Here is a 72,089-nt window from a genome sequence, read left to right on the forward strand (position 1 = left end):
ACATCGATATCTGTCGCTATCAGTCCTGTTGACAGACATCCTCACATCTGCAAATAATGTGGAATGATCCGATGTCAGTAGCCGATGTTTTTCTGTGGTGTCATACCAATTTAATGCTGGCATGTAGTGTACACCTTACTACTGATTCAGAGAAGACTTTTTAGGGGGGCAGAGGGAGTCCCTTGTTTGACAAACTCTGTTCAGTTTCCATGGTCATTACAGCATATTGATGTGTTTGTTTTTGGATGTGACTGTCAGAGAGGAAGCATCTGCAGAAAATCTACCAACAGTTTGTCTTTGGATGTTTTCACCAAGATGTAGAATCACTGAAAAACACACAAAACACCCCCCACAAATCCAAATTATGAATCAGAGGCTGGTGGGTATATCTGACGTATGCTCTGCTTTTAAAAACTGTTGGAAAAACCTTTTAGTTCTGATCAGATTTTTTTTTTCCATTGACAAAACAACCATCCTAATGGAGGTGAGGTGAGAACGCCCGGGGACTGGAGGTGGGGATTAGCATGTTACTAATGATGATCATGATACTGTCTCCACGGTGACGAGCTGCAGCCTGTAGAGACACTCTAACATCCACTGTTAACACCTGCTCAGGTAAAATAACTCTTCACTTCTTAACCATGTTAGCTCGACATGAAACAACACTTTCATCCAGACTGCAGCAAACAGTCCTGAGATTTTCAGCAGATATTGATGTTCTCCAGAGGATAAACACAAATGACTCGTACATTGAAAAGTCATGATTTGACTTTCAGATTAGGCTGATTTAGACACTTAAATGTTAGGATGCCAGAGTCACAACATATATAAAATACCCATTGTAATTTTACATATAAAGATAAACTTCATCAGCTCTTTACGCTCATATAACAAATATAATTAACTAGATTTTTATGAAATACTTCATTATTAATATCCTCTGCCCGGTTTGTTCCTGCATGTCTCCAAATCAGATTATTCTGCGTGAGTAACTGAGCATGTGCATGGATCACAGGCATAGAAACAAAACACCGTACTCAGTCAGCTCTGAGGATTTATTTTTTATTTTTTAACCTCGATCTGTCAGACTGAATTTAGAGCAAACATCTCTGATGTGATGCAGCAAATTTGTAGAATGAAAGAAAAACTAAGTTTGATACTCACACGTCCACCTGGCAGAGGTAGCAGTGGCAGTTCTCGATGACGTGAGCGTGCTTCGAGCGGTCGAACACGGGCACCGGACCTTTGTCGCTCTTTGTTCTGACGTTGTGGTCGGCCGGGTCGATGGACACGGCCATGATGTGGACACACAGGTGAGAGACGAACATGATGCCCGTACACTGATCACAGGTCAGGACTCACATAACGTAGATCATCATTGAATCACCAACAACATCACACGTTTATCAAAAACGTGTTTTCATGTGTTTTTATATTCACATGTTTTGAACTGTAATATCAGCTTTGGCTTCAGCTATCTAAATATCAGGCTCTACGTCTGGCCTCTTCATTCATTATTTATAAATGTTTTGAAATATTTTAATTCCATCCTTGTTTGTATACCAGCTCACAGACTTCTTACTAACACATTCTGGTAAACAGACACACCTAAGTGTGTCACATCATCCTGATACACCTGGTGATGTTTTAATTTTATCACAACCTCAAGCATGACTAATGAAACTGGGACTCACTCCACATAGGTCTCAACCTCCAAAGGGAACCTTTTAGGGTAGGTCCAGACTCAGAGTTCTGTCAGGTTATTCTGACATAATTCAGATGTTGAGTATGAAGGCTAAGGCTAACTAATCAAACCAGTCTGCCTGAGTCTCAAGTCTCAGCTTCAGACTTGTGTTGAACAGAGTTCTCCTGAAGCACAGACTGTCTGTTAGACTGGCACTGAAACATTTCAATCTGACAACTTTATCAAGTCCCTTTGTCATTATTTCTAACTTCATCATTAGACTCTTTGAAGGATCTTAATTACCCACCGAGGTGACATTAAGCAGCTGAATTCCCACTGAAGAGCATCAGGGAGGCACCGACTTTAACATCTAATGTCTCTAAAGGGAGTTTTTACCTTTTTAATCACCTGGTCTGTTTGTTTTGGAGAGAATGAGGGAGGGGGGGGCTTTGTCTCAAGGCTTAAACTGAGTTATGAGTCTAATCTACATCCTGCCATGTTGGTGCTCCTTTATGGCACTGTTTACAAAGTTCAATTTTAAAAAAGCTGAGATTTGAACGACAAATTTGAATCAGTTTAAGATTAGAATTAAGGATTTTAAGGAGGCAACCCTAAAAACTTTAAGGGAAGAATGTGTGATAATTTACACATAAATATATCAGAAATCCAGTCTATCCTGTGTAAATGTCTCTCTGAGTCTTGACTGTCTATAATGAGTGAGAAGCTTGAGTCCCACTGGCTGTGCTGTTGTCAGAGCCGTGTTTACATGTAATTCATAACTCCTTCATGTGAACTCGAGTGTAGGGGGGTTGGAGGTGTGTGTCTGGAGGAGAGCGGAGGATTCATAATAGCACAGGTGTGGCCAAACAGAAGTTTGTTTTGGTTTCATGATGGTGCTCAAAGGTGACATCTACTGGATCAAAAGGTTGCACATTCTTCCTTTAAAGTCGTCATATTTGGAGGTAAAATTTGCATTGATGAAAAAATTATATAATTTTGCTGTAAAAGAAAAAAGGTTTTATTGAGAAATAAAAGTTGTGATTTGCGAAGGTATTGCTTACAGCGGCAACTTGCTATTGGCTTATATTTGATTTATTGGAATAAATGTGAATGTTTTGGTCTTTCCTGTCAGTCCAAAGCCGACTGGTGAAACTTCAGGTCATCATGGTTACTCATTTGACACATTGAGGTTGATAAGAGTCTTAAAATATTGTGATGTTTTGACCTTTTTCTCAAAATGTTTAGCCTTTTTTGTCTCTCAAATGTTTCCTGACAAAGTGACTGAGTGCATTCACTGTAAGGATACGATGTAGCCCGCAGGGATCCAGTGTGAAGGCAGCAGGGGGACAAACACGCCGAAGCCTGTGACGGCAAAATAGCCGTAGAGCAGCCAGGCCAGCAGCTGGAAAGGATGTGGCGGCCAGCTCCAACCGTTTGTCCGAGAGCAGAGAGGCACATCGGCCTGATGTGGGTCGTCCTCAGCAACCGGCGCTGTGCGGTTTGGGTTCTTACTGCACACATCCATCCTGCACACAGATTCAACATCAAAGTTTAATTGGTCTTCATCTCATAACCGGCAAATTAGCTGCAGGGAGAGGCTGCATAAAGAGCTGCTTTGTGATCATTTAACCAACAGAGAGTATGACCAGCAAGCACTCAGGTCAGAGGGGGCACAAGATCTGTTTATATTATAGCACAACAAACAAAGATGTAACCCAGCAACAGGCTGAGGAGGGTTATAAGCACACACACACACACACACACACACACACACACACACACACACACACACACACACACACACACACACACACACACACACACACACACACACACACACACCGTGTTAATCAGCTGCAACTTCAGATCATGTGCCTTTTTCTCTGTTTCACAACAAATGTCTGTCCCATTCACAGAGGGTATGCAATGACTTTTTCTTACGGGTCTAAAATACACAAAACAGAGAGAAACTCAATCGGGCCATCTGAAAATCTGACTCTAGACATTTGAATGGGAATCTGCACTGGAATAAAAATTCATCAATTCAACAATTATCAAATTAGTAGAATAGAAAAATAAGGTTAAGTCCACCTCTCTGTATTTTGACAATTTCATTAAATGTTCCATAAGCTATGTGATGTCGACAATAATAATGTCTTCATTTATACATCACCTTTGAAAACGGATGTTAACAAAGTGCTTTGACACACAAAGCAAAGGCAGGAGCTCAACAGAGAGTGTCTACAAAATTACAAACAAAAAGCAATTACAAAATGTAAAAGCAAAAGATCAACAAGAATAAACGCAAATGAAGAATTCAAGTAGAAACAACAGGTCTGAAAAGGCAGTAACGTAAACGCAACACAAATGAAGAAGTGAATAAAAGCAGAAAGAAATTAGGATGACGATTAAAAGAGGATGACATCACAGGAAATAAATTAAACAAAATAATTTGTTTAATTAACAGATGTGAAAAAAGATACATTAGTAAAGGTAAATAAAGGACAATAAATAAATAAAGGTTAGAGCAGGATACTAGAAGAAGGAGTGCATGATAAAAAGGATGAAGAGTAATAAAATAAACAAAGGAAAAGATCAAATCTTTGGAAAAGATGAAATCACATCATAGATGTACAGAATAACCTTCAAGACAAATGCCTCCTATTTTCATTGCACATATAGGGATTTAGTGTTTCCTTTTTAACCCAGAGAAGTGAGAGATTAAGAGAAAAACCAGATTCAAACTGAGAGTAATAATCGTAATATTTGAATATATAAATGTGTTTATCATGCATATTTTCTAAACAAAAGAGTAATTAAGTAAGGAGGTTACAGCATAGCATGTTTCTGTACCCTGAAACAAACACAATGTATGAGAATCGGCTCACCTGGTTAGCAGGTGTTAACGGGACTCGGGATGCTGATCGGCCCTCCGATCCGCTGCATCTCATCTCACCCCGGAGACCGGGCCTGACCGGCGGTGTGGAGCTCTGCCTGCCGTGCTCCGGCCCGGGGGGACCAGACTGATGTTGCTGCTTCTGCTGCTGCTACTTGAAGGGCTCTGCTCGGCTCGGCTCGACACTCAGATCCGCTCTAGAGAACCACTAACCCGGGCCAGACCGTCCCAGTCCAGCTGTTAACTCACATCCATCCCGGCTGAGGACACTATCCGTGCTAGGTGGCTACATCCCCTTGTTTGGTAGTCAGTGTGTTGGGATAATATTTAGATAAGCGCGTTAGTTTCAGTCACTAGTTAGCGTGCTAATCACTACCAGCTCGACATCCCCAGACCGATAAGAGCTAGCCTCGTTAGCGGGGACACGACTGCTGCCATGCAAGTTAGCTTACGTCTAAGACAACGCCGCGGTGGCAGATGGAGTCAGACGTAATGTCGTGACTCAAAACGTTTAAAATAAAAACATCGTTTTACGAATTGAACAGCCTGTAGTGATTCAACTGTGCGCTAACGAGCCAGTTAGCCATTTAGCCCGTTAGCCTGGTTGCTGCTGTCCTCCCACCGTCTCCAAGCAGTACGCCGTTTCCTTGGTAACGCTCCAGGTCAGCTGTCATTGGTCAGTGGAGATTGCCCCGCCCACATCTTGCTGAAAATGCTAACTGATCTGAGAGCAGCGGTTAGAAACAGACCGCTGTGTGAACGCGTAGCGACCAGCAGGGGGTAGCAGCTGCTTTGATATGTAAACATAAAAGTTCAGTTCACATCCACAATTAATTATTCATAATGAATACGTATTTATAATAGGTAATTATTTGTATTTATTGTTTTATCTTTTTCTTAATTTCTATTTATGTAGACTATTGGTCGTTTTCATTTGTGTTCACTGTCAATAATAATAATAATAATAATATATTTTATTTACAATGCACTTTACATTTGAATGAAAATCTCAAAGTGCTACAATTAGAATAAAACCATGAAAACAATAGCAATAGTCAGACAGGTAAAATCACGCTGAGATCTAAAAGTGGTTTTAGGGAATGTTTTTTAGGGAAAGGCTCTTGTTAAAACAAAAGTTTTCAGGTCATTTTTAAAGGAGTCAGCTGTCTGTGGGGCCCTCAAATTATCAGGAAGAGCCCTCCATAGACGTGGGGCAGCAGAAGAGAAGGCTCTGTCCCCCATAGAGCAGATCTTAGTCCTGGGGGTTTGGAGGCAGTTGGTGGCAGCAGATCAGAGGTGGGGGTTTGTGGGCTGAGCAGTGTATAGAGCAAATTGCAGTGTATGCATTGATGGGTAGTCTGTTGGGGCCTTAGGTAAAAAAAAATCACAGGGGGCCCCTCCAACCAGGGTGCATCATCATTATGTCATAAATGATCTGACAACAATAAAAACAAAAGCGAAATGTGAACTTTTCTTTAACAGATTTCATTCATTAGCATTCTTTTCAAAACATAGCTACAGAGGACAGTAAAATCCTTCATTTTCCCCTGACGACTTCATTCTCAAACTTTGGTTTTCACAGCAATAATGCATGCAACGCTTGACAGTGCAACAGGAGTGAGTGCTGTGAGATCAGGCCACCTTAGGGGGTCATTAAAATTACTGTCATTAAAAACTTTGCACATTTTGAGCAACTGCTGTGGCTTAACCTCTGTTAGACCTGGGGAGCCCCCTATACTGGCCTGGGGCCCCAATCGGCTGCCTGCCGAGTAATTAGATTTTATATTAGATCCTGAGTGAGACGGGAAGCCATGTGTAGTGAGTGCAGGATGGGTGTGATGTGCTCTGTTTCCGCACTCTCATCAGGATCCTGGCCCCGCTGTACTGGAGTTTCTGTACGCTCTCGCCAGGGATCCCGATGAGAAGTGCTTTGCAGTAGTCGAGCCTGGAGGAGACAAAGGCGTGGACGAGTTTCTCAGCGTCTTGGGGGGTGAGATGTGTTTTATGTTTGATTCAAAGGTAAGATGAGGGTCCATTTTTACACCTATAGGTTGGTGACAAGTGGTGAGAGATGGATGTCGTGGCCAGAGAAGGATAATAGTTATGGGAGATGACTAAAGTTAGTGAGGTGTGCTGACTAGGAAGACCTCGGTTTTTTATCTGTTTAATTTGAGGAAGTTTTGACCCATCCATAATAATAATTTTACTTTTCCATACACATGAACTGCTGGTCCACTGTGGCTTCTATCAGCTAATGTGTATGTGTGTGTGTGTGTGTGTGTGTGTGTGTGTGTGTGTGTGTGTGTTATTGTGTGATGGATGTTTTATGGGACCTAACTCTTTTTTTTTTTGTCATTGTGTGTTCTCGGACCCAACAGTTCTGGGGCCTTACTGAAGTGGATCTATCTACTCGGCGATTCCTGAGAACTTCTCATCATGGGGATTTTTTTTCTTCTGTCTACATTTGCACCGCCATGGTACATATACTCTGAAGCAGGAGCTGAAAAGATTCCTGTAAATGGGGTTCTAGGAGCTAAGAGTTCTCATAGTTCCTGCGATGCGGAATCAATAAAAAAGGTGGAAACGTCCCAAACGTGGAACAGTTCCCAGAACAATAAAAAAAGTTCCTACGGTCACACGTGTGCTTAAAACATAATTGATCAAGAGAGCAATGGACAAAACGCTTTTATGTCCTAAAAGGATCAAATTAAAGGTTAGATTTAAAGGTTAAACCATTTTATAAATATTTGAATTTAGAGGCAAAAGGAGGGTTGGAGGCAGGTTAAAATATTCCTTTTTACATGTGTGTTTGATTTCCCTCTGTCCGTCCTTTTTTTTTTTTTTTTTTTTTTTTTTAAAGTTAAATAGGCAAATAGCTTGTACATACGTTAGACCACTAAAGGGAAACCTGTAGAACAAAGACAAAGAGAGGAACACACTCATATTGTCTGTTTAATTTGGAACAGCTGCTCAAATTATTTGTGATCCCTCTGCGCTGTAATCAATCATCCTCCATGAAGCTTTTTAACTGTTCAGCATGTGTTGATTCAGCTCTGTGTTAATATTTTTACAGTGTTATATGATTGTAAAACCCTCTCATGAGACTTTTCTCTGCATGTGACAATATTTTCTCAACTTAACTTCTTTATTAGCAGAATACTTGATCACTGGTGCTCAAGACACACCTCTCTGTGTGGCTTTTAATTCAAGTTGAGCTCGACATTTTTATTATGCAGCGATATTCTACTCTTAATAATCATGATTTCATTTGTTTTTATTGTTTCTCTTTAGTCATTGGAAGCCATTGAAGCTATACTGATCGCCTGACGAGGTGCACCTGGCCTCAGCTATAAATGGAAGAATGTGGGAAATTTTACACATAAATATATCATAAGTCAAGTCTGTCCTGTGTAAACGTCTCTCTGAGTCATGACTGTCTACAATGAGGGAGAAGCTCGAATCCCGCTGGCTGTGTTGTTGTCAGAGCCGTGTTTACATGGACAGGACGGCCGGCTCCTCCCCTTGTGTATAAAAGCTGTTTTAGTCAAGGACTAGAGAGAAGAAGAACATACTCACTGATTATTTGGATGTCATGTAAGTGTCTTTAGATCACGTTCATTCTGTGTCAATTTATGTGCAATATGAAGCTACAAGCTAACTAAAGAGCGCTAACATTAGCATGCTAACACAACAACGCAGGACACAGGTGATTGCAGCTCGAGCAAAGGACAATTTTGTCCACCTCTTGCGCATAATGGTGCTTAATTCTGGTGCTTTCTGATTCATAACTCCTTCATGTGAACGTGAGTGGAGGGGGGTTGGAGGTGTGTCTCTGGAGGAGACCGGAGGCTTCAGTATGGAGGAGGCGTGGCCTAACAGCAGTTTGTTTTGGTTTCATGCTGGTGCTCAAGGGCGACATCTACTGGATCAAAAAGTTGTACATTCTTCCTGTAAAAGCTCATTTCTGACCTCAGGAGGAGGAAGGCTTTTGGAGTAGAGAAAGCTTTGGCCCTCAGGCTGGGACTGTATGTGGTCTTGTTGATTTAGTCCTTTGTTTACTATTTAGTTATTTTGTGTCTTATTAGAATCACTTGGTTTTGACTTTGTTACAGTGTTTTATGTGCTCTATTTGTCGGTTGTTGTTAGTAACATAGGGCTGACTTTTGTTGGGGCATAGAGAATTGTTGAGTCTCTGTATCTGTATGAAATCAGAACATGTCCATAAACACGACAAGCCTGTGACTGTGAAATGTGTTGCTGACGTCTTGAACATGTGTTTTCCACGCGTTAAATCACAGTTATGTTTCTCTTAATGATCCTCTTTCTCTCCTTCAGCAGAGGTGAAGAGGTTAACGTTCTCATCACCATAAAAACTTCCTTCGGGGTGAAGGGGCGGTGAAACGGCACTTCCATCGCTTCAGCAGAAAATTACTTTTCTGAATCTTAATTACCGTGAAAATGGGACGACTCCCACGTGGAGCTCTGAATGAGAAACATGCAGGAATCCAAGATTTGTTCTGCCGTTAACTTTTGGCTGTAAAAGACCCTGAGTCAGCTGACAGATGTGGGTCCCACAGGGGCCTCCTGCTGGGCCCGACCGCAAACAAGAGTCTGAGTTTTCTCTGAATCAGAGCGGGGAGATGTGGCCGGTCTGCGGGTTACATAACAGAGTCCAGAGGGAGGAGAGCCAAGCTGGAGGGAGTCCTGACGGGGAACCACGCTCTGACTGCAGAGCTCATCCTGCAGCCCTCACACTCTTTGAAGCTCTCAGCTGTGCTTCACCTCAGGCTCATCCAAATAAAACAAATAGAACCAGCGTGTTCCTTTTATTCCCAGTAAGTCTGGGAGAGCGGCAGAGTAAATCAGGCTCAGCGTTTGACCTGTAAACTGCTGCACGTGCTTCACGGAGGAAACAAACTCTGGTCATATGAGTTCAACTTCATAAATTTCAGTTAAAAGCCATAAAATGTTTTTTAAAAAAAAATCAAAAAGAAAAGCTCTTAGAGTCAAGAGATTAGTTGGAAAATCATGGTAAATCTGCAAGAAATACAGAAAAACAGACAAGACGGAGGATTAAACAAAGACCAGTTCATATTATTAAATAAAATCAGCTGACGGTACGATAATAAACTTGAGATGTCAAGAGATGGAAAAGATCGTTTTTCAAACTTTCATAGAGCACCATTCACGGAGCAACTCAAAGAGCTTTACACAGTTACAATCAGAGCATTTTAAACAGAAGAAGACACTTAATACAAAAAACATTTGAATATAAGGTCAACAAAAATTGATTTTACCACCTTTAATTTGTTGAATGCAAAACAACACCCTGGTTGTTGGGCCTATTCTTCTCCTGAGGTCACTTTCTAACATGCAAAGTATTAGAAACACCATTTTTAGTCAGCTCGTCGTTTTCTCTTATTCAGGCCTTTATTATCGAATGAGTTCAACATTTTGCTCCTTAACTTTTCATTTGTTGTATAGCAACAACGCTAACGCTAATTCCTAACAAATGTTATCTCGAGACGCTTTACAAAGAGCAGGTTATAGACTTTACTCTTTGCTATGTTACAAAAGAGAAATGGGATAGGGGGAGATGAGATAATATGCAGGAAGGATTTCTCCTTGCCGGTGAGGTGGAGGTCGGAGCAGGCCATGCATGAATGAGGACGGCGGTGCTTGTGGGGACGACACAGTCCGATGGCGGTGGCTGGGGGTCAGGGATGTCGCGAGGAAGTAGAGCACGATCACCTCACTGTAGGTTGAGGGAGCTCCGTCTATTCGAGAGACTGTGGCTTCTGCTGCCGGGACATGACCTCCTGGGCTTTTTTTGCACTTCATTTTTCAATTTCATTTTCTGGCCTCTTGGTTGTGAGCCACCAAGAGGGGTTTCACAGCGGGGCCACTTGTGTGTCCTCTGGACGATCTCCTCCCGTGTGTGTGCTTTTTAAGGGTAAGAGGAGAAGAGCAGTTGATGTAATAAAGTTCAGAAATGAGCAGAGACTCTGCTGGCCTACATTCATACAGAGCAGAGGGTTCAGGACGTCTGCAGCCAAACTTTCTCTGCCAACACACAGAGAAATGAAGTGACTTTGACTCATGATGGTTACAGCAGAACTGAGTGAACCAAAAAGATGCTCTGCTGAACTCATTAAGCTGTCACTTGCAGTTAAAGTTGAAATAAATCGCTATTTTCTTGTGGTTCAGGTCTGTAGAAAAGATGATATGAGTTCATTCTGATTAGTGTTAGCACAAGGGCTGGAAACAGTGGTTACCTGGTAACCTGTTACAAATTCGTAACTGGAACAGCATCAACTTTGGTGTTACGTCATTCCCAGCTCCTTTTTTGGTAATGGAGTCCGAAGGCTGTGAAGTTATGGCAAAGTAACAGCCGTTTCTAATTTAAATAAAAGTATTGGACTATTAACAAGGTCTATCTTAGGGATTTTCCTTTTGCAGTAAGACATTTAAAATAACAATCTGAGCCTATTAGTGGCATTAGTGTTGACACCCTTTGATTACTTTGCAGGCATTATAGTCTGTTTTGTGTTTTGTGCTGACTGAAGTAATGAACTGGAGCAATTCCAAAACATATTATTTTTTTAATCAATTAGACCAGAAATTATTTAAAAATGGCGTCCAGTAAAAAAATATGATTCCTTTAAATAAATGCAGCTGTTATTAAATCAAAAAAAAATTCTGGAAATTGGTTACAACAAAAATCTCTTAAACTGTCAATACAATGGATCAATGTTTTACATAAACCTTTTAATGTCATCAGTGTGTTTCTGTGGAAAGGCTCAGTGCCCACAGAGGTTTGTTCTCAGCTAAAACAGAAACAGGTCAAATAAGGAGAGGGGGGGGGGGGGGGGGGGGGGAGTTTGTGTTTTTAGAATAATAAATCAAAGTGCTCTGTGGGGATTCGTGTGCTTCTTGTTAAGTGAGAGCTAAACTCGTTGACTTGCTGGTGCAGCCAGCTGGTATCCCACAGAGCTTTAAACAATGTGAGTTATTTCCATCACTTGGCTCAGAGCTGCTGCAGGGGAAAGGGGGGTCTGGGCTCCAACACAAACTACACATGTTAACCGAGGGGAACATTTGGACACTTCTCCCCTCCATCCCGATGGAAGCGAGCCGGATTTCCTCAGCTGCTGTTTTTCCAGAATAAATATCACACACATAGCAGCTGAGCTGGAGATAAACGTCAGTACTCACCCGCAGTTAGCTCTGGGTTTGTCCTGTGGTTGCCAATTACTTGCTCAGCCCATGACAGTGCAAACATAGACCCTTGAGAGCTCGCAGGAAGCTGCCAACAGCTCCACTAACCCAACTGCTGTTAGACCAGATCCACCAAGGACTAACTGAGGACACACACCTGTTTTTTTCCAAGAAAGTGTTTTCCTAGAAGCCAACAGGACAGATAGATTAAAAAAAAAAAACGTGCACAGAGTAGGAGTTGAAGTTTTCTTCATTTTCAGAGTAAAACCAATAGAAGATGTATCACCTAATGAGTTATGTGTGTATTACAGCCAAATATTTATTCTTCCACTGTGCAATAGATCTCTAATGTCGTCCAAAAAGTATTAAAAACACATCAATGAACCTGTTGCTTCACTTAGTAACATGTTCCTTCATTGCCGTGAACACACACTGTGTACTTTCCTTAAGAACTTAGTAAAACATTTAATTTGCTGAGCCTTTTTAAACATGCCATTTTAAATTTGTACATTTGTTTAAAGATTAAAAAATTATATAATTGCAGCATGATATTAATTTGACTGTCCACCGCAATTTCCCAGTTGCCACTTACCAACCTACCAACCAACCAACTAACCAATAAACCAACCTACCAGCCAACCAACCAATAAACCAACCAAACTTCCTACCTACCTTCTTTCTAACAAACCAACCAGCCAACTGACCGACAAACCAACCAACCAACCAACCAATCAATCAACTAACCTTCCTACCTACCTACCAACCATTTAACCACCCAATCAACCAGCCAACTGACGAGACACCAATTTACTGTCCAACCAAACAACCTCTTTCACCTTCCTTGTACCTACCTACTAACCAACCGATTCAAGATGCAGTTTCCATCTGTCATATGTTTCACTATCTCCTAGTCTCATGAAAAAACCCTTCGACTACTACTACTGCTATATAACCAATTTACCAACCAACTAACAAACTAACTGACCGATAAACCAACAAACCAATCAACGGCCCAACCCACCAACCAAAAAACCTTTTCACCTTTCTTCTCCCTACCTACCTACCTACCTACCACCAACAGATTCAAGATGTGAAATCTCACTCCGTATTTGGGTACAAATGTGTGAAAAGCATTTGCAGGTTTGCTCCATTTAAAAGAGTAAAGACAGGTGAATATGACAAAATAATAAAATCAGGGGGGAAAGTATGTGGTTATAAAAATGAAAATAAGACTACAATTCCAAGATAATTGTTGTTGTTGCTGATTAGTTATGTTATATGTGACATGAAAAATTATTTGTAGTAAGCATCAGGACATTTCACAGTCGTTAGTTCTCATATTTCAATGAACCGACCGACCATCTTACTGACCAAACAATCAACCAAATAAACAAAAACAACAACCAACAGACTAACCGACACATTGACCAAACACCCAACCAACCAAAAGAAAACGCAATCCAAACACTCAACCGACCAACTAACAGACCAAACAATCAACCAACAAACCAATCAGCCAACCGACCCGTTGATCAAACAATCAACCGACCAACTAACTGACCAAACAACCAACCAAAAGACAACAAAAAGACTGAAAACAACGAACTAACCAATCAACTAACTGAACCATTGACCAAACACCCAACTGACCAAAAAGGGACACAACTGAAGCCATCAACTGAACAAACAATCAACCAAAATAAACAAAAAACTCACTCATTGTAGACAGTCATGACTCAGAGAGACATTTACACAGGATATGCTTCATTTCTGATTTTTCTATGTGTTAAATGTTGCACCTTCTTCCTTTATATTTGTGTGTCAAGGTTCATAAGTTTCAAACCAACAGTGTGATATTAATTTGACTGTGTCTACAGTCTCCATCTGCCGGATATTTCACCATCTCCTCGACTAACACCTCCCATATGAAGAAATCTTGGGTCTACTTGTTCTCTGACGAGGTGTGGAGAGGCTCAGGAGGCCTGCTGATGGAAATGAAACACACAAAGGGTCAAAGATCACCACCACGTGGTCTATCCCTCAGTAAAAGCCTCCTGTCTCCTGCATGTTTTCTTTTGTGTTCGGTTGATGATGGTCAGAAAAGCTCAACGCTGCCTGGAAATCAGAGAAAAAACAAGATGAACTTCTAAAGAACTCAACAGAGAGAGGAGATAAGTACAGATCTGTGAAGAATAAACACAGATCCCTTCCATCAATGAACCACCCGCTGCTGTTATTGTAGGCAGACACAAGTTTATTTTCAACTATAAAACAGGACATGTGTTGTGGTTTCTTCCCTGCCGTTTTGTTGTTTTCTTGCTGTCATTAGATACTTCTCTCTGCAGAGGGACGACAGAAAATGGAATTTGATAAATGAGATAATCTGATCTGCGAGTTTATTTCCCCAGTGGGTAAATATTTAAGCACACTCATTAAATTAGAAGTCTGAGACATTCAAGGAACTGCCTGCTGAGGACGGTTCTTGGAGGAATCGCTCGTAACACAAAGACCTGACTTCTCAGTTTAAGGAGTCCTGGAGGATCTTTATTCAAATATTTTAATATAGCTGAAGAAAGATTTCATAAACACGGTGTAGCTGCTGCCTCTCTAAATCATTCTGGAAGGATTTAAGTCTGAAGTAAAATAGTGTTTTTGTTCTTACTGTTCAACATTCCCCTTTAGTCCTTTAACCTCTTGATCCCTATATAGGCCCTTTTCTTAGGTTCATTCTCGAAAAATACATACCCAAACTTAATAGAGTATATCTCTGCAGCCACAAGGTCTGTAAGAATAAACTTGGTATCATAATAAAGATAACTCTTTACCTAGAAAGTGTAAGAATCTGTATATCTGTTACTGTGACAGAGTAAATACAGATGGAACATAGCATAAATGTAAGATTTTATGTCCGCTTAAATTTTTAAAAATTTTATGAGTAAATATTACCTGTTGAATGCTGCAGCAGCCTCTGTAGCTCTATTGGAATCTATAAATAAACATCCTGACATTACCAGTGCAAAGTTTGAGCTAAATAAAGTGAAGTAGAGCAGAATTACAGAGGTTTAAGTACAAGCATGTTCAGGAGGAATTTATATTTATATATATACTTATATTTCCACAGGAAATTTTGCAGTTCCGCTGTCAGATGTTAGCAATTTCAGTATCTCTGGTACAGAATAATACTTTTTCCTTCCTCTCTGGCCGGACATTGTTGATTTTTAAAGGAATGTTGCTCAAGGTTCGCGGTGTGTGCTATATTCGCTGTAGCTGCCGTGCGCTATGCATTCTGGAGTGTGATAATCTGCCTGTGAGCCTTAGCAACAGAACCGAGACGCAAAATGTTATCGCTGCATCCTATTGGTCAATTCAGAAGACCAGCCCCCCTATGGAAAGCTCCAGCACTGTAGAATGCTAGACTGCAAGGCCGTGTTCACACTTGACTTATTTTTTCCGAAAAAAGTGCTGCCTTCAGCGCCTTTTGAGCGCTTATGTGCGAGTGTTCTGTAACCTTAACAACGGGATCTAGTCTGCGGTGCAATCGCACCGGAGCCGACCGGGGCACAACGCGTCAATTTAGCACAGAAAAGAACAAGCGGGACGGGAAGTCAGACACCGTTACAACATTAAAACATCCGGTTTATTTTCAGAATAACACCCTCCACTTTGACGGTTCAGAAAAACGACCGTTTGTGTGTTTGTTTATGTGTTTAGAAGGTTTGTATTGAGTTTTATACCACGAACATCGTATTATCTCGTGCTGTCGCGAGTGAATCTGTTAAATTACCGCGGAAATTGCTTTGTCTTCATACTCCAGCTGTCCGGCTGTTCTCTCCGTGCTGCAGACTGAGAACGCAGCCGGTGGGTGTTGACGGATGAGGATGCACAGACCGGAGCGGACACGCAATGCACACATATCTGGTGGAAGTTTGCCGTTTTTGGGCACAGGTAACTAGGTAGGTTACTACTCGTCCTGATTGGTCAGCTGTCAGAAAGGCGCTTGATGTCACCCAGCGCTTTTCTGAAAAGTTGAAATAATTCAACTGAAAAAGGCGTCGGGCGCAGCGCTTTTTGAAAAGGCGTCCGCTTTTTAAAAAGGCGTCATCCTTTTTCCATTTTCCATAGGCTTGTATGTAAAAATGGCACTGGCAGTTGAAAAAAGAAGTCAACTCGTAAATTTACGACTTTAATCTCGAAAAAAACAAAAAAACAAATATAACGTGGCCCTAGTCCTCCGTCGTACTTATACATTCAAGACTAAATAAAAAATAAGCAATTTTGCCATTCTATATGTGTATGTGCTTTTTGAGTTATGTATAAACACACAGCTCAATCAGCAGCGTCGGTTCAGCTGTTGAAACAAACGGCGCTCTAACTCTCCCCTCTGCGTGACTCATTTGAACGTCTTTTCGTTCATTCATTCATTTGGGCTTCTTGTAAACCTCGGGCGCGTGACTCCATCTTCTTCACCATCTTCTACACTCTTATCTTCTTTTGGCGCGGTGGTAATGTTTGAATTAATCATAGACTGTAAATATTAATTAATGCACGAGTTCGTAAACTGCTTCTTGACCCAGCGCACTTGCCGTTGTTAATTTCTGGAGGAGCGGGGCACCAGAGCACGAGACGAGAGCACACAGACGAGAGCACACAGACGAGAGAGCGCCAGGATGCAGCCATACCCGACTCGTATAATGCGAATGCAACTGAGTAAATACATTGAACTATTGAACAACTATTGAACCACTAGATAGTAGATTCCAAGAGAGCGCATGTAGCTACATGTGCAGCAATTCCTCCCTTATGCCGTGACAAATCGAGGTAGCGAGGCTTGAATAGTCTCAAATTTACCAGGAGACATTGGACCAGGAAAACGTTTGATTGCAAAAACAACAACGGTAAGACAGAAATTTTGGTTGTAACCGGAAAAAGTGAATTTTGCTTTTTCTGTTTTTTTGCTGTTTACTCAGTGAGATTTGGTTTCTGAGTGAAAACAAGATACTGTTAGAATCTGTGGAGTCTCAGCTCTCATTCCAGTGGTCATTTGTGCATCTGGCATGTAATGTAAGATAGTTAGGTTGCTGTGTTTTAGACAATAACTGTGGTTAGACGAAAAATGCTTTTTGACATTTCTTCAGGCTGTTGCTTGGGGTTTGAGTTGTATTTTGTTTTGGTGGAATTGTTCTTACTTGCTAGTTAGCTGAGCTTTTAAGGATTACAATGGTGTGTCATATGGCCCTGAGCATGCATGTTTACATGCCATCTGATTTGAACTCTTCCGTGGAGGCAGAGCTGCCCCCTGAGAAGGGCTGAAAGAAGAAGCTGGCGCTCAGAAAAAAACCGCTAGGTGGACACGAGGCCTAACAAAATAGGACATTCACATTTTGCACGCACTGACACAGCAGCGGGAGCATTTTGGGATTAAGTGTCTTGTCCAAGGACACATCGGACATGTGGCTGCAGGAGCTGGGAATCGAACCCTTGACCTTCCGGTTTATAGATGACCCACCAATGGTGTAGTGCAGGGTATTTCGCAGGTATACAGAGTATACCTACCTATTTTCAGTCTCCATACCCACTTCTAAATCTCCTCTAATTCACACCATTAATTGATTGACTAAATATTCAATAGGATGTTGAAGGGATGACCCTCCCTACTCTGTCTCTAATTGGCTCGTATGCACTAACTTAATATACAAGAGGAGTCTTATGTCACTGTTAGTAACAGAGGCAGTTTATCATCCACTGGACGGGACACTTGGGGAAAAAGTAAGAGTATGCCCACTTCTTCAGCCACCACTACACCACTGCGACCCACTGAACAACCGCCTTATCTCAACTGTCCTCGCACCTTTGCAACATCCAAAGAACTTAATCATGTCGATCTCTTCTTGTCTCACTCTGGGGATGTTTAACGAATCTTAAAACCCAACGACCTCCACTCCTACAAAAGAAGAGCAAACGAGGCCAAAGTCTGAAAAAGTCAACTTTATTTTCTATCAAAGAATGAACCAAAAGAACATTTTACATCATATTTTTTTGTTGTTTTAAAAAAAAACGTCTTTAAATACAAAATTCACAGTTTAAGTGCTGATAAAAGAGAAATGAGTCATAAATAGTTTGATTCCAAAAAAACAAAAAGTGGGCTGAAAATAAAAATAAATGTTTGAGGGTCTGCTGAGAGACGGACGGTTTCCCACAGAGAACAACACACTCAAAGAACATAGAAGTGCAAATATATACTGTATATACAGCTCTGGAAAAAATTAAGAGACCACTGCAATTTTTTCTGAAATCAGCATCTCTACATGTATGAAAGCCATTCCATTCCAGTGTCTGTTGAATTCCAACACAAGCACACCTCATTCTACTTAATGAGGAACTGTTTAGGTGATCACCTGATTCCAAATCTTATTAAAAGAGGAAAAGTATAAAAACCACTGCTGTGGTCATCACTATCCTCTTGCAATAGGACCAGCTGGATGGCAAAAACAGTGCTAGTAGTACCTCAAAAGTAATTGGAGTAAAAAGATAATTATTGACCATTCCAAGAGTTGAAAATAAAAGTTTTGAGTGAGGAAAAGAAGGGTTCAATTATGGTTTTACTGGCAGAGGGTTACAGTGAGCATCAGCTTGCTTCCATCCTTAAAATTTCCAAGACAGTTGTTCATAAGAACAAGGTCAAGCAGCAGACATTGGGGACAACAAAGCTACAGACCGGCAGAGGGCGAAAACAGCTCTCCACTGAACGGAATGACCGTCAACTCATTTGAATGTCACTCAGAAACAGTAGGATGACATCAAGTGACCTACAAAAAAAATGCCAAATGGCAGCTGGGGTGAGGTGCATGGTGAGAACATTTAGAAACAGGCTCCTAGGGGCAAGGCTCAAGTCGTGTAAAGCTAGAATAAAGCCCTTCATCAATGAGAAGCAAAGAAGAGCCAGGCTGAGGTTTGGCAAAAGACGATAATGATTGGACCATAGAGGACTGGAGTAAGGTCATCTTCTCTGATGAGTCCAATTTTCAGCTTTGCCCAACACCTGGTCATGTAATGGTTAGACGGAGACTTGGAGAGGCCTACAAGCCACAGTGTATCGCACCCACTGTGAAATTTGGTGGAGGATCGGTGACGGTCTGGGATTGCTTCAGCAGGGCTGGAATCGGGCAGATTCGTCTTTGCGTAGGGCGCATGAATCAAGCCACGTACAAGGTTGTCCTGAAAGAAAAACTTGCTTCCTTCTGCTCTGACAATGTTCCCCAACTCTGAGGATTGTTTTTTCCAGCAGGACAATGTTCCATGCCACACAGCTAAGTCAATCAAGGTGTGGGTGAAGGACCACCAGATCATGACCCTGTCATGGCCAGCCCAATCTCCAGACCTGAACCCCATTGAAAACCTCTGGGATGTGATCAAGAGGAAGATGGATGGTCACAAGCCATCAAACAAAGCTGAGCTGCTTGAATTTTTGCGCCAGGAGGGGCATAAAGTCACCCAACAGCAATTTGAAAGACTGCTGCAGAGCATGCCAATGAAAGCTGTGATTGACAATCAGGGTTATTCCACCAAATATTGATTTCTGAACTCTTCCACAGTTAAAACATTAGTATTGTGTTGTGTATAAATGAATATGAACTTGTTTTCTTGGCATTATTTAAGGTCTGAAAACACTGCAGCTTTTGTTATTTTGACCATTTGGCATTTTCTGCAAATAAATGCTCTAAATAACAATATTTTTATTTGGAATTTGGGAGAAATGTTGTCAGTAGTTGATAGAATAAAACAAAACTGTTCATTTTACTCAAACACATACCTACAAATAGTAAAATCAGAGAAACAGATAATTTTGCAGTGGTCTCTTAATTTTTTCCAGAGCTGTTTATCAAAAACATTCCCTCTCTCACACTCCCATCCGCACCGCAATACAAGACCTGTTTCATTTGGAATAAGGACGGTGTTTTAAAATGTTCACATATTTAATGATGAAAAAACACAAAGATGATGTTATGTTCAAAGAGCCTCGATGTGGAGATACACTCAGTGTCTGAATGGATAAACTGGTCTGTGGTTTGAACTCATCAAATCAAAATTAAATTATTTGTGGAGAAAGAAAATTCATACACCTCCTGCTGGGAGAATAAGTGATGTTTCTGAGAAGAAAACGTTGTTTGTTCGACATTTTAATTAAAGCACACTTATTTAGTTTTATTTTCTGATAAATATGCGGAAGTATCTGATCTATCATGAAAATCAGTCCAAATCTGACCATGTTAAAATGCTGTTATAGAGCAATGAAATTAAGTTTTAAAATCTAGATCCATTAAAGTGTTTGTGCTTTTATTTTGAAGGCCACACGCCCGAACTGATATGCAAACTTGTGTCTGGGTCTGAAGATTCTGCAATAAAGTTACTTTTGTTTTGTGTGAATCACTAAAAGGAAACATCAGCTTGATTTTGTGTCTTTAGCCCTTTTCAGACTGCTTTTTTTGTTGCAAAAGTCCAATAACTGAACTCAGCCATGAAATACGGACCAGTGGGAACTCCACATACACACACAGTCAGACATGCACGCGCACACACACACACACACACACACACACACACACACACACACACACACACACACCGCTGCGCTCCCCTGAAACCGCCTCGCCTTTGAAACGCCTCTCTTACTAGTTCTGAAAATGGTACAGAGGGGGGATCGCTCCCCATTACACCCCTGTGACATTTAGATTGAAGGTGAGATGTCGTAAATATCGCAGCAGTCTGAAAAGGGCTTTAGTCTGGAGGATTCAGTGTCAGTGTTTCTGCTGCTTGAATGCAGAAGTATCGGTGAAAAGGTGCACAGACTCAGATTACAGGTGGAGATATATTCTTCCATTTCAACATGGATAACTTTCAAACAGAGAGTTATCAATATGTGGGCTGATGATCGGAGGTGTCACTACAGCAGCTTGTCTTATTGAGTGGGTATGTTTAAAGGCTCCTGATGTACCACACGAGTGGAGTCAGAGTTTTGTTGCTTTAGAGAAAAAAATCAACCATCCTCTTGTTGTTTATTACCTAAGAATTTAAAGGAGCAGCATGTAACTCTGACACCTAGTGTTTAAAACGGATACTGCAGTCCAAATTCTAAACATTGTAGAGAGCTGTCTCCCCCCGCCCCCTCCTCTCTAGAGTCGATACTCACACAGGTTGCCATGTGGTGGACACTGAAGCTTCAGTGTTTATCCAGCTCTGCATCGGTCTGTAAACCTTTCTGTGTTCTAACTTCTCTCCATTTTTCAAAAAGCATGTCCAATATTGATCCTAGTTTGAACACGTTTCTGCTCGTGGAGCTTATTAGAAACATGCAGAGGCTTTTTAGGTCAGGTACAATCACTTCTATCTGAACCACTTCTCTTGCCCGCTTCCATCGCTGCAACACCTGTTGGATTGACCTGATAACTGGTCTCATATCTGGCAAACCGAGGGGCATCCAAAACGGCCGTGTGGGGTCGCCTTAAAACCGCCTACCTTCTCTGGTCCAAACAAATCCAGAGCATTCAGGACCAGAATCTAAAGTTAGCAGGAGGACATACTGATGATAAAAAGACCCAGTTTGATTTATCTGCAGCCCCTGGAATTGGCCTGCATCCACATTTTTGGCAGTTTTTCATTCAATTTAAGTTCAACCTGTTTAAAACAAGCTGCTGTAGTGCTCGATTCAGACTTGTATGTCCCCCCCCCCTTTTCCATCTTGTGTGTTGCTGTGATGAAGGCACATGAAGTCAGAGCGACTCTCGGTGTGTGTGTACAGTACAGTTCATCTCGCTGCTCCAACTGCAGCTGCACAGCTACCGCTACCTCTACCAGAACACCTCCACCCCCCCCCCCCCCACCCCACCCAACGACCCTGCAGGTGTGTCCTTGCTCTCCATTCCTGACCTCTCCAGGGGCGTTTTGAGGCCAGGCCAGAAACAATCAGAAACCATTTTGGTGCATCACTATGATCCCTTCAACAGTTTGAAATACAAAAAAAAAAAAGGAAACAGCTCTATGAGTGCGATACAGAAGTGGTCCTCTATGGCTGCAGGAGGTTTCTACAGTCTCACAGTTATTTTAGCTTCTCCTCGTTGTTGTTGTTGTTGTTGTGGAGGCTGAGGTTCAGGTTGTAGCCCGACTGCTTCCTCAGAGCACGCGGCATCACCTTCTTCTTCACAAACAGGTTCTGGAGGAAGCGGTTGCTGATGCTGAAGGGGCAGTAGCTGTAGATGAAGTACATGAGGCCGATGCCGGGCCCCGCGTAGTAACTCGCCTGCGGCTGCGGCGACAGCAGCGCCTGGACGATGGTGTCGACGACGGGGCTGAGGTCGGGGTTGGACTGGCTGGCGTGGCTCTGGAACAGCTCCTTGGTCTCGGTCACGTAGTCCTCGCCGTACTCCTCCAGCAGCGCCGGAGACATTCCCTGCAGGAGCTGTTTGTGCTGCTGCTCCCAGTAGGCGTGGTTACTGGACTGACCTGCAGGGACAGCGGAGCTCAGTGTTACCATAGCAACACAAAGAGAAAATACAACATAACGCAGAAGTTAGGTTGGATCTATTTATCGTATTAGTTAGATAGTTAAGGCAAAACATTCAGTGAACAACCCTGATTAGGAAAGTTGAGAATTTAAGTCAAGAAGGGGACCGTGTTGAGGTGAAAAACATTCAAAGAAACATTCAAAGAAACTCAAAATCAGGAGGTTGCACCAAATGACGGGCAGAGATGAGTGTCGTTTTTAGGCTTTTGGAAAGCACAGCTGGTCATTTGGTTGGTCGGGATTTAAAAGCAGAAACTTTGTCGGCATATTGAACACTAACTGAACCAAACCTGAAGATTCTACAATTCTACAGTTCACTTAGCAGACGCTTTTATCCAAAGCGACGTACATCAGAGAGTAAGTACAACACAAGCAAGGATCTAGAAAAAAGGGAACAATGTCAGTAAGAGCAAACGATCAGCTTTGAGTCTGATTGGACACACAGGTGCTGACAGGAATTGCACAGAGGCAAAGCATAACATTGAGGGCAGTTCTTGAGAGCTCTAATCAGTATAGAAACCATCTTATAAGTCATCGTTATCAAACAAAAACCATCGTCATTACCATCATCATCATCAATAATATGGAGACCATCATCATTAAGTTAGTAGGTATTCATGAAAGAGCTGGGTCTTTAGCTTTTTCTTAAAGGTGCAGAGGGACTCTGCAGATCGAATGGAGTTTGGAAGTTCATTCAACAGAGTAGAAAGAGTCTAGTCAGCGTCTTAGGACCCTGTTGTGAAGGTTGGACTAGACGCCTCTCATTGGCAGAGCGTAGTGGGCGGGAGGGAGTGTAGACCTGGATGAGAGAGAATGATCCAGAATGACAGTTTCTGGTCCTTTACTCGGACCATGGTGCAGCCAACAGACCAAACCAAGCTGACTTAAGAGATCTCTTTGGACATTAAGGGTTTAAAGTTGTACTCTAGTGTCAGCCGAGCAAAACCTCGATAGTAGCTCATTAGATTTTGATACGGAGACTGAAAGAAATCAGTAACCAGTGCAGTGGGCCGGCAGTAGCTCAGTCTGTTGGGACTGTTGGGAAAAATGAATTTGATTTATTCCTGACTTGCTCCAAACATGATAGTAACATTTTTCATCATGTTTTGGCAAAATGTGAGCTTGTTATCGAAGGTGACGCAGGTTCTTGGCAGGTTGTGAATGTTTGGAATGAGAGGGCCAAGCGGTGGCTGGACTTGATCGCGTCCAGGTGGTTTCATGAGAACACAGTGAACCGTGATGAAGGTGCAGTTTAGGACTCTGACTCTAAACATGTGTTGAGCTTTAGTTTGGTGATCGTATTTCTTCGGCTCATTTAATCTGCAGCGAGTAGAGGAAGGAGGACGTCAGATGTACAGTCCAGATAAAGACACATGGCGGGGCCGTGAGATCCAACGTATCAGGCTCTCCCAGCCTTGGGGTCCAGAGCCCATATGGGGTTACATGGAATTCAAATGGAGTCCCCTCAAATGTTGAATTATTGTAGCAGTCTTTCTGAATTAAGCTACACGATGCTATGCAGTCTGCTACCTGGACCTTCCAGCTTTTACAATCGGCAGGTAGAGCAGAGCCCGAGCTTAGCAACACCTCGTTCTAAAAGTGCTTTCTAAATACATTTGATTGTTTGATAGCTCCGCCATGTTGTCCCAATATGGTGATTTCTGGAACCTCAAAATTCCAAAACGTGTGGCTTTTAAAAGTCACTTTACAAATCTATAGATGGCACCAAGGTGAGTGTGCCTAAACTTTTTAATCGTTTATGATTTTAAACTGTTTGTGAGACAGCAGTTTATTCTGCAGTTTAACTTAAAGACATGTATGCAAAGAGTTTTCCTCTAAGACCCCAGCAGCCTGACAAACCGCATGTTGTAACACAATGAGTTACAACTTAACGCTGCGCTGCGTGACTCAGCACAACCGATTGCAAACAGTGTTACGTGTAAAGGAGGAGAGTGGACGCAGCGAGCAGGATGTCAACACAAAGTCTGAAAGTTCATCGACTCGGTCGGCCGACGGCCAAAAGGAGCAGCTCCGAAACCCCCCCAAGAGTAACGGCAGGATTAAGAGTTTGAACACAAACCTGTTCCTTCAGGATTAAAGTGAGAACAGGAGGATAAAGTGTGCCGAGCTGCATCCAATGACTCACCAGATCATTATCTAAATACTACTTCGCCCACTGGCCTTCACAGCTGCTCTATATTTTCTACTGGTAAAGTCCCCTGAACACAACAACCACAGTGCACAGGGATTTTATTTTTTCAACCACAGAGAATTAGAGCGCAAAGAAAACAAGCAAGAAGAAACTCTTGGCCAACAGTCTGGCTCTCAAATCACATCCCTCCATTCTGCAGGAGTTTCAAAATGTGATGTCAGCTATTTATTCTTTGTACTGTCTTAGTGTGTGGAAAAACAGACACTCCGTCCCACATGTGGTCCTCATTAAAACAGTGTTGTCTTCATAGGGAGACCTGCCATCACGTTCAGCCTGCCATGGGGCCAAACCATCAGGACGAGGAGTTCGGTTCAGTCCTGATCGATCGGTTTCTCTGTTACTCCCTCCATCATCTCCTGTTACCTTTTATATCACATCTGGAAATGAAATCCAATGTGTGGACTCCTTCATATGTTTGTCTTTTGTTATAATAAAGTTTAAACTATTTCTGTTCCCACTTCCCCTCGCTCTCTGTTCACCTCCTCTCCCTCTCCCGCTGACAGGAAGCCCCTACGCTTTTAAGGGCATGCCCAACGGTTTAAACCCTATTTACTTTTTTTTTTACATATTTAGGGTCATAAATGCCTATTGGGGAGTCATGATCTACATCCATCCAGCAGCTGTGAAACAGACTGTAATGACTATAAAGAAACCCCTCTGCGGGCCAAATGTCCCGGTGTTTCTAAAGAATAGTGCCACCCAGCGAGATGTTCAAACATCCGGCTCTGAGCAGTACACCCTAATATGAGTCTCTAGTCTGTCTACAAACCCCCCCAATGATGAGAAAAGTCCATCCTCTCCATCTTTTGCCTGCTCCACTTTTCAGAAAATGTGTGCTCAAACGGGCCGTTTGGAGATTTTCCCTTCATGACATCACAAGGGGCAGTAACCCCTCCCCCAGGTGAGTGAGTCCACCGTACATGGTTCCTGTGCATTAACCACTAGGCTACCTCCTGTGCCCCTTTTGTCCCTCTTAGTCATTTAGACACAAGATATGTACAATTGTGGACCAGTTTACCCAAGCTAAACTCCTTACGCTGAGCCACAAACAAAAAGATTAATTATAGATTATTTTGGTCAAAGTTGTAACTCTTAATCAGTCTGAGCTGCCTGCTTCTTTTCACTGTGTTTCACATTTTTGTATGCATGAGTAATTTGAACCTTAAATCCCTTTTTCTATGTTTTCTGTCTGTTAATGTTTACTTTTTACCCGACGCAACAGGAAGCTCTTTTTTTCCCCCAGCATTTATACAAAATATATTTCAATGCAGAGCTTTAAAAAAAAGTGCATAAAAACAGGAGGACTGAACACACTTGGAGCTGCTGGGTGGAGGTGTGGAGGTGTGCTCTTACCGGTCTTGTATGCGGAGGGCAGGATGGTGGACACTTGGACCCCCCAGGGCTCGAGCTCGTGTCGCAGAGTGTTGGTGAGGAGGTTAAGAGCTGCTTTAGAGGCTCCGTAGGCGGCCAGGCAGGGGAACGGCTGGTCACCTGAAAAAACAAGAAGAACGATCAAAAATCCTGTTTTCCTGGAGTGCTTTTTACTGCTTCTTCGATGTTATTCTTTTGTGTTTTACATGTTTGATGATGCATTGCTTTCGTCCTGTCAGTTTTGTGTTTGTTGGTTCTCTGCCAACCGCTGCCTTTATGCATCTGCTTCATTCACAGTGTAAGCAGAATCATGCAGACGGTTCCCCGAGTCGCCGAGGATACCTCATCTCATCGTCAGACAGCCGATCTACAAAAGCAAACGTTTGCAGGGTTTTGATCCACGTGCAGCCGGGAAATGCTCAAAGAACGCTCGAGGAAGAGAAAAAAAGGAGGAAGAGGCGGAGGATAATCATGCGTGTAATTATAGGTCGCGGGTTCAGATCACAGGTTGTTTTAATCTGTGGTTTCCCCTCCGGCTCTGAGATAAAGGAGTCTTTGTGAGGAGGACATGTTGCTGTTGAACAGCACGGAGTTCCAGGAACACGCTCTCACCTGCACGGTCACATTACCAGAAACACACATCGCACACCGGGGATTTATTAAGTGACTAAACGGCAGCAAACGTTATCAGTCAATCACTCAGCATCACTTACTTTCTTAAGTGCTTTTTTGTGAGATTGTTAAACAACAGATCCATCTCCCCGCAGAAATAAATGCACATATATCTAAAATACTCTGCAAGGTGGAGATAAAGACGATAGATCTCCCATCACACCTTTTCTTTAAATAACTCTAGAAATAGACCTTAAAAATCCAAAATCAGTATCCCTTGTTTTCTCATCTTTTCACATATTAACTGCATCTTTGATGTGCTTTTTTTTTTTTTTTTTTTTTTTTAGCTTTTTAGCTTTTTAGCTCCAAAAATGTGAAACAATTTCATTTAGACCACAGGGGACTGTTTGACAAGGTGGAAAAGGGGGATAATATGTCCTCTTTAAAGAAGCAGGCGGGTCTTGTAGCTGCATCGTGTCGTGTTGCTATCGAATACAAATGCTGTTACAGACCTATCTAAATGGCCAGAAGGGTGCCTGGTGCACAGCCTAAACACGTTCTCAGGTGCAGGCGGTGGCAGGAACAAGGCTAGGCGAACTTGAGGAAGCTGCAGGCGAAACGTTGTTCACACACGTAAAAAAAATATAGTAAAGTTATTTTCAGTGTGCTACGGACTGTTACAGACCAAGTTAGCATCACTCAAAAGTGCACACGCATTGTTTCCTTTTGCTACTACTTGCTACTACAGCTTTTCTAACATCTTTTCAGATAAGTAAATCAGCACTCAGGATGAGGGGAAACGATAAAATCACTTTTCTTTTGATCTGTCTCTGCATGCAGGCGGCACTTACAGGATCTGCAATCTGTAGGATAGATCAGTCTTTATCTGAGGTGTAATAATAGAAATCCTTTCATCATAAGGTCATGTGACTGATTAGATATCCCCATTGGTTACATGACGGATCCTTTATGATTCCTTTATGACGCTGGATTATTCGATCACTGATACGTTTTTCAGCGGATGAACTCTGACCGCTTTTATGTTAAAAAAATACAATCGGGCCCGTGCACACAACAACATTTGCGAAATCTAAGAACCTGCAGGCGCATAAATGTGTCTGCGGAGGAGGTGAACGCCGGTGATTGATCTGGTTGTGCTAAGTTGGATAAACAGACGGAGGAGACCAGCAGCAGCTCTGTTTGTTTGGTTTGGCCGTTTGAAGGCAGCAGTCAGTTCATCTGCGGTTCACGTCTTCTGGAACATTCAATTACCATTTATTACAGCACCTCTGTGTGTGTGTGTGTGTGTGTGTGTGTGTGTGTGTGTGTGTGTGTGTGTCTGCGCGGGGGTGTGTGTGTGTGTGTGTGTGTGTGTGTGTGTTGGGCACACACCGGCAGGGCTGGAGATGGTGACGATGCGACCTCTGGCGTGTCTCAGCAGCGGCAGGAAGCTCTTGGTGACGCTCAGGGTGCCGAAGAAGTTGACCTCCATGCAGCCGCGGAAGTTGGACATCAGGGACAGCTCGGCGTCTCCGAAGTTTACACACACGCCGGCGTTGTTCACCAGACCCCACAGACCTGCCACACAAATACACACACACACACACACACACACACACACACAAAACGATGATTAGAGGTGTGTTTGCACTGCAGATAACAAAGCTGTTTGCAGTCGTAGAAGACGTGTTGAAGCGAGTCGGAACACACAATGTGCATTTTTTAATCTGGAATACTTCAGACGCTCTTCACAAACAAACAAACATTCATCTTTATTGAACCTTTTATGTAATAAGTAAGATGATTGGGTGTCTAAAAAGGTTGCAAAGCTGAATTAGAATATTGCAAAAAGATTAGTTCAGACTTTTTTATCTACTTCAGCGTATGAAATGACCCTGCCTTCGTTCGGGACAGGCCTTTCATCTCAAACACAACTCGTGCACGAGTCAAGAGCCACACCAGAAATAATATTTGACTGTGCCTAATATGAGGACACGGGTCAACAAATTACATCTTCAAATCACTAATTTGATCTTGCTTTTGTTGGACAGCCAAGCCAGTTGGAGAGACCCCTCTTAATAAAATCACTTGAAGGGCTGTGCAAACAAACCAGAATGTCTTTAGCTGTTTAAAGCTAATGATACAGTGCAGATGGAAAATGTTTTTGTTATACGTCCATCCATTATCTTAACCGCATTTCCCGTTCTGGGTCACGGGAGGCTGGAGCTGATCCCAGCTGTCATTGGGCGAGAGACGTGGTTACATCTGGACTGTTCACCAGTTCACAGGGCTGACATATAGAGACAGACAACCAGCCACACTCACATTCACACCTACGGGCAATTTAGAGTCAACAGTTAACCTAACGATCATGTCTTTGGACTGTGGGAGGAAGCCGGAGTGACCCGGGGATTTCATAATTTCACTGAGGTTTATGTTTCTTCAGTCTTAATCTAGATCATCATGCAGGAGACTGAGAGAGGTAGCCTAGTTCTTGTATCTCTAGCTCATCTTTTATTTTCTGGCACAACTTCACAAACTACCAAGGTGCATGGAGAGGGAAAGGCTTGAAGAGGTCAAAAAGCTCCAGCAACGCTCAACACTTTTAGTATGAAGATCAACTTTATTAACTTATAAGATCGACGTCTTTCAGCCGACCCTGATGAACGCCACATGCCGAGTCATGTCATGTCTGTCATGAGTGAAAACGTGTATAATAAATAAAACGTGTTCTGAACCCTTAAATGTTTGAGTGCCGTTTTTCGGGCAACACCTGTTTAACTGAAACGCCGGTTAGTTTGCCAATTTTCATCTCTGGAGCTCGGAACAAAATGTCAGGATGATTTATCTCTTCAGCGTGATTTGAAATGTACGTCTGTGTTTAAGTTTCTCCGCTTATTCATGAAAACAATGGCGCCCTTTAAGTCTGTTTTTGGACGGGGATTATTATAAAGCACGACACCGTGAACAAATCAAGTCGAATCAAGTTATGGAAAGTGATTTCTGAAAGCTGGAGGATGAAGTTCAAACTGTGAACATGTGATACAGATCATGTTTCTGTTTATGTAAGTGGTGCTCTCGCTCTCTCCCTCTGTGCCCTGCAGTCCCCTCTGTGCAGATAAGACTGTAATCACAGTCAACATGTTCGCCTGTACTACACCATGAGGTCAACCTCCCTCTCTCTCTCTCTCTCTCGCTCTCTCTCTGCGAGTGTAAACAAGCCTCGCTCGCCCTCATCCAAGCGCGGCTGACCCAGAATCCCACGCTTTGTTTAACGAGCGGCTGAGGCAGCTTTGTTTAGGCTGAACTGTTCCTGAGCCGATGAATGATAACCAGGAAAAGAACATCCAAGCTGGCAGACAGTCGAAAACACTGAGCGACCCGCCCAGGTGACTTCCTGTGTGCACCAGAGTGAACTCTGGTCATTCACAGCGAGGCAGCAGATCAACAGGTGACTGACAGACAGAGTGTAGTTCATTTAGAGAAAAGGATAATTCATACAAATGAGCTGCAGAAACAAAGAGGGAATGGCTGCCTGGTTTATTTCTTCTATAGGTCTTTAGGATGGTTAGGTTTTAAAGAGTCAGGATTTTAAAGGTTAAAGGAAGTCATATTGTCTTCAAGGAAATTAAAGTCTGAGTAAAACAATAAACTCTATACATAAAATCATAAACAATAAAAAACTATCCTTCAATAAACGCATTTTGTTATGGGTAAGGATCTAAATGAGAGGAGCACACCGAGCCAAGAAGCATGCAACCTCCAGTGTTTTAAAAGAAGCCCAAGCAGAAGTGCAAAATCCTGCAGTTCCTCAAGTGTCCACTAGAGGCTGAGCTGCAGAAGCACAGGAAGTCACATACACACCCATTCTAAAAAGCCTGTTTTTACAGCAGAGATTAACATGTTTACAGCCTGGTTCAAAAAAACAAACAGGTCTGATTAGCTCATGTCTCGATCGGCATTCACTGTACGGGGGGGGGTGAATGTTTTGATGACTCATCAGTTTTGATTTGATGAAGGATAAGAGTTATTCACAATAAGGCGTGTAGCTGACCTGATTGACAGGCGGGCGCGGTGTAACGGTTTGTCAGGAGGTTTAAAACCCGCCTCAGCTCCAGCTTTCAGCCTGTCGTCAGGTTGACTGAAAGTTAGGCTCCGTGTATTTCATGATATTTTAAACTTGTCATTATTTTTTGATACTGAAGGGGCGGCAGCAGCTCAGTCTGTCAGGAGTTTCCGGTTCAAATCCCGATGAGGACTAAGCATGAAAATGGTCCGATAGCTGGAGAGGTGCCAGTTCACTTCCTGAGCACTGCGGGTTAATAAAGTATATCTTTCCTAAACCAACAACAGGATCGACAGGCTTGTTGTCCTTCGATCGGACAATGAGTGCTAAAAATATTAAAATCTAAAGTTTAAAAAGTGATTCTAAAATATCTTCACCTCAATCTCTGAGCTGGACTAAAGTATCTACAGAACTGAACTTTTCTGTATCTACGTGTATTAATGAGGAACTTCTTGATAAATGAAATGAAATGGGGGTTTTTTAAAGAGGAAAATTGAGAATATTATTTTTCTCTCCATATAAATCTGTGCATTCAAAACGTTTGGCTTGTGGTAGTTTGACTGTTGCAGAGAAAAAAAAACGGCAAACCTGCCGTCATTTCAGTTTCCTCTGATCATAGCCTGCACAAGACACACACACACGCACACACACACACGCGCACACACACACACACACACACGCACACACACACACACATACGTATACACACACAAATAAATAAACACATCCAAGTACAGTTCCAGATTAAGTGCATGGGAGTGAGTTTAGTGACCTTTCCCTCTTGTTCTTTTATTACATCCACCGCCCACTCAATCTCACACACACACACACACACACACACACACACACACTGTCCTTAGATGACTCTGAGGTAAAGCCAGCTGCCTGGGCTGTCTAACTACAAAGCCGGTGGGAGCTGCAGGTCTGAGCCAATCAGAGACCACGGAGACTCTGTGTGTACTCTGATGTGTGTGTGTGTGTGCGTGTGTGTGTGTGTGTGTGTGTGTGTGTGTGTGTGTGTGTGTGTGTGTGTGTGTGTGTGTGTGCGTGTGTGCGTGTGTGCGTGTGTGTGTGTGTGTGTGTGTGCGTGTGTGTGTGTGTGTGAAACGTGAGACTACCAACATCACCAACATGATTTGCTGATCAGGCTACGGCCCTTCAACCAATGACGCAGCAGTGGAGTTACAGACTCGATGGAACATTGTAATGTTGAGAAAAAATATTGTTTAACTTAAAATGACCTCGATGGCAATGCTAATTCTGTTAGCCGGTTAATATCTATTTCCATTATGTGCTAGCATCAAGCTAATATCTGTGATTAATTGCGCCTCCACCTGGAAAATAATGCACCAGCCGCCATGTGTTGGGAGAATTCTAATGTTCAAACCAGTTGAATCTGTCCTCATGTCTGTGGTCTCCCAGGTTTTTTATTTTAGCGATTTTTTTAAAAATCGGTTAAGATTTGAAAATTGTTTATTGTGAAGCCAACATAAGGTATCACTCAAACACTCCTCATACTGCCCAGATACATCTCAGGGAAAACATACATGCTCATGAGACACATCAAACAAAAACATTTGTTTGTCTCTACCTTTGAGGCCCAGTTTGGCTTTGGTGTCGAGCAGCGCCTGTTGGACCTGCTGCGGCTGGGTGATGTCCACCTGGAGGAGGGTGAGGTGTGGGGAGCAGGTCCTCTGCAGCTCTCTGGCTCCGTCTCCTGACAGGTCCAGCACCGTCGCAAACACCTCGAAGCCCAGAGCGTCCAGACACTTTGCAGTCGCGTTCCCAAAACCAGAATCACAACCTGCAGGGGACACGGGGAGACTTTTTAATCTTCAATATTCTACAACAAGAAAACTCAGTAGCGTACCAATCATCACTCGATTTAAGAAGACTAAACTCCCTGATGTTGATGTGACCTCCTGCAGAAACTGTGAGGCTCACACTGTTTGTGGAGGCAGCATCGACTCTTCTTACGGGAAGAAATGAGGGGATTTTGAAGTTTAAAAAAAAATCATTAGATGTAGCTCCAGAATAAATAAAACACAGACGTGTATCCAACACACAGTGTTCCTGGTTAACACACAGGCACTTAGCACAACTACTGTGAAAGAGCAAACAGGATGGGAGCCAACAACAAAAAGTGATGTTTTTTCTCTCCTGTGAGGAGGGATTCACAGAAACAGCAAACTACTGTAAAAGACAGAAATAACCGACGAGTGTTAAGAGACTTTATGGGCAGGCGTTATAACTAAAAAGTCTTTATTTTCACATCTCTCTCCTGGTCAGGTGCGTAGGAGACCAATCAAAAACATAAAGGTCACATATCCTCCTCCTCTTCAACCAGTTTAAATAAGTCTCAGACCTCCCCAAAACATGTCTGTGAAGTTTCTTGTTCTAAATCCACTCTGATCCTGTATTTGATCATGTCTATAAACCCCTCTATTTCAGCCCTGCTCAGAACAGGCTGTTTCTGTGTCTGTACCTTTAAATGTAAATGAGCTGTGTCTGACCACGCCCCCTCTCTGGAAGGGCTTGGGTGTGCTCGGTGCTTTCTCGCTCCATGTCCTATTGTTTACGGTGAGAAGGCAGACTCAGAGGGCAGAACAAACACCTAGCTGTGGGAGTGTCACCCACCTGGGGGAGGGGTTACTGCCCTTTGTGATGTCATGAAAAAATGTCTGTTTTCAGAGGAACTACATGAGACTGTGCTGTTTTCAAAACTTTGTGTTTTCAGGCACTCAAAACGCTCTTGCCGTGTTAATGAACAGGTGTAGCGTTTTCAGCTGAAATCATTGTTGTGTAAACATGGACATAGTCTATAACCGCAGCAGGATATTGTGTAATATTGAAGTGTTTGTTTATCTGTTTTTACAGCGTCGCAGCAGAAGGATATCGTCTGGGTTTACTCAGTTACTAGAGTAGATTATTGTCTGCTTGAACAGTGTCATGGCTTGCTTTTAGAGTGTCACAGCAGCAGGGTATAGACTGAATTTATGGTGTGATAACAGCTTAATATGCTGCAGCGGTCCTGATCTGGTGCACACAAACAAACAGAAGAAAAGGATCCATAAACTCTCTCTAAGGATTAGATCCCATCGGAGCGAGTAACGAGTGGCTTCCTGCAGTGCTGGCAGTGAAGGAGAAATAAGATCTAAACAATGTGTTTAAATTAAATCTGATGCTGAAACCATGATGATCAACTTCCACCTGCACCGCGTCCAACAGAGCAGACATGGCGGTGGCATCATCATGAACTTCCCGCTGCAGACCTGACGATCGTCGGATAACAGACGTGCTCGACAGCTGCAAGTTTGGACAGAGAGCTTCAACGAGCCGATGCTTCTCAGCACAAAGTGGAAAACCATAACTATGTGTGTTGTGATCCAAAATGTGAATTACTCTGCCAGTTCATGCCCGCAGAGGAATAAAGAAACACAGTTCAAAAGGTTTAGTCACCGAAAAGCGATCTGAGACATTGAAGTCGGCGTTCTTGAGTTAACTTTTTAATTAATGACTCACAAAGAACATTTTTATGGATCTCTTTTTTTTCAATTTTTATTTATTAATTTTCTGAAAAAGGACACATTGTGCACATCAATCAACATGCCAGCACGTCATGTCAACACAACATGCCGGAATTAGCACAATATCTAAATCTGGACTGAACAAATTCTTCCTTCACAACAGAGCCCTAAGACTCTTTACTCCTCTGTCGCCCCCCGGTGGTGGAACAAACTTCCAAACTCCATTCGATCTGCAGAGTCCCTCTGCACCTTTAAGAAAAAGCTAAAGACCCAGCTCTTTATGAACACCGACGACCTTAGTGATATTATTGATGACGATTTAAGGACGTTTTTGATGCTGATTAGAACTCTCAAGAACAGCTGTTGTGCTTTGCCTCTGGTCACTTCCTGTCAACACCTCTAGTCACTTCCTGTCCACACCTGTGTGTCTGATCGGACTTAAAGCTGTTTGTTTTCTCTTGCTGACGTTGTCTCCTCCTCTCTAGATCCTTGCTTGTGTTGTACTTACTCTCTGATGTACGTCACTTTGGATAAAAGCGTCTGATAAATGAATTGTAGAACAAGTCACGCACCCATAACGGCATTTCACATTATAGAAATATTAAAATAATGGAAAAGACGTTTTCTAACTAGTAGCACAAAGTCCTTTCCAAAGACCAACATGAAAACAAACAGAAATAGATATCTGAGAAAGCCGCGGGTGGGGATGATGAGGAAGGTAGAAAAAACATGTTAAAGAATCTAAACGGCGATATTCAAACTGGGATCTAAAAAGTTCTAACTATTAGGAGGACTTCAGCAGGCGGCTGCAGGAATAGAGATGTATTTCGGAAAACAAATGAGACTAGGTTTCAGGGGAAAAGGTGTTTAAAAACAAAGGTAAGGGCAGGCAACATTTCAAGAGCAGCTTTATTGGATTGAATTCATCAGAAATTGATGAAAATGTAGTTGAAGTTTCTTATTAGTCAGTGCAGACGGTTACATGCCGGGTTAGGGTCTCAGTTTGACGCCCTCTGGTTCCTGGTTCTTCCTTTTTACATTCATGATGTTGGCACAGTTCACAATAAAACTTGAATCATTCTCAGAGAAGTGAAGTCTGACTTCTGCTGGATAATTAAAGAGAAGAAGTCCTCGTCTCTACACGTGCACATTTGTTTCCCAAAATGAAGTTCCTCCCTCCCCCCCCCAACGGGATCTGTCACGTACCCCTCAGCTCCCCAGTTTCCCAGAAGTCCCAGCACCTACAACCTGATCTGCTGCAGAACTCGCTGCTCTGTTTGTTCTTTTGTGCAGCGGGTGTCTGAAAGAGCTCTGCTGGCGAGGCGTTGGCACGCTGCTTGACTCCGTGTCCTTGGAGGAGTTCCAGAGTCACGTCCCCGAGGAGAGGAATAGAGTGAATGCTGGCTCCGGAGATAAATACCAGCACTCTACTCCACGTAACCGAAACACAGAGTACACCTGATTCACACACACACACACACACACACACACACACACACACACGCGCACACACACAGAAATATTTGACTTTCCCTGCCAACTTGTCTGACACACCCATGAGCTATGGGTGGTAGTTGCGACAGTTTGACAGATGATAATAATAGTAGTGTGTGTGTGTGTGTGTGTGTGTGTGTGTGTGTGTGTGTGTGTGTGTGTGTGTGTGCGCGCGTGTGTGTGTGTGTGTGTGTGTGCACGTGTGTTAAGAATTTAATCGATGTAATCATAAAACAAACAAGACTATTTTTACTCCCCACTCTCCTCTTAAAGGGCCCATCCAGTCTATTTTAACTTTGGGAACTATAATGTTATATTTCGGGCTATAAAAGACGTTAAGTGTTGCTGAATTGTTCCAGTAGATTTCTTCAGCTCGTAGCCATGAAACAGGCGGTAATTGCTGCAGTGTAACGTGCACCTAAAGCAGGGGTGGGCAACTGGCGGCCCACATCAACCCTCAACGTGGCCCTCAATTTTTACACATCAATGAATTGGAAACATGAAGAAAACATGACAAAATCTGCCATGAAATCATGAACCCAGAAATATGTCCATAATAATATTTGATCACTGGTATATGTTGAGTTAAATTTGAGACATAATTGATTGTAATCGTTTTTTTTATCCTACAATTTGACCCTCTGGCAGTGAGAATTAAGTGAATGTGGCCCTTGCTGTGACCAAAGTTGCTCATCCCTGACCTAAAGCCTTGCCAACACTCAAAGATTAAAAAAAAATCTTTACAGATGTTGAAAATGTGAGAGGCCCCCACACATGACGACAAATATAACTAGCAGTGTTGCCTGATGGAAAATACAGCTGCGGCTTTAAAATTACTGTATTTTACTTTAAAATATCGTACATTTTTTTTTTAAAACGAGACGGTTCCTTCATACCACACTACATAGCAAAACGATGCCCTACACACCACATTAATTTAAATACACAAACAAAGAACAAACTTTAAAGTGTAAACTGTTTGCAACCTGCTCCGACTCCAGCGGCTGTGTAGCCGAGCTAGTAGCATCTTAAGTTGTTGTGATGATCTGATTGGCAGTTAGAGCCCTGGCAGCAGAGAGGCGGGCGTGCTGGTTAGGTGCTAAATGTTACGTAATCAGTCATGCTGATGTGATTGGCTGCTCTCAAATCACGTACAATGTTTAGTTGAAATTGCCTAATTATTGTACATTTTGCCTTTTCTGCAATTATTGATCGTACATCGTTCAGAGGGCAAAATGATGGTACAAATACGACAGTTATCATACATCCGGCAGCACTGATAACTTGATCCTGTAGTGTGTGGAGAGCAGAGGTGAACCAAACAGCACACCACATACTTAACGCGTTTTCACATTAAGACCACAACACACCAAACAAACGACTGATGATGTAAGACCAGCATTAGGCACGATTGTTTCATAGCCCAAGTATGAGTTTGTTAAATTTTGTAACCTTAAATTTTGTAACCTTATAGTCATCTAGACACTAAATTCTGCAGCTAATTTTGGTTTGAATAAAAGAGCTAATTTGGTGGTGAACTGTATGTGACCTCTGTTCTCAGGTTTCTGTTAAGACCGCACACTGTCCTACATTCTTCATCCCCTGCACTGCCGACCTCTCACAGCACGGCGCCATATTTGCTCATAGGGCCGCACATAGGGTGTGGGACGGGGAGATCGTCAAAGAGGGCCGACAGAAGAAGAGTCAGGCCGCTGTCGGGACGGCCGCGTTGTTCCTCTCTTAAAACCCGAGCTCACAGGAGCATCAAAACAAAACAGAAGATTTATCTCCGTGAAGCAGACGGCTCGGGGTTGCAGCTGAACCCGTGTTATCTCTGCTCAGAGGGAGGAGCGGCGTTATGTAAAGGGGGGCCGGGGCTCCGAGGGGCCCCCCTCACATGAAGAACTAAACGTGATTCTGGGCAGAGACGGACGAGCACGGAGCAACATCGGAGGTCAAACACACATCTGTCTCTGGGAGGAGGCCTCCACATCTGCACACAGCGGCTCCACCCTCACACACAGATTACAGGCAGGTTATAGGCAGGAGGGATCGTTACTAGCTCAATCAGGACAGAGAAACCAATTTATAATACCGATTTAATTCAAGAAGGCTGATAAATTAATACATTATAACAGAAAATGCCCAAATGTTGATGTGATATGTCATAAAACTAAGTTATTGATTACACATTTTTGTATGAGTTCTCATTTTTTCCGTCTTTACCTGAAAGAAATTTGGTTTCACGGTTAATAAAAAAACCCATCTGGCCCTCAGATTCCTTATCCTCAGAGATTTAAAGCACATGTGGGAAATGGTGAACAGTTGTCTGATGAAAAGTTTAAAGTAGAGTCAGGAGAATCTCTCTTTGTTCTGCATGGTATTTTCAGTCGTAACTCATTGGTCCGTTTAGATCTGTCCGCTCGGACTGTCTTATTATCCAGCAGAGCGATGCACCTGGAAGTCATCACAGAATGGTGATGGCTGAGAATGAGAACGTCATCACGGACATAAAAACACACAGAGGAATGTTACCATGACATTGACTGATGAAGGGTCACCGAGAGGTCACACGGAGCCGCTCTCCTTTTAAATCACACTGTACCACCTTTAAGTGTTTCACCTCACAGGGCTTTGTTTTTTTACTTAAAGGTCACAGGGTTATGCAGGGGACACTTCACCATGATTCTCTAACACTAATATGTGTCCCTGGTCCGTCTACAAACCCCCAAATGATGAGAAAAGTCCATCCTCTCCGTCTTTCGCCTGCTGGTGTTGTGGTGATTTCAGACGCTGTCTACCAGTTCATGCAGGCACAATCAGAAGTTGGAGAATCAGCTCGGGGCTCAGCCATAGACTGTAAATATTAATGTTTGAAGCCTGAGTGACGTCACCCGTCTGTTCCTGCAGGGGGCTCCGGAGGCTCATCAGCAGCAGCCGCCATGCTGGAAATGCTGTCTCAGCCTAACTTTCAGTCAACCCTAACGAGAGGCTGAGAGCTGGAGCTGAGGCGGGTTTTAAGCCTCCTGACAAACTGTTACATCACGCCCACCTGTCAATCATGTCAGTTACGCGCCTAAATATGGATAATATGGTATTGTTTTAAAAAAATCACCCCCCGTCCAGTGTGTGCCGGCAATGACAACAACTTTTTGGCTGTGGTGTGAATGTATCATCCGGTGTTCCTGGAGCCAGCCTCTAGTGGACACTCAATGAACTGCAGGATTTTACACTTCCGCATTGGCTTCATTTTTCAAGACCGGAGGTTTCCGCTTGGGCTCAGCTCTCACTGTGCAAGAGTGCATGACCAGCATGTCAGAAAATCATCCTATGATGGTTGAAGCAGCAGCTCAATCAGGAACGTTTCTGAAATTTGGCCCCACTTCACAATCAGTCTACAATTCAAGAAACAGGTCAGTTTTAATCAACCATCATCCCTGTCTGATGAACGGCTAGGGCCCCAAACGTCACATGTGGTGATAGACTTGGAGCGGCTTCTGGTGTGTGGACTCGGTCTTCCTTATAGAGCACAAATCTTTAGCCTCAAAGAGCGGCTCATAAAGTCTCAAAGTCTTCAAATGTTTGACCTCATCATGCTCCACATCACAGCACTGAGAAGGTTCTTTACGGGATACTTATCAAAGGTCACAGAGTCATTGAGGAAGTGACTCGGTTCTGATGGTTCTTTTTGGGGTTGTAGGGTCATAAATAGACTTCCAGGGACTTTGGAAAGGTTTCATCGGTTGTAACAGTCCTCAAGAAGATCTCAGGGGTTCTTGGACGACATGAAGCAGAACTCACTGATGCAACATTTCTGTCTGTGAGGTGCCTCGTTCTGAAATCAGAACACAGATTGCGACCACATGCTCGTGTTCACATGGCGGGCCTGAATGTTGAGCAATGTCTCCTAAAACGTTCCTGCATGGTGTTTGTTCTCTCCATGTGAAAAACAGCAAGGAGGTCATCGTTGCTTCATCGGTCTGAAAAATCTGTGGTAACAAGCCGTCGTCCAACTGTGAGCAGAGGTCTTGTGACAGGACGAGGAACAAAGAGTCAAGCCTTTAAATAACCGACGACGATCACCTCCTGTAAACACGTTCTGTTATGTAACTCGCTCTGACTGAGGAGAGGCCTGGTGGTTCTTATCACAGACGAGCGTCTCACTCTCTCTCTCTTCTTCTGACATTTTTTTCCATTCAGAGAAGTTATCGCCGCTGATCGACTTGCTTTGTATTAAGATGAACTTTTGATGAACTTGATGGATTAAGTTAAAGAAACAGAAGTGGAGGAGGAGGAGAGGAAAGAGGCCGACGGTTAGGAAGGAAAGTGGAGAAAAGAAGGTGCAAGGCATGAAGCACAAGAGGAGATTGAAGGCTAAATGAGAAGGTGGAAGTGAAGATCAAAGAAGTGTAAAGACGGGAGATAAAAAGGAAAACGTTCGACGTGAAAAGAATAAAGGGAAAACCGAGGGAAAAAAATACATTTTGAATCAAATGAGATGAAAAAAGAAAACAGGCCAGTAAAGATTCAAAAGAAGGACAATTCCACAAAGACAGATTCCCCGAAATTACAGATGAGAATTGAAGAGTAACTTTTGGAGAGAGGAGCAGTTTGTATTTCTGTTCTTGTTTCTGTTGGATCGGTTTGACTGCAGCTGTGTAACTGGAACCTTTGGACCCGGAGTCAAGAGTCTCCTGAGAACACCAGCCACAGATCATCTCGGGAGGGGGAAAACGACCGACAGATTCCTGATGTGAAGAGCAGCCGTGGAAAGAAATGAGCTCTCTATCTTAAACCAGGCCTCCCGCTGTAAGCAAGGTTGAAATATGAAATGTGTTTCTCTGAAGATTCATTTTACAGCTTTGTTAGAAGTTAGCAGTAAGCATCATGAAAAGATGAAAAGGAATGCACGCTAACCTTTGTCAATGCGACCTGTCTGTTCCACTCACAGGACAAAACACAGACAGCCGATCGATATACTACGTCCCAAAAAAGCAGCAACAAGCGTGAGCCGCCCATTACCAGTAAATAATAGTGGACAAAGTCTGTGTTATGTCACCCATTGGTTTCTGAAGGCCAAGTAGGGAAGTCTAACCATGGCGGTTGCCATATTGGAAACGCTGACTGTCAGATTTTCATAAGCCCAATAACAGTTTTTTGTGACCACAGACTGTAAATATTAATGGATGAAGCCTGAGTGACGTCACCGATCTGTTCCTGCAGGCGGCTCATGATGGCTCATCTGCAGCAGCCGCCATGTTGGAAATCCTGTCTCAGTCTAACTTTCAGTCAACCTAACGACAGGCTGAGAGCTGGAGCTGAGGCGGGTTTTAAGCCTCTTGACAAACTGTTACCCCGCGCCCGCCTGTCAATCAGGTCAGCTACAAGCCTAACTATGGATAACATGTATCCTTCATAAAATCAAAACGGATGCGTTATAATAAAATTAACCCACGTACAGTGTGTGCCCATGAGGACAATGACTAATCAGACCTGTTTCGTTTTTTGTACCAGGCTGTAAACATGTTAATTTATGCTGTAAAAACTGCTTTTTTAGCCTGTTGTGTGTATGTGACTTCCAGGTCTCTTGGAGCCAGCCTCTAGTGGACACTGCAAGAACTGCAGTTCTTTGCACTTCTGCATTGGCTTCATTTTTCAACACCGGAGGTTGCTGTTTGTTTGTAACAGGCTGTAAACATGCTAATTTCTTCTGTCAAAACTGACTTTTTTATAAGGAGTGTGTATGTGACTTCCGGGTCTCTTGGAGCCAGCCTCAAGTGGACACTCGAGGAACTGCAGGATTTTGCACTACCACATTGGCTTAATTTTTCAACTCCAGAGGTGGCCGCTTGTTTGAACATTTGCCAGAGAATACTCCTGTCAATTGCATCACTTACATATTGATTTGCAAAATCTGTCAGGAAGGAACATTTTCAGTTTTCCATAAACCGTGATTGAAGATTGTAAAACTGTTCTTTAGTGTAACTCAAATCTATGATGAATAAAAGACTCGTAGAAGCTCTGAAAAGTTTGAGAATGCAGGAAGAGATTCAGAGGTCTGGAACAGATCGATCTTCTCGCCACAGAGCTTTCCCTTCCCTCCCCGATGGAGGGTCTAAAAGGGCTCTGAGAGGTGTCCTCCATACGCCGGCAGGGTGCCAGCCTGCAGCGCTGCCCGGTCAGCGAGCCCTGTGACTTCAACCCTCATCCTTTGAAGAATGTGCCTCTTTGTGGAGCAGTTCATTAGCTTTCTAAGAGGTTTACCGAGTGGTTTTTTTTTTTTCCACCCTCTGCTCTTATTCCCAGAATGACCCCGCACTGACCTTTACAAGCTTTCAGCAGAGCCAATTAAGAAGGAGCTGTTGATTAAGATCTCAGCTCTTGACCAGGTTAAAATCTGTTCTTGGATATCCCATTTCTAGGACTCGCAGGGCAGCTTTCAAACTGTAATAAGACCTAAAGAACAGAGCTTATGTTCTAAAAGAGCGGACAAATTCATCCATAAGAACCTTTACGTCATGGCTCCTTGTGTTTGCATACATTGTTTAGGTCACGTGACGAGGTGACATACAGACTTGAGGGATTTTAATCTATGTTACTATGACACCAGACGACCTCCCGAAGCTGTTGTGCGGACAGCTTAGTCCGCACAACATGTTGATCTGGTTTGGAAATAACAACGGTTCAACGCGAGACCGACGTTCAAGATCAGAAATCAGGAAGAGTCCGGACTGACACCCTGATTTCCTCCTGATTCATGTGTTCTGTATTTATAGCCGACTTCCGATTTATGTGCTGATATTTGGAAAGGAAAGACAGATTTAACAGGCATGCCTCGCTGTTGCCACGGTGATTTTTGACGTCTGCTGTCAGTTTGTGCGGGCACAAGCAGGACAATAAAAAGTGCTGAAGTTAGGGGAACGGCTCGTGACTCTGCTCTCACTGTGCAAGTGTGTGCAGTGGTACGACCAAAGTTTCCAACTGCAACCGGCCAGTGCAGAGCAGCTGATTGGGCCGTGACTATTTCAAAATAGTCTGTGTGCATTCCGTCAGCGCTGCGCACTATGGCGCCGTTTTCTCCCTCTCTCTCTCTCTCTCTCTCTCTTTAGTCACGTGCTGCGGCCTGTCTCCGGAGCATGCCAGTAGCGCCGCACTCCGCTCTGCTCAGCTTCACGCACTGAGGTCTCTTTATTCCCAGCGTGATCTTGTAGTTCTTCTGTGATCCGATGTTTACGGCCGCACATGGCTGCGTTCACGCTCCAGAAAGCGAGCCAGTTGGGCAAAAAGCGTGCCGTCGGATGAAATAGAAATTTTGCGTACACACTGCGCAACTGACTACACACGATTGGCCTGACTTCAAAATCAGTCGTACGACTCAAAAATCAGGGTCTAAATTGACCTGAAAACATCCTTTACACGGTTCAGTTCACTGACTTTTCAACAACATAAGTTTCATGAAACTGTCTTAAAATTGCTCAGATATGAGTGGGATTGTGGAAATGGGGAAGACAATGTTCTCCCTGTTGAAAGTTTTATTCTATTAGAGGAGTTTTGCATATTGTAGCTTTATAGTCAGTGCATGAAACCTACAGTACTACTGGGAGAATTTAAAGTCTCTACTTCCACCGTGTCCACTCTTCTGTATGTTTGGTGTATTTTTCCACCATGGCACCGTGGGTGCTCGCAGTAGCCCACAAAGCACCAAAGCTCCTGACCACCTACATCATCAGAGCTCTGATTTACAGAGGTGAGAGTAGCTTCTCTGCATACGTGACTCCACACAGAGAAGGTAGGAGTTAAGATTCAGATGGAGGCTCCCCAAAAAAAAGGCTTAAAAAGGCTTGCCCTGCGGAGGTCACTTCTCTGGGTTTGTTGAGTGAGTGAGAACAGTTCAGTAACGTCCATCTGATGTTTGTGTAACCTAGATTTCTTTCCTCCTGATCAAAGCAGCACGCCTTCCTGTGTGGGAGTTGACTGCTGGAGACGTGGACCACACCTTTGTTCAAAGTCTAAAATGTGTGCATGCATACAGTTTAGCATGTGGACACTACTGGAGAAGGTTTAAAGAGGAGGAAAGACTCAAGAACAGAAGCAAACAAAGCCTAATGTGTGACTTATATGGGGGATGTAGCTGTGAGATGTTAACCAGGATGGATTATTGGTATCATTAAAATGGATGTAAAATGTTATTGTTCGGTTCAGCAGGAGCAACGAAGGAGCATGTTGGACAGTTGTAATCTTCTATCAAGTTGCAGTTTATTGTGACTGTGTTTATGTATTAATGTTTGTGTTATTTGCAGCTTAATAGCCACAGAAAGGCAGCCAAACAGACACAAAGTATTTGCTAAATTAAAGACGTTAACCGGTTATATTTAACTGTGCAGAAACACCAAAACTAATCTTGAAGTACGATCACCGTTTTGGAGCTATTTTTTTCGCCAGCATGAATCAAGCACCAGAGGAGGTTTGTGACCCTGTATAAACCAGCTCTCTCAGAACGCTCCGTTTTGGTGTGTGTGTCTCTTTAAATGCTATGAGCCCCCCCCTGAGTTTTCCCGGTAGACATCACTCCTCTGTAGCGAGAATAAAAATGACGGACCTGTGCAAATGTTTTGTTCTAGGCTGGGGTCCATGGGTGGAGATACCAGGTATTTTTTTTTACCAGAATCCCACTGTGACATCACAAGGAGAGCACATTTGAAACGGAGCATTTCTCTCTGTGTTGTAAGACTTATGCAGACCACAAACAAAGGACTGGATGAGTTTATTTCACATTTTGTGGGTCGGTAGACACTCAGGTTACCCAGATATATGTTCAAAAACACTGTGAAAGTGGATTATTCATAATATGTCCCCTTTAAGGGTTACTGCATCCATATGTAATCCATAGTTTGTCCACAGAGGGCGCCAAATATCCACAGAAACCGAACATTTAAAAAACATTGCTTGAAAGCAAGCAGCAACTTCTGTTGCTAAAAAGATGAAGCCAAGGAGGAAGTGCAAAAAACAACACTTCCTCGAGCGTCCACTAGATGCTTGCTGCACAAACTGAGGGATCCCCATCAAGTCCCAAATTTAAACTGACAACTTTTACAACAGAAATAAAAGTGTTTACAGCCTGGTGATATTTTAAATCAAAAAACTCATCTACAAATATTTTGGGTTCGATTTTCACACAACCTTATTGTGTTATTGACAGATTGTTCCCATGAAACTGTTATCTCAAATAGCTTCAATTAAAAACAGATTACAGAGTGTATCATGTGGATTTATAAGCAGTGGGTTGAACAGCAGCAGAGTGAGCAGAGCGTCGGCTCGCCTCCATGGTGACGCCCGCCTCTGACCTTCCAGGTTAGCTGAGGACCTGTTAGGGAAAGTTTCCGCTTTAAGTCTCTTGATTACATGGAGCGCAGGGGAACACAAAGGCAAAGCGTGGTGTTATTAAACAGCCGCATTAATCTGCAGATCTGATTACCTCGTTAACTACCACACCGAGAGCCCCGGGCCAGCTGGCAACAAGAAATGTGATTAAGTCTGCACAGAGGGCTGTTCCAAACACGGAGCGACTGCTGAAGGCTTCACATGTCATAGCGAGCACACACACACACACACACACACACACACACACACACACACACACACACACACAGATCCATAAACTAATCAGCCCTCTTATCAGGCTCACTTCCTCGGCTCTCTGATAGCGGAAAATGGGACAAAAACACTCAACAATAACCAGTGAACCCACAGACCTGCTGCTTCTGATGTCACACTCATTGACTTTTTATAATGAAGGGGAATCCCCACCTTCCCCCCCCCCCCCCCCCCCCCCCCCCCCCCCCCCTGTGGACAGCTATTGTTCATGAAGTTTACCCCCCCCCCCAACACACACACAGTCTCAGGGGGATCAGATCACCTCCCTGATCTGATCTCAGCGACACAAAGTGGTGGGTTTTTTTAAGTGTTCTTTACAACGTGACCTCGACTGATCATTTACACTCACACAAAAGATTATCAAAAACTCCTTTTCACCTCTTACAGCCTGCTCTATTCGCACACACACGCACGCACGCACACACACACACACACACACACACGCGCACACACACAGAGCTGACTGAACATTAACTGTGATGCCTGCAGCTTCACTTGCACAACCTTTCTGTCTATATTTCTAAGTTCATAAACATTTCCCCAGAAACATTTTAGAATCTTTTGGATCTTTGTTGCATTCAATCCAACGTTATCAAAGTTGGAAGTTGAGGTTAGGACTGAGTAAGAGGTTTGAAGGGTTTGGAGATAGATTTTTAAAATGAGTCTCAGTCTCAGAAGCTTTTTTGCTGATTCAGTTTTCAGGAAATCTGCAGATTCGACCGTTTTTTCTCTTCAAAATATGCACTCAATTCTAATTCAGGTGTCACACTTAGTTTAATCCTCTGCAGGAACATGAAATCTGTTTTCAAAGGCATGAAATATGGAGCTCAACAGAGGCTGCTTTTCTGAGAAAGAGTGCACGTTTTGCAGCCTGTAACAAATAAAAAGCACCATTTGACGTCCCCTTGAAAGTTGTAGAAGCCTACCCTTTAACTTACAATAAAAGAGCAAAGACATGCACCTGACAGAGTGGGAGGAGCCTCCTCTTACCTGTGATGAGTACAGCTTTGCCGTGGGCTGGTAGTGTGGCGGGCGGAGAGCCGGTCCTGGTGGCAAAGTAAATGCAGCAGGCGAGGACGAGCAGCGCCATCAGCAGCACGGCCGGCAGGCAAAACGCCCACAAACGCTCCACCAGCACGGTGGCCCCCAGCCAGGCCACCAGGGTGGGGGTGGCGCTCAGGTGGGACGCCAAAATCTTCTTCATGGCCCCACAGATGAACACCGTCAGGACCCCGGTGTAGATCCAGAAGGGGAGATTGTAGTCGTCCATCATTAGAGGAGAGTGTAGAGGAGGGTCACCTGGTTTTACCTGTCTGTCTGATTCACCTGTCTGTCAAATATTCTCTCTTACTGTCCTCTTCTTCAAATGAAAACAAAACTTAAGAGGAATAATCTGCTCAAGCGTTTGTGTCTCTTCTGTCCCCTCAGTCAGTGTGTATGTCTCTCTGCCTCTCTCGCTCTCTGCTGCACACACACACACACATACACACACACACTCTCTCTCTCTCCCTCTCACACTCTGAGTGTGTCGGTGGAGCCGGTGCAGAGCTCGTCCCCTGCCTCTCTCTCTCCGGCTCGCTCAGTGTATATATAGAGGAGAGCTGCAGGGGGAGGAGGGACTACAGGCTGCAGCCCTGCATCTAATCTGCAGCCCACACACACACACAAACACACACACACACACACACACACACACACACACACACACACACACACACAATCAAATGCACACACACACACACAAACACACACACACACATGCACACGCACACACACGCACCCACACACACGCACACGCACACACACACATGTAAACACACACACACAGACACAAACGAACACACACAGACACAGACACACACACACACACACACACACACACACACACACACTCACACACACAGACACACACACACACACACACACACACACACACACACACACACAGACATCTATTGATTATTGGATGATTAATTAATTGCAGGATAAATTAATCTAGCTTTGTCACAGAGTCGAGAACTTTGAATCTTCACAACTTTTTTTCTCTCGCATGTTTCGGTTTTTGAAGTCTCAATAAGACGGAGAGGTCAGAAACATCCAAACACACAAACACTGTGAGGAACATTGACAACATCAGAAAAACAGAAAGCCAACACAAAATTCAGGAAAATTAGACAAAGTCTATCTCAGTCTGTAGGGAACCTCGGTTAAGAACCGGAGGGTCGCCGGTTCAAGTTCCGGTGCGGACCAAAATACGGAGGCTGGAGAGGTGCCAGATCACTTCCCTAGCACTGCCTCAGGTCCTGTTTGTGCATGAGTGTAATTCATTAATGAGTGTAAACCAGAATTTCCCTTCTGGGATCAGGGATTAATAAAGTATGTAAAATAAAAATAAAATTAAGTAACCCATCAGTAAGAATAAGACAAAAAAAAACAGACTATACCATCTGTAACTGTTTAAATTATTGTTAACCTTTTTCATGTAGAAATTAAGTAAGCAAATTAAGTAATTAAGGATGTAAAGATGAATCGTAAAATAGTGATAAACTGATTCAAAGGTGTCAAGATTCACATCTGTACTCTGAAAAATGAACCGTCAGCAGCTGTAGAGCGAGATTTAGAAAGCCGCTTGTCTGCCATGCTTGGGGAAAATCACACGATCAATCAAGTAAAGTCAAAGCACGATAAGAAGAAGAATAAACCACCAATCGGTTAATTGCACGACCACTTCCATTGGTAGAGATCGTCAGGTTTTAAACTGCTTTGTGTGCTAAATGTTTGTAATCACCCAGGACCTCATCGAGATAGGACAGCAGAGGATGTGCTTCCTGCGGCAGCTGAAGAAGTTCAACCTGCCAAAGACCATGATGGTTCACTTCTACACTACAGTCCATCCTCTCCTCCTCCATCACAGTCCGGTACGCTGCAGCGCATCATCCGCTCTGCAGAGAAGGTGATTGGCTGCAACCTGCCCTCTCTACACGACCTGTACACCTCCAGGACCCTGAGGCGTGCAGGTAAGATTGTGGCCGTCCCCTCCCCGCACATGGACTGTTCGAGACCCTCCCCTCTGGTAAGCGGCTGCGGTCCATCAAGACCAAAACCTCTCACCACAACAACAGTTTCTTCCCCTCTGCTGCAAGCCTCATGAACAGGAAGTTGGCAAGAGTCGACGGGTGAACGCAGCAGGAAATTATCAGGACAATTCACAGCATGTGAGTTATCGGGGGTGATGAAGTTTTGCAGGTAGTGAAGCTATATACTTTTTCCCCACTCATTGGTTTATACTGTGAAAACGTCTTATTACACTTAGCTATGATATGAAGGCAAAAAACTGTCATTACAGCATCGGACTCTTCACCCTAGAAGACTTTGCAAAAATACAAAAAAAAAAGACTTCATGCTTTTATCCATAGTGACTTACATTAGAGAGTAAACACAAGCGAGGGTCTAGAAAAGAGGAAACTATGTCAGTAAACTCTCAAGACTCTCAGGATTTTATTCAGAATTTATCCATGAGTTTGAAATCTTTGTAAATGTCTTCATGTGTAAGGCCAGTATAACTCTGGAAGATTCCATGGGCAGCCTGTCCAAAAAGCTCTGTAGACATGTTCAGGAGTGCATGTGTGAACGCCGGTAGAAGCAGGAGGAACTCGAGGAGAAACGTTAGAAGTATCGAGGCAAGGCAGCAATAAGGTGATTCAAAGTGACCAACACAAGACATGAAAACATAACGACAAAGACGGGCAAAAGTAACAGGATCATAACAAGCGTCACAAATATGAGGAACATCAGAACCATTAAAACCAGTTGCAGGTGAGGCTCACAGAGTGTTTCCATAACAACAGACTCAGAGTTAAAGTGAAACATAAACTAACTCATGTCATGAAAAAAAAGTACCCAGAGCTCCTGCAGCTGATTGAAAAACAAAAGGTAGCAAGTGGACTTTGAGATGAGATTGTTTGTCACATTTCCAAGAAGATGAACTTTGTCACGTATGTAAATAATTGATTTTCCACTGACAGGAAACCCTGTTTATCACATAAACATTTAGTCTGTGGAGGAAAGCCGTCTGATGTTGGCTGGAAGACGTTAGTTTATGTTATCTTTCTCTATGATGTAGCAGGGTGTAACACAGTGCAAAGTGTGTTATGCTTCATGTCCATCAGCAGCGCCGCGCACTAAGACGCAGTTTGCTGAAACTCTAGTAAATGATTGTGTTTCCACAGCGAGCGCTGCGGTTTGTCTTCGGAGCGTGCCAGCAGCGCCACTACGCTCTGCTCTGTTTCAAATACATTCAGTGGCGATTCTAGAGTCTGTTGGGGCCCTAGGAAAATATTCATCGGGGGCCCCTCCAACCCGCATTCATCACCATTATGTCTGCCAGTGTCCCGACGCCTCTGCTCTTTCTCTCTTTTTACTCCCAGACGGATAATTCCCCTTCATTTTCGTTTGGTGACGTTTACTGACAAATGTTTGTTTTCAAAGGAGAGGGAGTGCTATCAGGTGGGGCCCCCTTTAAGGAGGTATCCCACTGTCATTGCAAAATTTGCACATTTTGAACCACTTATGTGGTTTAACGTTTGTCAGCCCTTGGGGGCCCCCTACCGGCCTGGGGCCCCAGTTGCCTGTTGACAAACAGCGCCTCTGAATACACGGCGAGTCTGTTTTCAACGGAGTACGCTGAAAGCATGCGTCAAGCTGGACAGAATAGAACGACCCGGACAGGAAGTGAGACAAGGAGACGCACAGAGCGTCCGGTCAATTTCAAAATAAAACACAACATACAGACGATTGTATTTTTCTTCACTTTATCAACAAGATGTCAAAACAGGCACTGAATGAACAACAAATCATCCTCAGAAAGACAAAGCAACATGTTGTGTGCGGGTTTTTCTCTTTATTCCCGCGTGATCTTGTAGTTCTCCTGAGATCTTGTAGTTCTCCTGTGGTGTGTGTGCAGCTGCTCATGGCTGCGCTCACGCTCCAGAAACAGAGCCAGTGGGGCAGGGGCGTGTGAGGTCCGACGTAGCAAAGCCGGGCCGGGCGCTGACGGACCGCGGCGCGCACAGAGTGTGGAAATGAGGAGTGAGTTACGTCACCCATCCGTTCCTGCAGGGGGATTTGGAGAATAATAACGTGCATGAAACAAACAAAAAAAAGTTTTGTAAAATATAATATAAAATGAAAATGTTTTAAATGGTTTTCTCTAATTAAAAAGAGAGACAGGGTGCATGGTACGATTGTTCCTGCTTGTTTCCGAATGTACTGAATTGAATATTTTTTCGCACGTTGTGTTCAGATGTTTCCTCCGGTTTTCCAGTAACTGTGACGTTGCAGATTCAGGTCTCTGTTTCTCGGCAGCCTCGGCATTTACTAGAAGACTACAAAAGAAATCAGAAGACAATAAAAGGCCGACGGCACACAGTGTTTGTGGACTTTACAAATTCTTTGATGACGTTTCCAGAAAAATTCAAGGAAGCAGCAGAGAAACGGCACGATCTCAAACTCACAACCTGTGACACACGTCGTCTCACTGAGCTCTGATCAGTCCTGTTAGGGGGGGGTCTCAGGTACCTGGTGTTGCATCATGGAACTACACACACCAGACACGGGGTGCCATGGGAAATGTAAACTTCATTATATGTCACATGACACACACTGTCACACACAATTATTAGAAAATGAGCTGCTGCAGAGCTTGGACTAAACTTTTCTGAGCATCACAAACACACTTTTTTTTTTTATCAGGAATCTAAAAGAAAAGCCTCATCTGAGCATGCTCACAGGTGAAGAGGGACTCTGATGAGCATGCTCTAATAAGTAAGAATGAGCACACACATGGAGGCTCCTTTGGGCAGAAGTCAACCTTCTGGATCAGTGGACTGAACCCTCGCTCACTTCCTACATACAGATTCTTACTTGTTCATCTTCATTACGTCAGGTTTAAATCCACATAACAATTTTTCTGCTTCACATTTCGGCACACAAGGCAAATCAAGGCCCAATTAAAGGGGACATATTCTGAATAATCCACTTTTACTGTGTTTTTGAACATTTATATATCCAGTCCTTTGTTTGTGGTCTGCATAAGTCTTACAACACAGAACACAGAACAAAACTATTTCACAGGTCCGTCATTTTTATTCTGGTTAGCGAAGGAGTGATGTCTACGGGGAAAACTCAGGGGGGGCTGGTTTATACAGGGTCACAAACCTCCTCTGGTGCTTGATTCATGTTATATTTTGACCAAAGCACAGCACAGATGTTTCATTTAGACCACAGGGGGACTGTTTGAAAAGGTGGAAAAGGGGAGATAATAATGTCCTCTTTAACCTACAAGGGATTCTAGTTGTATCGGCTTTGGTTGTCTTTAGGACTACAGGTTCTATCTTACACCTGGCACAAAGCCGTGCACAGCGCAGAGCAAATGTCATCTTAGAGTCCCTGTTGTGTAAGAAGGCGTGTATACCTGCAGCTTTTCTGTGAGCTCGTGGGCCTGCTGGTTTTAAAATGAAGCTTGGTTGGGTGCGTTAGAGGTGCATTGCTTATTTAAGCTGCAGCTAGTGTACAATATAAAGCCAAATTATGGCGGTAAATCGTAAATTGATATTTAAGATTGTAGATCAGGCTGCCTCTGAAGGATTACTCACAATAGCCAATGAGAGCGAGCAGACCAGGAGGCGTCACCAACAGGTTGTTGTGTACTTTTACAGCTTACAAGCATTGCAGTGTACATAAAGCGATGTTTTCTCAGCCAGCATTTCACTGACATTCTTTATCTTTTTCTCACTGCAAAACAGAACGCACGACAGAACAACAGAACGCACAACAGGACACAACAGGGCTGATGACATCGATTGTCCTCCATGTTTGTTTTTCTTCTGAAGTCGTGTTTGATGAAACACTGTGAGTTTCTGTGAGCTCACATGTCTCTGCGTGGCCTCGTCGCCTGGCCGAATAGTCAGGTTTTGTGCGTTTTGGAGGATTACAATAAAATCTGTTGAAGCTGTCCTGAAGTCTGTGGTCCTCTTGCTGAGGTGCGAGTGTGAACAGGCAGGTCAGGAAGATTTTTGCGGCAGCCTTTCCTGAGATTATCTTGAAATTTTCAGGAATGCATGTGTGACAAAAACACTGATTTAAAGGCTTCATTAGAATAGTATTAAGCCCTCTTACCAACAATTTCTCCATACTAAGTGCGCGTCGAGGTCCATCAGCGCCGCGCACTACGCAGTCATTTGCTCGCACTCTCGTCAATGATTGTGTTCCCCAAGCGAGCGCTTGTCTGATCCTTTTCAAATAAGCTCATGTCTATTTCAATGGAGAACGCTGCAGACACAGCGAATAGAACCAACAGGACTTAATCAACATTACGTCGAAACAAGCACAAAACCAAGTATGTGGATTGTGTGGAAATTGGGGGTTAAGGAGTTCACATATAACGCTGTGAAACTCAACATGGACGTCATCAGCCCTCCCTCCCACTCCCTTTAGATGAATGTCCTATGGCCTACCAAGGTGTTCCCTACCGACTTTATGATTCTGTTGGTGCACACACCAGTCATGCTGTAGCCTTGAACTTCCCCCGTCACCTTGAGCTGAGCAGCGATCAGGATTAGGTCAGTGGCACACAGCGAGCCTCCGAACCTGTCTGACATGATTACCTGCCGCTGGGAACACTCCTGCTGAGCCGCTCTAACCCCTTTCCCTTAATCTGAGCGGCGTTCAACACACATCAGGTCCAGCAGCGAGGGAAGAGATGCTCCTCACGTGTCACAGATCAGCTTTAGCGATCACAACCTGCAGATTAGGCAACAGAAAGAACAGAGAGGGTGCAGACACGCAGAGGACCGGAGGACTCGAGGCTGCACGGTCACCTTGAAGGAGCTGCTCTTTGATTCTCTACACAGAACTGCAAACAAATTCCTGCTGGTCTGCGACTAATGCAGCAGGATGTTCAAAAACATTTAAAGTCTGAAATAGTAAATGGACACTTGTTGCAGACATTGACATTCAGGACAAGAAGCACAGATCAAAAGAGATGTGGTTAGGCGAGCGGGCCAGGTTCAATCAATCAATCATTATTTGTATAGCGCCAATTCATAGCAAGTGTTATCTTGAGACACTTTACAAAAAGAGTATATGGGATAATGAAGGAAGGATTTCTCCTTTGTATTCCTGACGTTCCTGTTGTCCACACCTCCTTGCCACTGAGGTGGAGGTCGGAGCAGGCCAAATGAGGATGGAGGTGGTTGTGGGGACGACACAGTCCGATGGTGGAGGCTGGGCGTCAGGGATGTCGGATGGTAGTAGTGCCAGATCACCTCGCTGAAGGTTGGGGGAGCTCCGTCTACTCAAGAGCATGGCTTCTGCTGCCGGGACAAGGCCTCCTGGGCTTCTTGCACGGAGCGAGTAACCTACAAGAGCTCAGGAGCTCACAGGAAAATATGTGGTTAGTAACTAAGATTTACAGATAGCGACATGCAGTTATACAACCTGTGGCTCCTTTCCTGCATGTCATTTCCCAATATCTCTCTCCTCGCTATCTGACTCTATCCACTGTCCTGTCTCTCAAAATAAACCTTTAAAAAAATGTATTTGCAGAAGGGATCTAAGCCATAAGGACTAGCTAATTTTATATAAACACTGAAACATCGGCTGGTCCTGATGGCTTAGATCCATTCTTTTTGCAAATTACTGCTGAGATAATTGCTGAGTCATTAACTTGCATTTTTAACCCGACTTTAAAATGTAATAAAATTCCTGAGGTGATGTCACTCGTGTATCAATTGGTGGAGATCCATCTACCCCAAACAATTATAGACCCATATCTAAACTTTGCGTGTTAGCCAAGGTACTGGAAGGGCTGATAAGTAATCAGTTAATAGATTTCGTATCACAGCATTTCATTCTTAATGATCTGCAGTCTGGCTTGAGAAAAAAAAAAAACATGGTACCGTTACTGATACAGCGAAGGTCGTAAATTATATTACAAATGCTGATGACTGTGAAGAACATTGTGTTGCCCTCGTCCCGGACTTATCTAAAGCCTTTGACGCAGTTAATCACTCTGTCCTTGCTACACTCTGGCTAGCTTCCATAAAACTGTTGAACGGTTTGAAAATAATTTGAGTGGCAGAAAGCAATGTGTCCAAGTTGATGGTCTGTCTTCTACATTTCTGAATACCCCATAAACGGTGTCCCACAAGGGTCCATATTGGGTCCTATTTTGTTCATCATTTATATATGAGTAGTTTATGTAAAAAACATCATTGATGCTAAGTTCCATTTTTATGCTGACAATATAATTATATACTTCTTCGTCTTCCTTTGAGTGTGCAATTAACACTCTACCCGCTGCATTAAATGTTGTCCAGAGAAATCTCTGTTTATTTAAATTTTAAAGTTTTGTACTCGCAAAAGAGACAAAAATGATGACCTTCTCGAGGCCCAAGAGAACAGTTACAGATGCTTATTATTATTTTACCATAAACAATGAAGTGGTGTGTTCTGATATATGAATACCAGGGTTTTTAACTTGAAGAAAATTGGTCTTATAAGCCATTTTCACTCAATGCACTCTTAAAATCTAGATCATTTCAGGAGGACTGCTCCGAAGATTCTCCTGACCTGGCTGTTCACATATAAACCTCACAGCTGGAGACTATCCCTGTCAGACGGGAGGGGGGGCAGAGATCTCGTGAGGTAAGACGCGGAAGTAGCGGACGAAGCAACAGAGTGCGCTACATGACGCTATAATGAGAATATTTGCCTTTATTTCAATGCTACTAGTAGTCCAACAGAATCACAATATGAACTAAAGAGCAGAGAAGAACATACTGGAGAACAAAAAACATAATGCAGTCGTTTCATTACAAGCACAGAGATTGTAGCAGTCACACTATAGAAACGTCACCACTCCCTCCCACATTGCTGCAGAATAAATAAATACTAGGGGTCTGTCAGGAAAAACTCAGAGTGAAGGCAAAGTTAAAAATGTTGCTCTTTGCGTTCACACATACAGAATTATCAGGATTTTTTTTGAGGAGTGTTCTGCGAGGTTGAAACCCCAATTAATCACCACATTGAATTTCTAATGAAAAAACTGAGGGTGAAATTGGGTTCCTTCTCCAGAGACAAAAGCTGTTTTTCATTTGTTACTAGGAAGAAACTCATCTAAGCAACATTCCTATTAGTGATATTCTGCATGCTACCTCATCATCACTTAAAATGTTGGACTCAGTGTACCATGCTTGCATTGCAATTTGTCTCTGGTTTGGGTTTTTCTCGTACACATCATTTTAACTTGTGTGAGAGAGTAGGTTTGTCGTCCTTGTGTGGAGCATTGATGCATTTTTCTTTATAAGGCCAAACTACATAAACCACCTTCCTTATTTACAGTATGTTCTCTGCCGAGTCCTAAAGCTGTCAGCAGCTGCAGCCTTTTATCTCAAGGACTCATCATGAATGTTATTCCACAAACTCTGTGCTTTTAGTGTGTTTGCTCCATCATCTTGGTCTGAGCTGCAGAGTCACAGTATGCACATGTTTCTCTGCTTAACGTTGATGTAACATTTGTTTATTGTCCATCTACTGTTCCATGTCTGAAACTTTGATGCTGCTGTCGGGCCCAGGACTCAAATAAATAAATGTAATTTTTTTAACATAAATATATTTACTGTCTTAATCACACATATCTAAAACAGGCTGGTTACTTAGCTTTCTTGCTTACTTGCCCGCTTCCATCACTGCAACACCTGTTGGTTTGACCTGATAACTGGTCTCATATCTGGCAAACCGAGGGGCGTCCAAAGCGGCCGTGTGGGGGTCGCCTTTAAACCGCCTACCTTCTCTGGTCCAAACAAATCCAGAGCATTCAGGACCAGAATCTAAAGTTAGAAGGAGGACATACTGGCTGCTGCTTTGTTGTCAGAGAAGCCAGCACTTCAACATAGCATGTTTCCTTAATGTCTGATCATATAGTAAGATCACTTTATCATTTCAGTCAGAAGATATCTTACTGATTGGACCTTAAAACTACTTTAAACCTAAATGGATAGATTATAATCCATTAAAATGTGTTTTCTGAAGTTGCAGTTGACATTGGAGCAAAGTCAGAGCAGCTAGAATTCCCTGTCTACCTGACATGAACATCAAGAAAAACACATGTAATTTACAGAATATTGTTTTTATTTTGTTTATGTTACAGTAGAATGATTTCAGTTTATCAGAAACATCCAGTAGAGAAGTCCTTCAGAGGTTAAAAGGTGTTAAAGGACTAAGAATCAGGATCTCTTCTTTGCACACATATGCAACATGAAATAAGTTTGATCTGTCTTCCATGACGTCCTCGCAGCAGCTGCGTTCAGGGACGAGGTGAATAAAGAAATCATATCTTGGATTTTCATAGACGTGACTTTTTCAAGGTGGAACTTGCAGAACTTGACTAATGAAAAGGATCTGATGTGATCTTGAACCCTGCATCTGTCATGGTTGTCTCAGTGAGGTCAGACATTACCTCACGGTATTTACTCTTAACGTTCAAGTCTCTTAATTCTTTTGGAACAATTTATTTTTCCAGATAGTGCACGTTCTTGCATCTTTAAATTGGTTAAAACCGTCTTTCTCCTCTTCCACACTGAACTCTGCATCGCCCCATCACGTGGAAATATTTCATATGTCTGCTGCATCATCTTACCACATGCAGGATTTTTGGAGACATTTGAACGTGCACTGCAGTTTGAATCAAAGTTCTGTGTATTTGAACAATGTCTGGACAACATGAGACCTCAGATGGTAATTAGAGAGAAATGTGTTATGCAGCGTCTCTGTGTCATCCCCAGGACAAACTCTTCCCACAGAGGACCTCTCACGTCCAGAAAACATTTTTTCCTCCCACTCTCCGCTGCCCAGCCGAGCCGGCTCTGATTGCAGCTCGTTGTGCCAAACATGCCTCCAACCCGCTCGGATTGAAAGCAGCCTATTACCGCCCGCCGCGTATGAGCCAAGAGCAGGCTGGCAGCGGCAGAAAGCGTCCCATCTTCAGTCAGCCGGACCGCTCCAAGAATCCAGTGTGCAGCCTTTCTGAGAACTGCCGAAAACAGACTGTGACACTATTGGCTGTTTGTGTTTGTGCACGTTGGCAGATGAACACTTTCAGAACTCACAGACTCAGTCAGAGGGCGGCTGAGGCAGAGAGCTAACTGCTCCGGACTATAGAGGGCGACAACTGAACCGCTGCCACTGAGTTACAGTTCTCTTGAAGGCCACCAAACTCGTTTGTTAAAATCTATAATTTGATCCTGCAAAACAAGGGATTAGCTGGTTGAACACTGCCATTATTGTCTAATGGATAAAAGTGCAGCGTGGAAATTGCTGTTACCGATGTATGTAGAAAAAGGTCAGTTGACAAACTTTGATTTGGCATATTTTCTCCCATTGATTAAGCTGCAGCCCATTGCATATCTCCCTGTCCTCTGGTGCAATCCAAAAACTTTTTGGATGTGTTGGCAAGAGAAACCCCAACATATTCAAAGTAGGGTCCAGGTCCAGGGACGCTGGAAGTCAGTTGATGTCATACTCTGATGTCAATAAAGTTTTTTTAGCCAGTTAGACAGCCTACAAGCGTGTGCATGCTATTTTCTTAGTACCAAATTGTGTTACTTAAAGGTGCATACCATTTGTGAGGATGGAAAGGGTAAAAAAAATGAAATTCATTTGCATAAGTCAATGCCCCAGGTGGGCCAGCCACCCCAGTTAAAAAAAAGTCTGGACACACCCCTGATGATCAAGCATCTTTGGATTCTTTCGCCTCAGTGTGTGCGCAGAGATAGAGGTCAGACCTGCTGAGAGGGATTTCACTCTGCAGGAAGTCTCTATTATGAGCAGGTTAAAGATGGCTTAAGTAAACGGACAATAAAGCGATCCCACACATCGGTGTACTATGTGTACATACGTTCAGATGTTTTTTATGAGCTGATGGTTTTAATTGTGCATTATTTTAGGGGGTGATGCAGCACCCTCAGCACCCCTACCTCCTGTACCCTGTCCAGGTTTGCAAAATACTGGCTCAACCCTCAAACACTTCTAGCAGTTTTATAAAATGGTGTTTAATGTCCAACTAATTCACAACAGCAAAAACATTCTGAAGAAAAGAAGCCAATTAAGGTGTCATGTTCACTATGAAGAAATGTTGATGAACATATCAATTGCCACATGTCAGTATGTTGTGGTTATGGTGTTCACCAACAACAGACGTTCTTCATTAAGATCTGACATCCAAACATTCGTTAGTACAGACTGCAGCATGTTTAGGCTCTTCTGGTTTTCTTTAGACGCTCTTCACTCTCTGTTCTTGTTCTGGTTTCAAACAAAAAAACAACATCTGCAGAGACACGATGAGTTTATTATCACTTCACTGAAACCATCTTTAACACACATCACATGGAGTTTCTTCATGTCCTCTTAACCACAAGATGTGAACATTTGACTACGGTGGCTGACAAGGGCAAGCGCTGCGAAGACCCGAGTCTACTGATGGAGAATTCCTGAATCATCTGAAGATACTGCAGATTTAAGAACGACACTAACTCATCGACACATGCAGAAGAATAAAAGTACAGACGCTGAGGTGTTCAGAGTTCAGAAAAAAAACTTGAATTCTGAGAATAAAGAAGAAATGTTTTGGATGGAGTAGAAATGTTGAAGACCCTGCAGAGGGGTTTGGGATGGGGCTTCTCTGGACCATGTGACCACGGCGTGAACACAAAGGTCAGAGCCGCTCGGCACAACCGGGCCTCCCCCCCCCCGGTCTACTTAACACGACACAGTGAACAAAGGAGCTGCAGATTTAGGTCAGTGTGTCACAGATTTCCACTGCACAGCTCAGGTCTCACCTCGGCTGGTCACCATGGAAACAAGTCAATTTAATGGGTAACACTTAGACCTGCTGAGTGTGTCGGACAAACACCTGTTGAGTTGCTCTAAAAAAGGTTTTCTGTGCACCATGGGGTGTGGATCTTTAATTTCTCCAAACCTTAAAAAGCTCTCGCTCGGACTTAACAAACTCTAACTGCACAAATCACCGATTTCATCCTGAGAAACATCTGTTGTGATGAAATGTGTTTGATCAGCAACACAGTAGAGATGGGAGTTCTGGCTCTCCATTATTTGCCATAATGTCGTAACCATCCGAGATAGACGGACCACGAGCTACCTGAGTGTGAAACGATGGTGTATGCTCCTGTAGGAGAAAGAAGTTTGTATAATATCAACCTCCTTATTCACAATATCGGGGGAAAGGACTACAATAACCACAATCACAGAGTGTCAGAGTGATGTTGATTGGTGGAGCTCACTGTCGACGTGGCAATTTTTCCCGCCCCACGGTGCCGAATGCAAATGGATAGTTTCACTAGCAGGCTAGCTAGCTAGTTAGTAAGCTAACGAGGAATGTACTCACAAACTACAAGATATTACAACAGTTATATAAAGTTATATTTAAGAAGAAGCAATGGATTGTGGGATGTGTAGTCCCTTGACTCCGGACGAAAATGATGCACACAGTCTTGTACCTTTTGTCTTGCAGACGGTGCACTGAGGGAACGCTACTTTCAAAATCATGCTAGTTTTAGAAAGTTAACAACCCTGCCTTTTAAAAAAAAACAGTTTTCAAAGATACCGCCCTACATGTGGACTAGGCCTAAATTATTTTCCACCTATCTGGAGAAATGTCAAAGGAAGAACTCTTCCAGGACGGTTTTCAAATTTTTTCTTTTAAATCGAAGAAGTGAATCACATAATAAAAATGTTGAAAAGATTTTTCCACAACCCTGTGACAGACAAACTCTTCCACCTTTTCCAGAGTTACATAAAGAAGCGATGAGCCGCGTTCTGTATTTGTTCATGTCATGGGGTCGAAACATGAGGATTCTTTAGCTCAGAGGGAAACATCCATCACTGACACAAACACAAACACAGCATTCATACTCCTCTGATGCACACAGGACACACACTTTATTACTTTTTATGAACATGAGGGCAGCGTGAGATCAGGCGGATCATCACAGACTCAGGTGACACAAACCATGCAGAGGAATAAGCAATTTATTTTAAAAAGGGGAGGGGAGATTATCCACTAATTTAGTGGTTCTCAACTGGTTGGGACCCAGAAGTGGGTCAAGGAGGGTCGCTAATGTGTGGCATGAAAAAAAACATGTTTCTTTATTCAGTTTCTTGCCTCAGTTACACTTTTGAGTACCGACTAAGCTCCAAACTGCACGATCTTTCAGTAAATAAATATGATTGGTCCAAAAATTCAATTGTTTCCAATGAGTAGAGAGCAGAAAGCGTCTGCCTGGAGAAAAAGAGCAGCATCTTTTCTTCCGAGCGCTCCACCTTCTTTGCACGGCCGCTCCGAGCGCTCAAGTTGAAAATCCTTCAACGTTTCAGAAAGGCGCCGTTGACCACAGCTCTTTTCAAAATGTATGATATTCCCCGTAGTTTTGCCGCCTACTGATCGTGTCTTGTCCCCACATCCTCCTCGCTCCGTGCCTGATCTGGAAATAAACGATCTAAAATATAAAACATGCAGTAAAAAATAACGGAGCAGTGTCGGTCATACAGCGGCCGTTGTCAACAGACTGTTGTCATAGAGACGGGAGGGACGTGCAGTGCTTTTCTTCTCAGCGCACAAACACTTCATGCAAACACTCCGGATCGCACAGCCAGCGCTTTTCTGGCCGGAAAAAAAACGCCAGGTGGACAAAGGTACACAAATTCAAATCATTACTGGACCTTAACCGCACCGGGATTAACGCTGACACTCTGATTCATATTATTATGAAATCAAAAGTTGTGTCATGAGCTCCACCTTTGCTGTGGACTGCAGCCTCCCTCACTCTTTCACTGTGACTCCAGTTCATTCAGGTTTGTCGAGAAAAGCTGCAAGCAGCTGCATCCCATCACATAATGAAGACTCCTGAAAAAGACTCAGCTGGTACCATTCAGTCAGTCTGCATCGCTGGCTTACTACTTCAATTGTCAATCATTGTCAACTTACACTAACACTAATCCTGTTTATTCTCTCGTGGCAGCTCTGTCTGCTCTGTTCCGTTCCTCTCTCTTACAACCTGTCCTTGCTTAACCTGCTTCTCTGCCCTGGACTATTTCTCACCTCAGTTTCCCACACTGTGGACTCACTCAGTTTGGCCTGGTTTCACCTTTTCCCCTCCGAGACCAGCGTAGTCCTCGCATGCTCCTATTATCCATTCAGTCCTGTTCTTCCACCGGCTCAGTGTTTCATCCTGGAAGCCGTGCAAGAAATGTACAACTGAACCAAACATCGATGTAGTTACATTGTGATTCATTATGCTTTCCTCAAAGCAGAAATAAGCATGAGTCAAATGAGGTCTTAGACCTGGTTCCTGTGGCTGCAAAAAGGACTCTCAAAAAGTCTTTAAGTTGAACCATGACGACTCTGTTATTTTGTTAACATTATAGTGCATATATTTTTGTACAAACGCTTCTTGTAAACGGAGCGCACAGCCAGCGCTTTTCTGCCCACGCTAGGTAGACACGGGGCCTAACTGAAGGCGTCAGATAGAGAAAAAAAATTCAGCCTCTGCCTGAAACGGTTCATGTCAGCTGCTGTCTCTTTAAGGCCCTCCTCACCACGTGCTTGCTTTCTTCTGATTGGTCAGTTCTCTGGAAGCCTTCAGTGGAGCAGAACGCTGCAGGGTTGCCAGGGGAGGGCGGCTCTCGAGTGCTGGGAGAAGAGAGTCTATATGTAAGAGGTTTCACCAGCCTATGTAGAGGCTTGAAGCCGTCTCTTGAAATCCTTGGATTCACATTGCGTGGTTTGCAGAAAAAGCCGTTTAGCACCCTCTGCAGATTTATCCTGGGATTACTCCGACATACCTTAACCTCATGGTCACACTTTGCCCACTTTGAGTATGAGCATCCAGTATTGTAACACTATATGTGAGTTTTAAAACGGTAAATAAGCAGAATTTGTCAGCTTTTTTTTTTTTTTTTTTTAAGATTAATTTTTGTGCTTTTTGTGCCTTTAATGGAGAGATACAACAGTGGATAGAGTTGGAAATCAGGGAGAGAGAGAGTAGGGAATGACATGCGGGAAAGGAGCCACAGGTGGGATTTGAACCTGGGCCGCCCGCTTGGAGGACCATAGCCTCCATACACGGGGTGCGCACACTAACCACTGCGCCACCAGCGCCCCAGAATTGGTCATCTTTGACGTTATTTCTCTGTTTTTTGAAAGTTTGTTGAAAAATAACGTTTTATAAACCGGGGAAAACATCTTTGAACAACTTGACATTTTATCGACAAAAGGACAAATAGAAAAGTTATTGGGTTAAAGATATTCAGGTGTCATAACTCACAAATGAAACAGCACATTATTTCCAAAATGGTTGCATGTGCTGCTGCTGCTAGGCCAAAAGTCACCACAAACAGATTTCTGTTGGATTAATTTCATGTGTACACGATTGAATTAGAGAACGAATTGTATATTTTGGAACAAACATGCTGTTGTGTACTCGAGCTACACGTGCTGGGTCTGATTTTTCGCTGGTTGTCTTTGTCTGCGTTGGGAAATTTTCGAGGAATGTGGAGAAAACCAGAGAGCAAATCAGATTAAGAATGACAAAGGGAAAATGTTAAACACAAAGATGGAATGAGGCGAAAGGAGCATGGGAAGAGCTTCTTATTTATGGAAGAAAAAAGGTCAAGCTGGTTAACATTGGACCTCGTTGGTCAAATCTTCAAACTGATTGTAAGCTGCCGTGTGGTGTCGAGGTGAACAGAGAACCACTTCAAACTACTAATGAAGTTATGTGGCTCACTTGGTCATCATCTCAGTGGCTCTGTGCTTTGTGCTCAAAGGTTTAAAGTATGTCATGTAGTGTCAACTATCCTGAAGAGGGGAATTGTTTTAGCGAAATGAGCTTTAAAGGACAGACCTTTTTCTTTGTGTTTATTATGAAATCGTCTCATGAGCTCATTGAGTCTCTCCTGAACACTCTGACCTGTTTCCTCCTGCAGGATCCAGAGATAATTCGGGTGAACGTGTGAGCGGGGGGACTATCCGAACAGTCTGCTCTCGGCCACAATGCATAGTCGACTTCCAGCTCGGGCTGAAGAATGCTCTCTTTGTGGAGGTGGAAGTGCTGCTTTGGGGATCAATCTGTGTTTATAGAATCTCATTAGAGGATGGCGTGACACGAGGACCTCCAGCGTGGACACCAGCCCGATTCAGACGCTGTCAAAACACTGCACGTCCACAGTAAACAGGAACAGAAACAATGGCACGCTGTGCACGCTTCATTTAGCAATTACTGCTTCAGCGGTAAACAACATATTGTGTGTGTGTGAGCCGCGCTCGTCTTATGTCATCTTAGCTCAGGTTCAGCCGATTCTGGGAAATGTAAATGAGTCTTTGACACATTTCACAGGACGGTTTAAGCAATTAGACTCATTAACTAAGAGGCCAAGTGACGACAAAGTCAGCGTGTAAGGTCACTATGTGTCAGCAATTACATCATCAGACAGTTTAAACCAAAGATAGTAAATACTTAAGAGAGTTCCATTATGAAACACAAGGTATGAGCTTGGTTATTTTTGGACCACCATCTTTTTTCTTAGCACCGGCTTAACAAAGGTTGACCTGGTATGTGGACGCTTTTTGCTGCCGTATACGTTTCCAGTTCTTAATCACAGCAGACACTTGAAAACGGCAAAGAGGATTGCCACCCTCAACGAGTTCCGTTTTTGTTTCAGTCAGTTTCAGGTCAGACATCTCCTCACATCTGGAATTTCATTTACAGACTATGAGCTTGTTGTGCATTGGGCAGATTCACTTTTTCAAGACTACAACGACATTCCAGCTGAGAAAGTTTCCAATTCTGCCTCCACTGTAAACTTACAAGATTTTTTTTTTAAAACCCAATAGAGCAGAGACAGATGAGTATTTTGGCCAAAGCTGTCCTGATGTGTGCAGAGGTTTGTGTCATCTCCACCGTATGAGGTTAGCAAAGTTAGCTTCATGAGCTAGCTAATCTTTATTACAGAACAATGCAACATGTACTCGGGGGGGGGGGGGGTCTGGATTTTAGTAGTTTGGCTGTAATCAGAGGTGTGGACTGAGTCACATGACTTGGACTCGAACTAGCGTGTTTTCAGAGAGCGTGTCGATCTGTTTGGTAAGACCACAGAACGGCTTCTCAGCAGGTACCCCTTTCAAAAAACACATAGTTGGATTTATGTCTTGAATTAAGAACTCTGTTGGAGTGAGAACCAAAACACACTAAAGACGTCCCTGTGCACATCCATCTCCTGTCCACCCTGGGATTTTTGGCAACCGGTACATCCCAGCGTGAGGTGGGAGACTTGGATACGGTATTTAAAAAACAAAGCAATAAAAGCACCTTCAAACAACGAATGTATCCATGTTAACAGAAAGAAAGGGATTTCGGCCAGAAAAAGTGAGCCACATCATCACGGCTTGCTGTGATGATGTGAGGGACACCCTGGCCATCAGACAAGGCGCCCCTCTGCAGGAACCCCCCACACCAGACCTGACCCCTATGCCTGACCCGGAGCCCTTACCATCTGGAAAATTCAAGTCATTTTAAGGTTTATTAACCATCGTCTTTACAGCTGAAGCAATCTACTTCAGCGGTTTATTTGATGCAATACATTTTAATATTTTTGTCAATCGGTCCTTGATGTCCAATATAGCTTGTGTCGTCTTTCAGTACGGCGTCCATCGGCACTCCAGGCCCAAGATGACGAACTGGAGGGGATCCTCATTCGGCTCCTTTGGCTCCTCCTGAATGACCAAGGGACGGGGTCATTCCAAAAATATTTTCTTCTACATCGCAATAAAAGCTTTCAAACACAGTAGTCCTAGCCTTTTACTCCTGTTTGGATGTTGGATGGCCTGTGTCGCTGGCAGAGTATCCCCGTCTCTTTGTACAACTATCCCAGAGAGCGCCGTTTCAACATTGCGATGCTGGCTGTTGGGGAGTCGAGTGGGGAACGTTGTGTGCCACTGTGTCCTCCTCTAGTTGCAGATATTTCCCTCTTGTGCGTCCTGACGTGTTCCTTCTGCACAGAGCTTGATATCAAACCACTTCTTTTTTTATTTCAGGAAGTGTTTTCTCTCCTCTGAGCCAACAGCATTCACAGCTGCTGTTAAAATCTTCCATGGTGCACTGTTCCTTTTATCACTCCCGCATTTAGTGACCCAAACAATCCATTTTTGGTTTGATTCAACCTCATCTGTCAGTACCTTTATTCCGAAGTTCAGACGACCCCATGTTTGATAAATTCAGAATTTTTTGTACTTGTGCACATTCTGAATTTCATTCCTAAGACAGCATTTAGAACACTTTCTAAGCACTGTTTGATTGTGTCTTCATCATGTTTGATTGTGCAGCACTTTGAAATGTGCTTTTTTTTTGTGTGTGTGTTAGTCAATTTATTGAACATGTTAAGATAATACAAACTTAAAAAAAAACTTGCAACAAATAAATGACTCAAATAATATAGTTCATGTTCAAAGGGGATAGGAAGAAGTTCAAAACTTTTCTGGTCCTACCCCTTCTTATTTTTATGCATTATTCACAGAAAAATAAAAATGTTTTCATCAATCAGTGTACGATGTTGGACCTGTTGGCCAAAACAAATTAAGTTTTTGGACAAACAACGACAACAATAATGGGAACAGATTAACCAAAACCATCAGACAAGAAATAACCAAACAGAAAAACAGAAAGTCACATGCTCCAGCTCATATCTATTCAATATTTTATTCCTGAAGAGTTTTTTTAGTTTAAATATAGCGTTGCACTTTTTCAGCTCATCATCACAGTTGTTCCACAGACTAACACCCTTAGTTGTTATACAGTGAAGTTTTGCATGAGTTCTGATTGGTGGTTTCTTGAACATAAATACATTTGGATTGGATTGGATTTATTTGATCACCAGGAGAATCCTTCCTGCGGCAGTGTGGCTGCACGATCATCCCATTAGGAGATAATGAGTTAACGAGGGTTAAGTGAGCACTCAGTAAACATCATGTGGATTGATCTTTTCTCTTATAGTGTCCACTGAGGGATTAGATGCGGGTGTCCCTCTGACCTCTCTGACCCCTATAGTCAACACCTTTCAGAGGCGACCCACACAGACCAAACTGAAGGTACAAACTGAAACCACCTGGACGGTTAACGGACGGTCTCGACTGACAGCGTTACTCAACAGTTAATCTCAACGGTCTCGGACCTGCTGGCACCAGCTGGGCCTCAAAGCCTCTGATCCTCAGGCCATTAGTGTCCATGACTGAGGCACTAATACCTGTCCCAAACTCAAATCCTGTTCTTGGACCGGCTTCCTATTTACCGCGCTGGTGGAACACCTCATGTGTTCCCCTCTTGTCTGTTTTTGTCTTTTGGTGATTGAAAGGTTGAGGTCCCGCAGGGTTTAACCTGTTCGCTTTTAGTTCAACAAAAAACTTTCCATTACACAACTGTTACATATACCGGTGCCAAAAGAAAACCTGGGTTTGATCATCAACAGTAAGTTTTCTTATGAAACTCTGCATTTGTACACTGTGGATGGATGGATGCAAAGTCGAGACTAAAATCTGAAGGTGACCGGGCTTTTTCCGTTAGGGCTCCTCAACTTTGGAACGACCTGTCCGAGGTGATAATGCGAGCAGTGGCTTCCTTTAAATCTTCCTTTAAACCCACTTTTATAGTCTTGATGTCGTCTTCTTATCTCCTTATTTCATCTTCTCTTCTCTTTTAGCCTACCATACTTCTTTTATTCTTCTAATTACTTCACTTCCCAGGAATACTCACTCAATTTGTTTGCTCCTTAGGATTCATTTATGGTTATATTTATTTTTGATTAGTCACATCGGGAAGGCTGTGGCCGTAACTGAGGGTGGGTGGGGGGGGGGTGTTTTCATTCTAATCGCGAAAAATAGCTCATCAGTGGTGGTCTTGACCAGTCTTGATTTAAAATCTGTAGTCGGCCAAATCTGAGACCGAGACAAGACAAGATGCCTTCAATTCCAGGACGAGACTGAGACCTCTAAAAAGACAGATAAGGAGTACTACAACACTTTCCACTCGTGCTGAATGGAGGGCTTGATTTATAGAATACTATTTCTTCATGTGTACCTTTATATCTATTTAAAACATATTTCGGTTGGTCAGAATAAGAATTTGTTTACTACCTTTGCACATGTAAGCTAATAAACAGAATGTGTTTATTAGCTTACATGTGAACTTCAGTTTTCCTGCAAAACAAAAAGACATCAACTTCGAGTCCTGAGACTCAGAGCTAAACACATCAGGTGACATCTGAACTAATCTCAAAAACAACCTCCAAGCACGGGTTTCCCTTTTTGTTGTTCTTTTGCGATATGTGAGTAATACGCTAGCACACGAGTAATACGTTAGCTTGAGTATGTGTCAACAGCTTTACTGGATTATAATCCTTGTTTGCACATTCCTGGTGTGTGTGGAATGAAGGTAGATCCAAGTCAACACATATGTTGTGAAGTGCAAACACAGCTTGTGTCGGACTGTAGGGCCCGATATGAACTGTTGTAGCAATGTTTACGAGTAATGACATTAAAGAAAAGTGAAACACATGATCACGGAAACGTAAGGCTTCTTGATCTGAGAGTGATAAGATCACCATCAGCCTGAAGTGACCCTGGTCAGCCCTTCAACAGCATGCTGAGTCTAAACATGATTTAATGAAGATGGATTGATGTTAAATAGATTTAATGGAGCACTAAAGGGCTAGTATGGATGAAAATGTTCGGGTTTGGAAACCTTATTTTCATCTTTTTTGAACTCTGCAGGATCTTCTTGGCAAAATTGGTTTAAAGTGAAACTCTTCAAACCATCGATCCTGGGACTAAATCGCTTCAGGCCCATCGTCATGACTTCTGTAGCCCTGAAATACAAATTTAAGAAAACCAAAAACAGCAATATGTAACTCTGACACCTAGTGTTTAAAATGGGTACTGCAGTCCGATAACAAAACATTATAGAGAGCTGTCTCAGATAGAGTCAGTCACTTCCAGTCAGCCCCCATCGGCCTTTTTTTGGCCGATTCGACATGTTGAATTAGCATCGGTGAGAGGAATCTCTCTGATTGGCTGTTCTGAGGTTACATTTCTCTCAATCTCTCAACTCAGGTTCAGGAAAGCCCCTTGAGCATGCCGCTGTAGTATCCATGCTCCTTATTTATCTCCTCCGCCTCTTCTTTTCTTTTTCCACTAAAAGAAGCATGCTCACTGTTATATTCTGCTCTTATGTACTCAAATGACACAGAATATCTGTTTCTACCCAACCGGGTATTCAAGTTTAATGAAACTCTTCACACAGGTACATTCAACCGGGCTGTGACATGCCGCTCTCCCCCTGTGTTACACCCTAAAACGTCCATGTTGCTTCTCACATCAGAACAATAGTTCTTATTGTTACATCCTTTCTCTTTTGAACAGTTGGATTTTCCACACACTGTATATCATACATATACAACTCAACAGTTCAACTTATAACTGTTTAAATTTCTTTGGCAGCAATAATATATGTACTGAAGTAACGTAAAGTTGCCTCTTTCAAGTTAACATACATGAATCTAAAGTATGTTTTAACAGTTTTCTAAACTAACACATATTTGTTTAAGCGTTTCCTATCAACCTATCAACCTATCAACATTTCTAAAACTTTAGTGCATTCATCTCATAACATTGCAAGAAATGCAGAAACTTAGCATAACATAACATCAACTTAAGCGCGTCTCAGGTGTCTCCTATTTCTCCTTACAACACCACCTGAGTCCAACTGGACCTCATAGGATCTCACATCAATCTGTCTTTGTATCCTGCCAGCTCTCCAGACAGTGTGGGGGTTAAGTGGCTGCATTCTCACTAAGTCCCCTGTATCAAGCGTTTCTAGATCTCTGGCTGACCTGTTATAGTAGGCACATAGGCGACGTTGTTTGTTTTTCAGGTCCTGATGTGCCCGTGTGACTTTTGGCTTAAGAAGACTTGGTTTTGTGGGAAGAAGTGTTCTGGTGCGGCGACTGAGTAATCTCTGTGCTGGACTGGTGTCCAGGCCCTGCGATGGTGTGTTGCGATGGTCTAGAATTGCAAGATAGGGGTCCTGACCAGCAGCTTTGGCTTTGAGCATTAGTTTCTTAGCAGTCTTCACAGCTGACTCAGCCTTGCCGTTGCTCTGAGGGTAGCCAGGTGAAGAGGTCTTATGTTGAAATTCCCACAGCTTGCTGAATCTCAAATGAAGAGAATTGTGGTCCGTTATCCGAAATGACAATATCTGGGATACCTTGACGGGCAAAATGGGCTTTTAGCTTCTTTATCACTGTTGTAGACTTTGTATGAGACAGATGAGACAGAGTCTATTTCCCAAAAGTTTGAATAATAATCCACTGTGATAAGGTAGTCCTTGTTGTCACATGAAAACAGATCTGTGCCCACCTTTGCCCATGGTCTGCTCAGGATGTCATGCGGGAGTAGAGTCTCTTTTTGTTGTTTGACATCCACTGACCGTAGGCATCCTTCAACACCAAGATGAGAGGAGTGTAGACGGTGGATGATGTCTCTTTTCAGTGTGTCAGGTATAACAGCACGTTCACCTCTAAACACTATACCCCCTTGATAGCTCAGCTCCTCCTGAAATGAAAAGTATGGTCTGATTTCACACGGCATTTGTTTTTTGTCATTTGGCCATCCTTTCAGCGTCATTGTGATGAGGGTCTGGAGTGTCTTATCCTGTTTCGTTACAGTGCGTATTGCACTGAGCCTGTCTTCCGAAATAGGTAAATGTTGTACCATGTTCACAGTCTCTATTTCAGCTTCTACTGAACCATAGGATGAACATTCAGGAAGGTAAGCTCTACTCAGCGTGTCTGCTAGCAGCATTTCTTTTCCTGGTACATATACCACATCTAAATCATACTTCTGAATGCGCAGCATCATTCTCTGAAGTCTTTTGGGTGCGCTGAGAAGTGGTTTTGTCACAATGGTCTCCAATGGTTTATGATCACTTTGTACAGTTACTTTGCGACCATAGGTGTACTGGTGGAACTTTTCCATGCTGAAAACTATTGCTAGAAATTCTTCCTCTATTTGAGCATAACCTCACTCTGTTGGTGTGAGTGCTCTGCTTGCGAATGCAACAGGCTTGCCATTCTGCATGAGTGCTGCACCCAAACCTGTGTCTGAGGCATCGCACTGTACCGTCAGTTCTTCCTCTGGGCTGTAGTACTTCAGCACAGGAGCATTTGCAATGGTCTCTTTCAGTTTGAGAAAAGCTTCCTCGTGTTGTTCTTTTTTTGCCAAGTAGTGGCCTAGTGTCCCCTGTGTCAACCAATTGGAATTCTAGCTGATACAGCTTCTGGTTTCTCGGGTTCCTAATCTTTACTTTGCATTTCCCGAGTGGCTTCAGTTTACCTTTGTTGTACATTAATAAAACAGTCTTTTTGAAGGTTCCAGTTTTGTGTCAGGATTAAGCAGGTCGATTGGGATCACATTGCAGCTTGCACCACAGTCAATCTGGAATTTTATCAAGCTATTGTCAAGAAGCATGCCAGCAAAGAGCTGAGTATCATCTACTTTGCTAGTATCCACAGCATTTACACTCTCAGTCCCTGCTACAGTAACACAAAGAATGTCCTCATATTCGTCACTCATTCATTCTTTCTGTGTGTGCTCTACATTTGGCTGCAAAGTGGTTCTCTATGCCACATTTTTTGCACTTCTGACCATATGCTGGGCATTTCTGTTTACTTTTTTCATGTGATTTTCCACAAAACTTACATTCTATTGTCTCAGGTTTTTGTCTCTGGTGCATTGCTCCTTCCTCCACCTTGGGTCCCGTGATGGCTTTACTGTTCTCCCGGGACAACTCTGCTGCCCTGCAAGCTGTATGCATGTGTCCAACGTCAGATTCTTCTCCCTCAACAGTCGCTCTCTCATCCCCGCGTCGTGAAGTCCACACACGATCCTATCTCGAATGAGTGAGTCTCTTAAGGGCCCAAAATTGCACGTTTTTGCAAGCAACTTCAGCTCTGTGATGTAGCCGTCAATATTTTCACTTGAACCTTGGTGTCTCGTGAAGAAACGATATCGTTCCACAGTCTCATTAATGCTAGGGTTGCAATGACGGTCAAAGTTTCCGATAATGTCATCTAACTTCCATGCATCACCTGCTACATCGCCCATTAGCGTGTCGAGTAGCTCCCGCCCGCTCTCGCCGACCAGATAGTTTCACCTTCCTCTTCTCATCATCGGCAGGCACCGTCAAGTCCACATAAAGCATGAACTCGTCCCTCCAGGTCTTCCATGTCCTCGAAAGATTCCGGGAGTCCAGGCACAAAGTTTGGGGTGGTTTTAATCCATCCATACTAAAGGCCGTAAGGATGCTAGTCTGCACGTCACATCTCACTCTCACTGCCGTGAAAACTCTTCGACTCTGGCGAAGTCCGGTACCGCTGCCACCATGTTATATTCTGCTCTTAATGTACTCAAATGACACAGAATATCTGTTTCTACCCAACCGAGTATTCAAGTTTAATGAAACTCTTCACACAGGTACATTCAACCGGGCTGTGACATGCCGCTCTCCCCCTGTGTTACACCCTAAAACGTCCGTGTTGCTTCTTACATCAGAACAATAGTTCCTATTGTTACACTCACCACCGTTTTATAATTGTCCTGTACGAGCCAAGACCTTCA

General features: G+C 43.2%; 2 protein-coding genes and 1 long non-coding RNA gene across 4 annotated transcripts in view; all 3 read right to left on the reverse strand.

Moving 5' to 3' along the window:
• The window catches only part of zdhhc1 (zinc finger DHHC-type containing 1), a 13,023-nt gene extending 7,800 nt beyond the window's left edge, over positions 1–5,223 (reverse strand). For both annotated transcript variants that reach the window (XM_061049781.1, XM_061049701.1), the window contains exons 1-3: positions 4,573–5,223; positions 2,991–3,210; positions 1,165–1,340 (exon numbers count right to left, since the gene is read on the reverse strand). In XM_061049781.1, the coding sequence (XP_060905764.1) occupies positions 1,165–1,340; positions 2,991–3,209 (395 nt within the window). In that variant the 5' untranslated portion in view covers position 3,210; positions 4,573–5,223. The remainder of the gene's footprint in view (positions 1–1,164; positions 1,341–2,990; positions 3,211–4,572) is intronic.
• Positions 5,224–17,768: 12,545 nt separating this feature from the next.
• hsd11b2 (hydroxysteroid (11-beta) dehydrogenase 2) lies at positions 17,769–46,871 on the reverse strand. Its single transcript, XM_061050099.1, has 5 exons — positions 46,283–46,871; positions 32,209–32,421; positions 27,944–28,129; positions 25,922–26,059; positions 17,769–22,295 (listed from the first exon to the last, which is right to left on the reverse strand). Exons 1-5 carry the CDS (start codon positions 46,563–46,565, stop codon positions 21,892–21,894), a joined length of 1,224 nt encoding a protein of 407 aa, XP_060906082.1. The 5' UTR covers positions 46,566–46,871; the 3' UTR covers positions 17,769–21,891.
• LOC132983527 (uncharacterized) lies at positions 44,390–45,432 on the reverse strand. The gene is made up of 2 exons (XR_009674849.1): positions 45,114–45,432; positions 44,390–45,002 (listed from the first exon to the last, which is right to left on the reverse strand). It is a non-coding gene; the product is annotated as an uncharacterized LOC132983527 (long non-coding RNA).
• Positions 46,872–72,089: the final 25,218 nt, after the last annotated feature.

This window comes from Labrus mixtus, chromosome 1, assembly GCF_963584025.1.
Source record: "Labrus mixtus chromosome 1, fLabMix1.1, whole genome shotgun sequence".
NCBI classification, from domain to species: Eukaryota; Metazoa; Chordata; class Actinopteri; order Labriformes; family Labridae; genus Labrus; species Labrus mixtus.

Bases quoted from the DNA above. Each gene is read 5' to 3' on its own strand.
- hsd11b2 (XM_061050099.1), bottom strand. From the start codon at position 46,565: ATGATGGACGACTACAATCTCCCCTTCTGGATCTACACCGGGGTCCTG. The intron at 32,422-46,282 runs GTAAGAGGAGGC...TGTCCCCTGCAG, and splicing joins CAAAGCTGTACTCATCACAG to GTTGTGATTCTGGTTTTGGG. The intron at 28,130-32,208 runs GTAGAGACAAAC...TTTGTGTGGCAG, and splicing joins AGCCAAACTGGGCCTCAAAG to GTCTGTGGGGTCTGGTGAAC.